The 64,654-nt window shown below is 39.2% G+C and overlaps 2 protein-coding genes and 1 long non-coding RNA gene across 5 annotated transcripts; 2 read left to right on the plus strand and 1 right to left on the minus strand.

Annotated features, from left to right (window-relative positions):
- Positions 1–1,365: 1,365 nt before the first annotated feature.
- On the minus strand, positions 1,366–7,949 carry LOC117671410 (transmembrane protein 247-like). The gene is made up of 4 exons (XM_034427272.3): positions 7,742–7,949; positions 6,463–6,693; positions 3,087–3,422; positions 1,366–1,843 (listed from the first exon to the last, which is right to left on the minus strand). The coding sequence occupies exons 1-4, from the start codon at positions 7,742–7,744 to the stop codon at positions 1,616–1,618; spliced, it is 798 nt and encodes a 265-aa protein (XP_034283163.1). The 5' UTR covers positions 7,745–7,949; the 3' UTR covers positions 1,366–1,615.
- Positions 7,950–10,149: 2,200 nt separating this feature from the next.
- LOC117671622 (uncharacterized) lies at positions 10,150–30,540 on the plus strand. 3 transcript variants are annotated; one of them, XM_087883241.1, is made up of 4 exons: positions 10,151–10,281; positions 14,027–15,082; positions 25,676–25,729; positions 30,103–30,540. In XM_087883241.1, exons 1-4 carry the CDS (start codon positions 10,279–10,281, stop codon positions 30,283–30,285), a joined length of 1,296 nt encoding a protein of 431 aa, XP_087739367.1. In that variant the 5' UTR covers positions 10,151–10,278; the 3' UTR covers positions 30,286–30,540. The 3 variants fall into 3 exon arrangements, with proteins under 3 accessions (XP_034283536.2, XP_087739367.1, XP_034283538.2); XM_034427645.3 differs by lacking the exons at positions 25,676–25,729; positions 30,103–30,540 and adding an exon at positions 16,069–16,207 and having other exon boundaries at positions 10,150–10,281; positions 14,027–15,122; XM_034427647.3 differs by lacking the exons at positions 25,676–25,729; positions 30,103–30,540 and adding an exon at positions 16,069–16,207 and having other exon boundaries at positions 14,027–15,069.
- A 7,520-nt stretch (positions 30,541–38,060) lies between these two features.
- Positions 38,061–49,401, plus strand: LOC132711991 (uncharacterized). Its single transcript, XR_015731555.1, has 3 exons — positions 38,061–38,847; positions 44,500–44,612; positions 49,229–49,401. It is a non-coding gene; the product is annotated as an uncharacterized LOC132711991 (long non-coding RNA).
- Positions 49,402–64,654: the final 15,253 nt, after the last annotated feature.

Consider the following 64,654-nt stretch of genomic DNA (forward strand, 5'->3'; position numbering starts at 1 on the left):
CACCTTTAAGACTGTGCATTGACATTGGCAACCTTCAGTCTCAAAAGACTATGGTATCGTGCTCTGGAAAGAGGTCCTAAAACAGTATCTTGTGTAACTAAAAAGGCCAATTCAAGAGTGGCAATCTCTTCCACACTGAGGGCAGATATATTCTGTCCCCTGCCCAGCCCCCAGATTTCGCTGGTTCCGGGACTGCCTCTTTGCCTCAGCCTGCCAAACAAGTGTCTCTTCAAATTGGAGAAGGCCATGCTGCATCTTTAGCCTCCAACCTGAACAATCAGAGGTCAAGGTTTCCCAGTCATTAATGTCTATTCCCAAGGCCTTTAGATTCCTCTTGCAAATATCCATATATCACAGCTGTGGTCTCCCTCTAAGGCGCTTTCCCTGCACTAATTCTCCATACAGAAGATCTTTCGGAATCCGATCATCAGCCATTCTCATGATATGCCCAAGCCAGCGTAGACGTTGCTTGACTGTAACAGGGGTGTTAAACTGGTGGCCCGTGGGCCAAATGCATCACTCACCGGCCATGCCCATCCCAGCTCTGCAAAGGGGGAAATGTCACAATAAATCATGTGACGGCAATGTGATGCCTTGAGTTTGACACCTGTGCTCTATCAGGATATATTCTTGGGTGAAACATGAAGATGCTTCACTATTGGTAGGGACATATCTTCATGATGTGACCTCCATTGACACAAAAGTGATATTTTACCTTGGAGTCCTGAACCCCCTACAAGGTGGGTTGAGCTCAGGGTTGAGCTCTGTCATCTTTCCCCCAATATTCCTCCATAGTCAATTAAGTGCAAGTGTGTTTACATGTTCTGAGTCAGAAGCAACGTGAAAGCTAATATTTGAAGAGGAAAACGGTGATGAGGGTGAAAGTGAGGAAGAGCAGCTCAAGGTTTTGGCTTTCTATTAGCCAAAAGAAGAAGAAACTGTCTCAGCCACAAGTTTGAGGAGTCACAATACACTTGCAAGTTATTAGGTACCATGTCACAATTATATTTTTATTGATTGGCTTAGGGTATTATGCATCTGTAATATGGTGCAGGGGCACCAATTGCTATGGTGCAACAGGTGGCAAAATGTTTTGGGATATTTATACTAAAGAGTACATCCCTAGGCCATTTGATTCTATTCAAATATTTTGGACTCCGGTGCTTTGGATTGGTGGGAGCAGAATTCCAAACATCTGGAGGACTTTAGATGTCTTTCCTCATTTAGTTTTTCTTCAATTCCATTCTACTAATGTAAGTGCATTTTGTATGGTTGAATTTTATCTGAAATCTAATGTTTAATAGAACTTTAAAAATAGTTCTATTTCCAATACTTCTTTCTCAAAGCATCAATGTGTATACACAATTTTTTTAAATTCCATGTCAATTTATTAATATTGAAGACTGAATGCTCAGATGGAGGGCAGCTCTTAAAAAGCCATAAAAGGGGGAGGGGGAGGGGGGATATAACATTCAAGAAAGAGGATACCATCAAATCCCTCAACAGCAAAACCAAAACCTCCATTCATTGTGCACACTAGGAAACTTTAAAGAGTAAGGGCAAAGAGATGCGATACATAAACTTCAGGGAGCCATATTCCTCTTCTTTCTGTTGCTTAGAGTCTGCTGCTGTTCCAAGGTTGTTTTTTTCTCTGTTTGTAATCCATGAGAATCTTCAAGAAACCAAGATACAGCAAAATGGCATAGCAGAATATGTGATGCTTTGTAATAAAATAGAAAACCAGCTCCCTTACTGTGTAAATAACATGGATAAAGATGAAGCAGAAAAAAAATAGCGCATACTGGTTCTGGGGCTGGAATAATTCATGGAGCTGTTGTCCAATCTGTAAGTGAAAGGAACAAAAAAGAAACAAAGAAACATGATGAAGTTGTTAACAGGCCCATGCATTTGAGGCAAAATTTAAAAAAGTGAACAACACCATTTGTAAATATTTATATTTCCTTAATGTGTAGCACACTGTACCAGGGGGTTAAACTACACCTGATAGTTGTCATGTGTATAAATGAGCATGTTTAGTCTGCCACTGCTAGGTTCTTTCTCCAAATTGTCTCTTCCACTGGCTGAAATATTTAAGACCTCAAAGATGCTAAAATAATAGATCCAAAGGTAATCTTCTCAAGATTTCCCCTATGTATCATTTGCCTGATAAGCTTTGAAGCAAGAAGCCACATAGAAATACTTTGACTAAGCTAAGTAAAAATAATGTACTGCATCATAACAGCATCTCATGCAATCAGACACTGATTGTGATCCTATTTCCTCACTTTCATCTGCAATATTTGCTCCTTTACTTACCTCCTCTTTTTTAAAACTATCTTTGAATCCTGGTCCTTTAGAAGGATGCACATCTGCCCGTGTTTGCCTTCTCAAATTGCAAGCAGTAACTTTAATAACAATAAAAATTGTATTAGCTAGCTTTGGGATTTTGGCATCTCGGCCATTCCCCTACATTGTCTTTGCAGTTCAAACAGCCCAAGGTCATGTCCAAGAGGAAGCACAGAAGTATTAGTGACAGCCTCCTCAGCAGAATTCTTCTGTTCTTTCCAAAGTGGGATAAAGCAATAGCAAGATAGCATCTACCAAAGAGCAATTTTCCTGGGAACATGGAGATGGGCCCCATTAAAAATCAGAAACACCAGCCTAGTTCCCCTTTTCTTGGTTTTCAAGGCCACTTATTTCTGAAAGTTCATGCTGGAAATTTCTTGAGGCTGCCTGTAACATAGAAACTGGAACTGCTTTGATTATTAATCCCTTTTCCTGAGAAATTGCAGAACTCTTAACAGCAGCCTTCCCCAAGCTGGTGGCTTCTAGTTGTGATGGTTTTGAAAGAGTTTTGAAAGAAGTAGGGGCATTAAAGAAAGCTCTATCGTTATTAAGATAATAAACAGTGACAAGACAGATTTGTAAACATAGGTTTTAGTATGGAACTAAGCTTTTGAAGATTTTCATAGCTCAATACCAGCAACATAACAGTGGCTAAGGGTCTATTAGACAAGCCAGTACACAATCTGCTTTTTGTTTTTATTAAAAGGTTTCTTATTTGCCTGCTATGCCTCCCCACTTACTGATTGAGAGGAAGCCTTTTGGTGTAGCTGTTCCATTTTTTCTTCATGCAGACGTCGCTTTTCATTATCTTCATGCCTGTATTTTAGCCTAACCATGGCACCATCCAACCTCATCTTCTCTAAATCAAGATCAGTGGTTGTGATCGGCCTTCTGTTCAGATGACTCATTCTTTCCAAACTGTTGGCCTCACCTATCCTGGGGTATATTTCTGGTGGCATAGCATTGCCCCCTCTTTGTGTGGGGATTACCATCTGCTCTGCTTGACTCTTGTTGTCTAAGATTTCTGTCATATCATCAGGAAAGTAGGAAGAACCCGGAGTCTCCCTTGCAGCATCCTGAAATTAAAAAGTATGACTTTAGTGTTTATGTTCTACCCATAGCATTCAGCCACAAGAACTAAAGAAAAGTCAGTTTCATCCATGTTTTCTTTTTCTCATAAACTGACAAACGTCTCTGTCAAAAGGGCAAGCAGAGCTCATTGGCATGATCGGATACTTCCAGTGGCTGGCATAATGTAGTTTTCCAGGAATAATGAGTCATTTTCAGGCAACTGGAAGCAAAAAGGAAATTTACTTCAAAACACTTTTTTATTCTATTGCTGCAAGAAGCAGGTGTGGTCATCTTGTATTGAATGAATATTAGGATTTTTTGCTGTCTTTTGCTGATCTTAAAAACCCCCAGTAAGCAATAGGAAATAGTTGATGCATTGCCTAATCTACTTTTAAAGATGCATCTATTATTAATTATTGTGGGATTAATTATAAATCATTTTATAATAATTATAATAGTTATTATTATTATTATTATTATTATTATTATTATTATTATTATTATTATTATTATTAATTACTATGGTGCTGGAGATCAGTCCTAGAGGAGATCAACCCTGACTGCTCTTTAGAAAGCCAGATCCTGAAGATGAAACTGAAATACTTTGGCCACTTAATGAGAAGGAAGGATTCACTGGAGAAGAGCCTAATGTTGGGAACGATTGAGGGCAAAAGAAGAAGGGGATGGCAGAGAATGAAGTGGCTGGATGGAGTCACTGAAGCAGTAGGTGTGAGCTTAAATGGACTCCAGACGATGGTAGAGGACAAGGAGACCTGGAGGAACCTTGTCCATGGGGTCACGATGGGTCGGACATGGCTTCGCAACTAACAACAACAAAAATCCCACCTCCTGGAATCTGATAATAATTCTTTTATAAATGGGAAAATAATATAGGAAAATACTAATACATTATCTCTTTGGTGGATGTTTATTATTTTTATGAATTTATAACACCATCATGCATCTTTGTTTGATAGCATGACTCAGTCTGCTCAGTGAGGGCTTCTATAAAGAAAGGTACGTACTTCATGGCCACAAAACTTAACTCTACTTCCTGTCATCAGTAGACCTGACATTATACTTATTTAGAAATATGTATGGAGCATCTTGGCTGTTTCAAGTCCTATTTTATGTTAAGGAATAGCATGAAGCATAAGAACCCATCTCACACATATTGAATGTAAGCCAGTGAAGAGTGTAGGAAAAAGAATATAGGAAAGTGCAAAAGAAGAACTGCCAGCAGGTAAGCTTTGTTCCCCTCTCTAGATGTATAAGGAAAGCAGACCAAGTCCCTAAGGTGAAAAGGTAAAAGTAAAGGTTCCCCTCGCACATATGTGTTAGTCGTTCCCAACTCTAGGGGGCAGTGCTCATTCCGTTCCAAAGCCGAAGAGCCAGCGCTGTCCGAACATGTCTCCATGGTCATGTGGCCAGCATGACTAAATGCCAAAGGCACACGGAACGCTGTTACCTTCCCACCAAAGGTGATCCCTATTTTTCTACTTGCATTTTTTACGTACTTTCGAACTGCTAAGTTGGCAGAAGCTGGGACAAGTAACAGGAGCTCACCTGTTATGCAGCACTAGGGATTCGAACCACTGAACTGCCGACCTTTCAATCGACAAGCTCAGCGTCTTAGCCACTGAGCCACCACATCCCTATGTATATATATAAGATGTATAAGGAAAGCAGACCAAGTCCCTAAAGCACTTCCTAAATAAAGCCTTAGAGATGTCATTATTTTGTTCTCTGGGGTAAAAGAAATGCTAACCTGGGGCAGTAGGTTCATTATGAAAGGGTAACCAAATGGTTACAGAGGCCTGGCTGAGAAAGGAGAAGGCAGCTGACTTCTCTCAGTGATGCAGAAGTCAGGCTGGAGAGTAAGAAGGCAGTGTGGCTGTAGTCTATAGGAATTACATCTCATCGACCAAAAGCTCCATCCAGGAGAAGTTGCTACTGAATCCATACTAGATTAAAGTGAAGACAGATGGGACCCAGGAGCCATGTTTCCAGGCATTTTGTTGAATATGCGAATATGGAATTGAGCTGCATATCTAGCCTGTTAGCATTTTAGACACTGTTTGAAAGGCTTTCCAGAGAGCATTTAGGGAATAACTGGAATTGTGTTTAATTGTTTTGAGTTTAATTATTGTCTACACATGATTATACTATTCATGTTTTTATTTTTGTTATATATATTTTTTCTTTTTAACAACCCTGTAATCCCTTGCATCAGAGTGGAGTTGGGGCAACTGAATGGAGCTGAGCATTTACTGGTCAGATGCCCCTCCTGATGCCTATGCAGAGTTCACAGCAGATATTTTTCTTTGCACCCAGGAGAGAAATATCTGCCACTACCTAGGATTAAACTCACAGTCTCCTAATTGTGAGGTGAGAGTTCCACCTCCAGGCTACCATGCCTCTCTTATTTTTGTTATATATCTAGGAATTCTTATGTTGTTCAAAATTAATTAATTAATTAACTGAATCTGATATTTTTCCAATATAGGAAAAATAGAGTCCCCGTTGCTATGTTTGGGGGACCAGAACAATGTAAAGATATTATTTGTACACTGCCTATTCTTCTATACAACAGCCTCTATTCTTGAGTTGACCTGGCTGATTTCTGGTTTGAATTAAACTTATCTTTGGAATTTCATCATCCATGCAAAGGTTGCCCAACTAAGAGTAGCCCAGGATTTCTTTCTTGTCATTTTTGCATTTTGACCTTTTAATCACCTTTCTTTCTCATGCCAAAATTAGGAGATGGATGCCAGGTTAAGAGGATAATTGGTAGAAGCAAAAGCTACCAAACCACTACTTCAAGAAGAGACAGGAGAGCGGTATGAAGACCCAAAGGATTTCAGGAACAGAAACTCTGAAACTCTTTGCCATCCATTCATCCATGGAGCTGATCATCGTTACAAATATGTTACTCTTTTATGATTCTTTTTACCAGAAGAGATGGCCTTTTGCCTAATGGTCGGGCAGAAAAAAAGGCAAAATGAATACTTCCCTCATCCGTCTGCCACATTCCTTCTCACTTACCATGTTTTCCTTATGCTTTTTGGAATCTTTAATTGGGGTTATCTGCACAGCAAACTCAATTCCTGCCTGCATGTCCTTGAATTCTACATTGCCCCCTTGATAAAAATATTCAGACCCTTCCAGATTGCTAGTATGATCCAGATCTGCTTGAATCTCCTTGTCTGTGTGGTGCACGGACTCTGTCTCAAAGTTGGAGAAATCAGAAGATGAATGGCGTTCTCTGGCTATTTCCTGAAACAGATCAGATATGGTGAGGGAGGACTTGTATATAACCTAATAGAATACCAGATGTAAATCTTCTGCAGGAATGGAAAACTTGGGATATTTCTTCATTGTCCTGCTGGCTGAAGCTTCTGAGAGATTGAATTCTGGAAAACCACAGATTCTGTACTCTTCTTTTATAGGGATTATCCCTGAATATGTTGTAATTGCCAAAGGGGGTGCAACAAAAGTCATTAAGAAAACTTTCCCCAACTGTCTGTCCCCAAGGCCCTGATGAGAAGACTTGATGCAACCAGCATGGCCAAGGGACTCTTAACAGGGGTTATTCTCAAACTACAGCTATGGAGCATTTGGAAATGCGGCTTTAATTCCTGGCTTAATTAATTGTTTTAAAAGATTAGACTATTTTTTTTAAAAAAGGGGGGCTTGTTGGCTGGAAAGCCAGCAGCCCAGGTTCGAGACCCGAGCGCCATGTGAAGGGGTGAGCTCCCATCTTCACCACAGCTCCTGCCAACCTAGCAGTTCGAAAGCATACAAATGCAAGTAGATAAATAGGTACCACTTCGGTAGGAAGGTAGCAATGCTCTGTGATATCATGCTGGCCACATGACCACAGAAACATCTTTGGACAGCACTGACTCAATGGCCTTGAAACTGAGATCAGCACTGCCCCCTAGAGTTGGCAATGACTAGCAGAATAAAATATGCAGGGACTCTTACTTTTACCTTACCTTCTTCTCATTCCCCACCTATAACTACAGAAAACGGAAGTTCTAAAAGGAAAAAACATCTCTTCTTTTGGCCTGTTTTCAGCAGGGCCCTTAGATATGTGGAGTTCTCTACGTCAAAACTCTTCAGCCAATTCACATTGTAGACCCCTGATTTATTGGTTTAATCCTCCCACCAATCTGAATGGGTTTCCTGCCTGCCTTGAGTTTATGTCAATTTTGCAAATGGGTGTTGTTTGTATAATATAGTGTTTCTTATGTTTTATTTAATGATTTGAAGTATTCTCTTTCCACAGGCTTTAACTCAGTAATGTATTAGAATTTCTTACCATCGTAGATCTAGTCCCAGCAAGAAATGTACGTTGGTCTCTGATTTTAAGGCAACAGCCTCTATTCTCCTATTTGCCCCATCTAGAAGACCTAAAAGTGGCTGCCCTGGTTTAATACACACAAGTGGGCACACACACCCAAACTCAGGCCCCTGATTCCCTCCTAAACTGCCACAGCAGTGATGTCAAAAAAGTTCTACACTGTGATGACAGAATTTTCTGGTTGCCATAACAGTTAAGATAAAGTGTTGCTAAGGAATAAGTGTGGCTTCCAGTCAAGCTGCTCACATCTCACTAAAGGAGTTTTTTTATATTATGCTGAGAAGGACTACAAATTTATCAGCAGTCTGTGATTTGGCCCAGTCGATGTATTTTAATTCACTGAAATGTTAGTCAGTCACTTACTTCCACAATCCAGTTGAGGTGTAGGAAAAGTGAATTTTCCAGATAGATACACACTGTTCTCTAAATTACGATGAATTTTTAGAGTTTTTAGATTAACATAGTGTGCTTTTTTCGGATATATTGAATAGTGGCCTACGCATAACAAACTACAGAAACATTACTATGCAGGCTTTTCTATATAGGATTTTATGGCTAGTTTCTTAACTCTCTCATTTCCTCTTCCCACAAGTATTCTTATACCAGATTTGATATCTTCAGTCTCTTAGACAGTTTCAATATTTTCATTTCTTGGGCTTCCTTGTGAGCTTAGAGAAAAAAAAAACCCAGATAGAAAATAACTTTTTCCTGAACTTGGAATCCCAGCACTCCTGTCCAGCTATCTTTGCTTATTTCTGAACTGTCCTTTCCAATTGTTCCATCAATCAATTCTCTTTGCAGACAACTAAATAAATAATCTTGTATACTCCTGTTGGGTCCTCAGCTGCAAGGACCTGCTCTAGCTGCACATGGATTTAGCATATCCAATCCATACAGCACATGAACACTAATTCTAGACCAATTAAAACTAGACCAATTTTTGAATACAGCTCATCTGTCTGGAACCCGCACTGCATATTGGACATAAATACAATCAAGAGAGTCCAGAGATATTTTATGAGAAGAGTCCTTCACTCCTCTAACCGCAATAAAATACCTTATGCCACCAGACTCCAAATTTTGGGCTTAGACAACTTAGAACTACGCCGACTTCAGTCTGACCTAAGCATAGTACATAAAATTATCTGCCACAATGTCCTTCCTGTCAATGGCTACTTCAGCTTCAACCACAACAATACACGAACAAATAATTGATACAAACTCAAGGTAAACCGTTTCAAACTCGATTGCAGAAAATATGACTTCAGTAACAGAGTAGTCAATGCCTGGAATTCACTACCTGATTCTGTAGTTTCTTCCCCAAACCCCCACAACTTTAACCTTAAACATCTACTGTTGACCTCACCCCATCCCTAAGAGGTCTGTAAGGGGCGTGCATAAGTGCACCAGCGTGCCTACCGTCCCTGTCCTAATATTCCTTTTTACTTACTCTTTTCATGTATTCAAATTATGTTTATACTTTTACCTGTTATCTTATATATGCTTGACAAATAAATTTATGATTATGATTATATCCAGCTACCAACAACTATCTCCTTTATCATTGACTACTTCTGCCCTTATATTTGCCTCAAGTGATGTGCCTGCTTTCAAATGTCTGTGTGATAGCTTGTGTGGTGTTGGAAAGGGGAAAAATAAAACTTTAACTTTGAACTTTTTTTGTAACACCCCATGTGCAGGACACATGAGGTATGCTGTTACCAGAAAAACTACCATACATGCTCCAAGATAGAGTGCCTTGGAGAAATCATATTACTGTGCCTGAACCATGGACATCATGAAGGGAGGAAGGAGACTTAAAAACTATCAATGATATTTTTTTATTATTATTGCTGGCATCAGACTACACAAGCAGGGAAAGGGCACACAGATGATTGTGTACACATTTCAGTTTTCCAAAGCTAGATCTGACATTAGGCCTGCTGCATTCTTACTGGAGAGTGGCATCAACAGATATCATCCTTTGGATCAGGGCCTTTCTAAACTACTTTTTCTGCTGTGCCATGACATCATGTTCCAGACTAAAAGAGAAATACTTGGTGCTAACTTTGTGTTTCTCTTTTTTTCCAAATTGTATAAAGGCAAGCAGGAACTAATCAGTCGGATATACTCAGTCTCAGATTCCCTTTGCCTTTCTTCAAAAAGCAAGGTTGTATTCAAAAACATTTGACTTTCCTTACAACAATGCTTATTTTCAAATAACATCTGTCTGTTAAAAAGACTCTCCTTCCCCTTAATAGATACAGTTAAGCCCCTGCAAGTTGCCAGCAGTGCTGTGAGAGCCTGAAGAAAGCTGAGTCTGGAACTTGTGACATCATTAAGACAGTTAGCCTGGAATGTAGATTTGAATAATCTGGTTTTGGAAACCAGGACAGTTGGGATCTGACTGAAGGCAAAAGGACAGATTTAATTTAATCTGTAAATATAGTGATATCAAGCTATTTATATCTCTAACTCTGGTATCCAAGTTTTCCATGGTAAGATCTAAACCCTTTCAAAAAATGTTCAAGGCACAATTCACTCACTTTATCCTCACAAGAGTCTTGTATGGAAGATTGGAAGATAAACTGGGATGGGCTCCCCAAAAGTTTTTCTGAGATTCATTGAGGATATAACAGGGATTATAGTTTCCTCACATTCCACAAAGATTCTAGCTGGTTTTATTATTTCTGTTCCTTTGAAAACCAAGTTTAGACATTTCATGTTTTATCTCATCTTGCTTTCTCTGTTTCCACGTCTTCAGTTTCAAGCAAAGTGGACGTTGCCTGAGAAAGCTTGTACCAAAAGATTAATCTTCCAGCATCCTTTTCCTCCATTCCTGTTTAACTGTTTGATAGACTACAGACTATTTTTAAAATTCTCCCATAGCTCCTGTCTTGCAATTAAAATCTATTGAATCTTGTCCTGCCTTCTTGGGCAGTATAGTAAACCTTTGCCCTCTTTTATCTTTTTTTAAGTTAGTTTTTTTTATCTGCCTCTCAGAAGACTATCATCTTCATGTGGTGGGAGGGCTCAAATGTCTCAGTGATTCTGGGATTAATTCCAGTGGTACATAATATTCTGTAATGGACACCTTTGCCTGTAAGGTCAAAAGGGAAGGTTAAAGCTAAAGGTAATCCATAATAGGAATAAGGGCAGGTGGGACTTTGCAGATCTAAAGAAGGAACTCCAAAATCAAAGTAGGAACATGACAATGGCAAGCCCGTTTTGCATTGTTGTCAAGAAAACAGTATGGACATGGTTGGAATATTTAGACAAGTTTGGGTGCCAGATTCCCAGGTCAGAATGTACTCCTGTAATTACTGGACACGAATATTCAATTTTCATAAATGAATCTGGAGGTGATGACAAGGCCAGATCAAAGCTGCAAGGGAGTCCTGTCACTGTGGTGGCAGTATTAAATATATATATATATACTTTTTTGTACTTTTTTATCATACAAAGACACGTTGAATTGGAACATGGAATATACAAACATGAGCTGAATTTGATATTGTCATAAGGACCATACTAAATTGAATGAATTAAGGGTGATTTAATTTAGCTGGAGTAGAATTTTGATTACATAATATATCATTCAAGTCATGATAATATATAAAGAAAATGGAGTGGCAATAATACTCAAGAGAGACATCACTGTGCTCAGCTATAATTTGCTCAGTAATAGGCTCAGACTTACTTATGCAAATGTGTGGATTACTACAGAAGTAAAAATCTAGATAATTTCATTTTCTTGAGCTCAATAATAAAGATGAACAGTGTACTAGAAGAGTAAAGATAAATGCTAGGGAAGGAGGATAAGGATATTTGTAACACAACAAAAATCAGAGTAGGTAAAGCAATGCTACTTGAAATAATAATACACAGCTATGAAAACTGGACATTGTAAAAGTACTATCTGAGATAAAGAAAATTGAATTATAGATCTGAGGGTGGATACACAAAGTACAATGGACTGCAAGAGAACATAATCAATCAATCCTGACTAAATAAAGGCTAATTGCTTCCTTGAAGTAAAGATCAGCAGGTAGAAACTCATATTCTGAGTATGTTATATGAACAGATAAACACTAAAAAGATGATGGTGCTTGACAAGGTTGAAGGAAGTCAAAGGAAAGACAGCAAATAAAGGGGCTGGGAAGTTTCAAAGAGATTACAGGGTATATCTGGAAGAGCTACAGATTATTACTAGGGCTATGTCCAGATGATGAGAATTTGTCCATGGACTCACAACCGATAGGAATAGAGGTCAATGGCATCTCACTAAGAAATAAGTTTTTAAATTTATTTTATGGACAAAGAGGGTTGGACTTTATACCACCACAACCCCAACAATCTCAAAAAAGATCCAGGCTTTTCTTATTCATTTTTATGTAATTTCCCCATATTTAAGGTGCAGAAATCCTCAGGCAGTAGAAAAATACAGAAATCTCTGGCCAGAGATTTTGTCTGGCTTTTTGCCCTACAGAAGTAGTACAACCATATATGTTAGCCAAGTATGTTAGATTCATCTTCACACACCCTTAATCAAGTTATGAATTTGCCCTAGTAATCATTTTCTAAAGGCAATAGTGAATTAATCCTTTCTATTACATAGGTGTTTGATAGTTGGCCATGCCCACCTTTTCAAACATTTAGTAAAAATGTTCATAAGATTAGCACTAGCATAACTAGCCTACAAAAAAAAAATCTCTATGAATATTTTTAGCATTCTCACTTCTCTGCCACTATCTAGTGAAGGTCCAGATTTTTGTAGACCAGATATAGTAGTCCTGTAACATACAGTACAGGACAGTAGTCCTGTAACATAACATACTTCAAAAATTCCAACTGTGTTCACAGACACCAAAAGTTTGGGACTCCCTGGCTATGTTTCCGTAATAGTAAAGGAGGAAGCAGCTCTGGTCTTGGAAGAAATCATATCAGTTGCCAGAATCATCTTCTTTATAAAGATCTTTCTACAGCAGCATAGGAAATTCTGAGTTCATATAAACTGCCCCTAACATTTTGTGTTGAAGAATTGTTTTTTTTCATTTCACTTCAGTTCACTTAACTTTCATATGCATTGTTTGCAATCTAGGATTAATTGACAACCTTTGTGATTCCACAGCAGTGACCTTATTAGGCAGCTCAGCTAATTTCTTTCCAGGTCAACTTTGCAAATCAAAATAATGCAAATCTATTTTTCAGCTGAAATTCTGGAGCTTCATGGAGCTTTGAAGTGGGATATTCTCTCATGGCAGAAATTCTCACCTCTCATCTCCCTCCCCGCATATAACCATGGTTTCCTGATGCCAAATGTGATCACTCACCATTCTTTTAAATTGTGAACAGACTGATGATATCACGCTTGCTTTCCCTCAGTTCAATGGCTACGGCATGTTTTGGCAAATTTCATTCATTCATTCATTCAATTAATTAACATATATACCACCCATCTTACCTAAATGATTTTGAGCAGTTTATAGCCAATCATTTAAAAATAATGATTCCAAAGTGAGAACTGTGGTATTATGAGACACTTCTCATGTATTCCCATTCACCATCTGGAAGCCTTACTTCCAGATGTGAGGTTCTTTGCAATTAGAGGCTGGTTATACCGAGGACAATTGTGAGCCAGTCTGAAAGGATTTCTGAGAGTTTGGAAACTGAAAACAGTGCTGTGGAAGAGAACTACATAAAAAAAAATTCATGTACACTCATTTTAGTGAAACTACAATTATTATTATTTTTTTCCAGTCTATGGCTCTTCTCTTGTCCTTTCACTCAGTTGATCTTTATTGATGCCATTCCTCACCTCTACCATCTTCTTTTATATCTTTTCTCCATTTGCACTGAAAATGTACGGTGAAAATTGAGGGATCTACATAGTTTATTTGTATACATCTGCTTTTGCACTGTATTTCTCCACACTTTCCATTATGAGTTTCTACAATGGCATTGATGAGAACTGGATATTTTCATTTGTTCAGAACAGAATCAGTTTGTTCTGGGACCGAAAACCATTTGAATGTGTATTGCAAGGAAGGAAAAACTTTTCCTTCCATATATTACTCAACTATAATTTCGAATGTCTGTTATCTGCTGTCTGGAGTTATTAGAAACAACTGGAGGACCACAACTTCTCCACCTCAGATATAGAGAGAAAGACCAAGATATAGTGTTAATTAGGCCATTGCAGGAATGTATGCATGATGCCCCCCTCCCTTTCTTATATTTTAGGAGGTCAGTGAAGTTATGCCAGTGTGTCCTGCCAACCTCTCTGTTATGACTGATAATTTGGCTAATGGAGATCAACAGATGCTCTTAGAAACCTTGCAGCAGATAGAAATCATAAACAGTCCTTTGCCATTAGAGGCAGTTTTCAAAAAGGAGAAAAATGTCCACAAAGATGAGACGTATGACTACGCTGAGGAGCAAGAACAACGAAAAGCCAGGCACACACAAACTCATGAAACTGACAGTGAGATAGAGAGGATGCGGTTGGATTTTGAACTGACCGTACTGAAGCGGCAGCATGAGGAGAATGACAAGCAACGGCTGCATGAGGAAAAGATGGAGCACATACGCCAGGGATCTCCCTCCAGGAGTGGTGCTCTTGTGGAAGAGGAGCAGTTTGCGGGTAAGCTGGACCCCATTACAGAAATTGAACTGGAGAAGTTGCGCATGGAGTTTGAACTGGCCAAACTGAAGCACATCTCTGAGGAGAATGAAAGGCAGCGACAACATGAGCAAAAACTATATGAAGAGAAGGAGAAACAGAGGCAGCATGAAGAGAAGATGGAGCAAATGCGCCAGAGGCAAGGAAATCTCCATATAGTGAGCCAGAAAGTATCTGGGTGTGGCCCAGTGGAAACCACAGCCGAAAAAGCTTCTGTGGCCTTTGCTGAGATAGGTAAGATGAGGATAGAGCTCCAGTTGGCTTTGGAGGTATACAGGCCAGAGATGAAAGAAAAGAAGCCCTCCAGCGAGCAAAAGGGACATCAAGAGAGCCCAAAATGTGATCAGCAATTTGACACCACCTCAGAGGTAAAAAAAGCTGATATGCCCCCAGAGCAACGGAATGATGGGGTGACTGAACACTTGGGCCTGCAGGTGCCACGCATTGTGGTCAATGGGGCAGAGTCACAATGGTCAAGCAGCAGGCTGGACTTAGCCATCGAGACAGAGCTGGAAAAGAGGCGGATGGAGTTTGAACTGACGAGGCTGAGATATGAGCATGAAGAGAATGAACGTCAGCGCCAGCATGAGCAGAAAATGGAGCAGTTGCGTCAGCAAGTATCACCTAAGGATATAGCATAAGATATACAGGGTGTGGGTAAGAAAAAAGAGAGCCTGTGATGCCCAGATTTTGCCCTCTTTACTTGAGGATCCATGTACTCTGACCAAGGGGAGGATGGCAAATGATACATAGTACAATTTTCCAATGGGGATGCTAGGGTTAGTAGTCCAAGTGCCATTTGGTTTGAAAGGAAACCCTACTAGGCATTTGTTAACTACACAATGCTCTCTCCTAACTAGTAGTTAATTAACTTAACTATTGCATGTTAAGAAACTGCCTTTGGGACAAGCATAAATCTAAGCTAATTCAAAGCTTGGGAATGAATGCAGGAATATACAAGTAGTCCTTGACTTACACCAGTTCATTCAGTTCATTCACCAGACCATTTGAAGTTACAAATTGGCACTGAAAACAGTAACTTATGGCCGTTTTTCACAGTTATGACCATTGTAGCATCCCCATGGTCACGTGATCAAAATTCTGATGCTTAACAACTGATTCATATTTATGACGGTTGCATGTCCCAGGGTCGTGATCCCCTTTTGTGATCTTCTGAATCTGGGAAAGCCAGATTCACTTAACAACCGTGTTACTAACTTAACAACTGCAGTGATTCACTTAGCAACTGTGGCAAGAAAGGTTGTAAAATGGGGCAAATTTCACTTAACATCTCGCTTAGCAACAGAAATTATGGGCTAAATTGTGGTCATAAGTCAAGGACTACCTCTACTTTCCATTAACTTAGCTGGAGCATTAGAAATCTAAATCAACAATCAGCAGGAATTCAATAACATTAGTAGCATTGTAAATGGGAATTCGAATGTGAATTCCCATTCACAAAATGGGAATGTAGCCACACGTACACACTTCACAGCTGCTTGTTGAGTTTGGGTCAATGGGGGCTTTTCTCTTGAATTACAATATGAAAAGGGTTGAATTTATGGGTACAATCTAACACATTCATTCTTTTTCACCCCTACAGTGTGAATGAGGAATCCATGTAATTGCTGCTACACCTTCCATTAAGAGGCTGTGTTATAAGTGGCTGGGATCACTGTTCTGTATAATTATAATCCTTCACCTTCAATTGCCGAGGAGCATATTATAATTTATTGAAATACTCTGCTGTCTGTGCATTGTGTTTTTCTTCATTAAATAAGTATTACAGAGTGTTTTGGAAGATAAAAGCCTTGGGTTCAAGATGTTTCTCTGGTCAAACCTGTTTTTAGAAATTTTATGGGGAATCAACTAATTCTGTGGAACTGCATACATCAAACTGTAATTCAGGTTCTCTGGAACAATGTTATGAGTCCAGAATTGCCATAATGAAAGAATAGGTTTCCTGTAATGTATTATTTGCAATTGTATCTGGCTGCTACAACATCTTCTTTTTAACCTATTCCATCTGTGGTATCATCATGTTCTTTCTAGTAGTCATAATCAGTAGATTTTAAATGTCTATGGAGATTCTCAGTCATCCAGGTCATAGTTGTCCCAAAGGTGCTTTTCTAAGAGGCAACTGGACTTCCTGGTTTTTCTTTGAAGACACTTCACTTCTCATCCAAGAAGCTTCTTCAGCTCTGACTCTCCCACCATCCAATCAAAGCTGAAGAAGCTTCTTGGATGAGAAGCGAAACATTTTCCAAAAAAAACAAAAAACAAAACCCAGAAAGTCCAGTTACCTATTGAAAAAGCACCTTTGGGACAGATGATTTTAAAGGCTGAACTGATCTTAACCACAGACATTCAGCTGCTCTGTGAGAAATATTGCTATAGATTAGTGGTGAAATTCAAATTTTTGTACTACCGGTTCTGTGAGCATGGCTTGGTGGGCATGGTGTGGCTTGGTGGGCGTGGCAGGGGAAGGATACTGCAAAATCTCCATTCCCACCCCACTCCAAGGGAAGGATACTGCAAAATCTCCTTCCCACCCCATTCCAAGGGAAGGATACTGCAAAATCTCCATTCCCACCCCACTCTGGAGCCAGCCAGAGGTGGTATTTGCCAGTTCTCCGAACTACTCAAAATTTCTGCTACCGGTTCTCCAGAACCTGTCAGAACCTGCTGAATTTCACCCCTGCTATAGATGACTCATGATCAGTTGTTTGAGTCTCCTGGGTTACAAGAGATAGATAGATAGATAGATAGATAGATAGATAGATAGATAGATAGATAGATAGATAGATATAAAGCATTTTTTTCCAGATTTTTTGTGGGGAGGCGGTAATATGACTTGACATGTGTAAATTAAGACCTCATCTTTGACCATTCTAGTGTTGTTATTGCTAGCAGATATGTGACTGTATGCATTAATCAACTGTAGGGACAAAGATTAGCGCCAGTCATCTGCTAGAAAGACTGGGGCTTTTTCCTCTCTAATCTCCCTTAGTGAGATCCAACTATTGCTGTGTGGAACAATGGTGGGTTTCAAAAAATTTTACTACCGGTTTTGTGGGCATGGCTTGGTGGGCGTGGGAGGGGAAGGATACTGTAAAATCTCCATTCCCACCCCACTCCAGGGGAAGGTTACTGCAAAATCCCCATTTCCTCCCAATCAGTTGGGACTTGGGAGGCAGAGAATAGATGGGGGCAGGGCCAGTCAGAATTTTTACTACCGGTTCTCCGAACTACTCAAAATTTCCACTACCGGTTCTCCAGAACTAGTCAGAACCTGCTGAAACCCACCTCTGGTGTGGAAGTAGAACAAGCTGCCTGCATAAAATTATCTCGTCCTGCTCTCTTCCCTTCTAACGTAAATGCAAGGTTACTTTATTTATCAAGAGATTGTCTTCTTTTGTTCTATCATTTATCTCCTCATTTATGAGGTGAAATCAGTTTCTTCTAGTTTATTAATCAGCTACCTTAATGAGAAATGAACTGTGTATTAGGATATCCAGCACCAACTTTCAGTTTAATAATCTTGCAGCGTTCAAGATCTGTAATCATTGTACAGAGAATTTAAAGGCAAAGTTTTGAAAGCCAAGTCTAGGGCATTACTAATAGCACAACAGCAAGTGACCCAGTACTTCTAACATGCTAAGCATGTGCCACAATGAAACAAAAATGGAATCACAGTACATGGGAACACTGCCTCCTGTTGATGCCTATGTGTGGTGCTGTTCATTTTGTGGATCCAATACTTTAAACTTATGGGAAATTGTGTTAAATCACCTCACCCACACTTGTTTTTGAGAAAAAGTCATTTTATACAGCACTACAAACTTTTTCAAGGGAGCAATTGGTTTTGTAAAAATCTGCTTTTTTAAAAACTGCCATTAGATAAAAAGTTAAAACCCTGCTCATAAAAGTACATTTCATCATGAGATGGACAGTCAGAGATACTGCTGACTACCAGTCATGTACATACAACATGTAGGAGCCTTGGTGGCGCAGCGGACTAAAGTGCTGTTAAAGTAGCACTTAGCTGTCAGCTGCCTGCAATTACTGCGAGTTCAAATCTCACCAGGCTCAAGGTTGACTCAGCCTTCCATCCTTCTGAGGTAGATAAAATGAGGACCCGGATTGTGGGGGCAATAATGACTTTGTATAAAAAAGAAGACCGCTTAGGGGGGGCCAAAAGCCTTACTAAGCAGGTATATACAAAAGTATGAAGGCTATTGCTTAATGCATTGTAAGCTGCCCTGAGTCTCCGGAGAAGGGCGGCATATAAATCGAACCAATAAATAAATAAATAAATAAACAAACATATTCTAGAGAATCCCAACTATATTGCATCCCAACTATATTGATGTACAATCAGTGAATTGGAAAAGTTCTGCACTTATGCATCTACAAATGCCTATTCTTTTCTCTGAAATGTTGAAAAATTGTATATATTGTTGAAAGAAATACCCATCTGGTTCAGTTCCAAGAGAAAGGCACTGGAAATAAAATGGAGGCTGGAGGCTGATTGGAAAGAAAGGTTCCATTTACTGATGAAGCAAAACCACCAACCACATCTGATTTTGGGACAGCTGACAAAATGGAGTTGAGAATGGGTGGGCTTTTATACCTTCTTTGGACTTTGTATTTGAGCTTCCTGTTCCTGTGTAAGAACATGTCCTTTAATATTATATTGGCTATTGTCAGATTCCTATGGCATCATGTAGGGGTCATGTAGGGGTCATAGCTGGCTCTAAAGGTAAAAGAGGAAATGCATATCCGAGGTGCTAGTCAGAGCTAATCTGGTCAACCTCTGGTTTATTGTTTATCTGAGCACCCAGGTTTCTGTGACTTTGAAGTTTGGACTGCTCTAGGGGTGGTGCAATGAAGGGACTTGTGTTCTGAAAGGGTGTTGGGCAATTCCTATTGTGGCTAACAGCTTCCATCCTGTGTTGGATCTTGGGTGAGGAGCTGTTTTCTAATCCTACCATTCTGCCAAGGAGTTTCAAAATACCATGTCACGAATGGATTTCTGCCTGCAGTATTTGCTTTGGTTATGAATACAGCTATCTAGATACTTGTCTTCCTCTTTCAATAAACTCTTTATCTCTTAAGTGCTGGCATCTGCTGTAGGCTATTAAGAAAGACCTGGGGGCTGCTTTCTGTCTTTAAGAGCATGTTTCTCCATTTCTCATTTAGGGAAATATAATATTGTGCTTTTTTAATATTTCCCAAAATATCTCATTCTTCTTGGGGGGGGGGCTTTCCACGATGTATGGATGTATGTATGCATGTGTGTGTGTGTATGTATGTATGTATGTGATTATTTTGGGTTACAAATGAAGAAAGGAAGGAAGGAAGGAAGGAAGGAAGGAAGGAAGGAAGGAAGGAAGGAAGGAAGGAAGGATAAATTTTCCAGACTTTTTGTGGGGAGGCAGTAGTATGACTTGACATGTGCATAGGTTAATACCACATCTTTGACCATTCTAGTGTTATTGATAGCAGAAATGTGACTGTATGCATTAATTAACTGTAGGGACAAAGATTAGTGCCACTCATCTGCTGCAAAAACTGTGGCTTTTTCCTCTCTAATATCCCTTAGTGAGATCCAACTATTGCTGTATGGAACAAGCTGCCTGCATAAAATTATTGCGTCCTGCTCTCTTCCCTTCTAACGTAATATGCAAGGTTACTTTATTTATCAAAAGATTGTCTTCTTTTATTCTATCATTTATCTCTTCATCTATGAAGAGCCTTGGTGGCGCAGCAGACTAAGTAGCACTTAGCTGCCAGCTGCCTGCAATTACTGCAAGTTCAAATCTCACCAGGCTCAAGGTTGACTCAGCCTTCCATCTTTCCGAGGTAGGTAAAAGGAGGACCCGGTTTGTGGGGGCAATAAGCTGACTTTGTATGAAAAAGAACACCGCTTGGGGGGGGGCAAAGCTCTACTAAGCAGGTATATACAAAAGTATGAAGGCTATTGCTTAACGCATTGTAAGCCACCCCGAGTCTCCGGAGAAGGGCAGCATATAAATCGAACCAATAAATAAATAAATAAATAAATAAGTAAAATGAGTTTCTTCTGGTTTATTAATCAGCTATCTTAACGGGAAATGAACTGTGATATCCAGCGCCAACTTTCAGTTTAATAGTCTTCTTGCAGCATTCAAGAACTGCAGTCATTGTACAGAGAATTTAAAGGCAAAGTTTTGAAAGCCAAGTCTAGGGCATTACTAATAGCACAACAGTAAGTGACCCAGTACTTCTAGCATGCTAAGCATGTTCCACAATGAAACAAAAATGGAATCACACAGTACATGGGAACACTGCCTCCTGTTGATGCCTATGTGTGGTGCTGTTCATTTTGTGGATCCAATACTTTAAACTTATGGGAAATTGTGTTAAATCACCTCACCCACACTTGTTTTTGAGAAAAAGCCATTTTATACAGCACTACAAACTTTTTCAAGAGAGCAATTGGTTTTGTAAAAATCTGCTTTTTTAAAAACTGCCATTAGATAAAAAGTTAAAACCCTGCTCATAAAAGTACATTTCATCATGAGATGGACAGTCAGAGATACTGCTGACTACCAGTCATGTACATACAACATTTTCTAGAGAAAAGAAAAAGAACAGTTGCATTCCAACTATATTGATGTACAATCAGTGAATTGGAAAAGTTCTGTACTTAGGCATCTACAAATGCCTATTCTTTTCTCTGAAATGTTGATATATATAAATATAAATATATAAAGTGTTTTTCTGTCAAAGCACCTGGTCTACCCCAATATGGGAGGGAGCATACAGTTTCCTTTTCGCCTTTCAGCTCCAATCCAGGAGCCCTCGAGCAGTCGCATTCACGACAAACCATTTTATACCAAATTTATATTTTGCTGATAAAGAAATAAAGGGAGACTAGTATAGATCTATTTCAAGCTATTTAAGGGTAAAGGTATGGCTAGCTGATGAGAGCTAAATAGCTTGAAATAGATCTATACTAGTCTCCCTTTATTTCTTTATCAGCAATATATATATATATATATATATATATATATATATATATATATATATATATATATATATATATATATATATGTATGTAGGTCTTTGGTTATTCGGGTCTTCTCCCACGTAAAATTGGAAGTGTCTTGGCGACGTTTCGACGAAGTCTCATTCGTCATCTTCAGGCTGGTGTTCTCGGCTTCGTGCTTCCAGGAGCTCCTGGAAGCACGAAGCCGAGAACACCAGCCTGAAGATGACGAATGAGACTTCGTCAAAACGTCGCCAAGACACTTCCAATTTTACGTGGGAGAAGACCCGAATAACCAAAGACCTACATACAAACACCCGCGAAAACCTGAGAAAACAAATATATATATATATATATATATATATATATATATATATATATATATATATATATATATATATATCTCCACCTGCCCATTCCGTCTGGTGCTCGTTTTGCTGCGGCCGTGAATTGGGATGGTGGGGGAGCTGCCCCACATGCCTTTCAATGGCTTACCTCAGGGCCTCTGCAGCAGGCCATCCATGTCACAACCACCAACAGCGATGTGCAGTAGAAGCATACCAGGTCACTTCTGCTTGCTAGCAGTCACAACTGAGCAGGGGTTGATTGGCGTGCAGGTGTCGGGGCATGGGTGGCCTGGCTGCAGGGGCCCCGAGGTAAGCTGGTGCAGGGCGCATGGGGCAACTCCACTCTCCCCTGCTCGCGGCACTGGCACTAGTGCACCACGTGGCCTCTTGCCCCACTGTGAGCAAGCAGAAGACATGGGTCTCCCATACAGGAAAAGAACTGACACCCCCCAAAAAATAAGCCGTAGTGCTTATTTTGGGCCCAAAAGAAAATAAGACCCAATCTTATTTTCAGGAAACACAATAAATTGCTACAATGATATATTCTGTGATTTATAGCACATAAATGAATATTGGAGGGCCAGTGTGGTATAGTAATTTACAGCTCTAGGTTAGAAATCAGGAAATAGCCAGCTAGGTGACTTGGGCCAGTCACTCTCTGCCTTAAAAAGAAGGCCAGGGCAAACCATTTCTGAAATGACCTGTCTGAGCAGTCACCAGTTTTAGAAGTAGTTTGCCATGTACCACTGAATCAACGGCTATACAGAAGTCTATGTAAATTGCATCTATTACTTTGCCCTGGTCGAATTTTGAAGTCCATATGTTTTTGCAGTGTCTCCCACTTTGAGTCAGCAGAGGACTGGCATGAAACTTGTAATTGCCGATTCCTGTTTTTTCATCTCTGTGGCCTCTATTTGGAGCAATTGTATCCACTGATATTTTTTTCCCAAGGTAACAGATGAAAAATACCTAGAAGATGTTATAATACACATAAGACTGCGCTTCTTGAACAAAATTAGAACATGCAGGAAAATTTTTATACTAGTATAGGTAAGAACTGGTCTGTCACTCTCTCAGGATATGGACATGATGATGGCAATGTCATGGGGATGGAGCAGGAAAATAAATGTTGTCGGGACAGGTTTTTCTATTATTAGATGAAAGTTTGAAAAAGCCCATAGCAAGTAGCTATGGAATATGAAATTGTTTTCCTGATAGGCTTCTCCCTACCTGCAGAAACCTAGGAAAGAATATAATGTAATTCCTTTGATCTTATTCAAAAGTGGCAGCATAATCACTTTTTTTTTCAAAAAGTTGTTTTTTTACCTTTGGTTATAGTTAATATTACCCTGATTTAAAAAATAATAATATCCAGTCACCTTAACATCACGCCAACCTAAGAGGGTAAACCTATCATCTACTATACAAAGTATTCTCCCATTGAGCTCTGGGCCAATTGTAACAATAGGCAGGTTAAACATCACAGTGTAGAATCTGTGACATCAGCTTGACAGTTGGATCTGGAAACCTGGCTTTCCTGTGAATATATTGTCAGAGACCACAGTTATGTAAGTACATGATGGAAAATTGAAAACTAGTGGAATTGAAGGCATCTCATTGCATCTTCCAGCCTTTATATTCTTACTTCCTGCTGCCTTGCGCCTAAATTCATCATGGTAAGGTTTACACTTGTTCTTGAATAATAGAAAGAGAGAGATAGAGATTTTCCTTCTAATGCAAACAGTGGGCCTAAGATCCTAAATCGAGATTGGGGTTTCAGGAGGAACAAATCCTTCGTGCAAGGACTTGGATTTATATTGCAGCTATTGTAATTGACATTACAGCCAAGGGTGGGCTTCAAAAATTTTAGCAAGGAGTTCTCTGCCCGGTTGCTGGGTGGGCGTGGCCATGGTGGGTGTGGCCTAGTCAGCCTCCTGCACCACCGGGGGGGGCATTTTTGCCCTTCCCAGGCTCCAGAGGCTTTCCTCAAGCCTCCAGGAGGGCAAAAATGGCCTCCCCAGGCTCCAGAGGCCCTCTGGAGGCCGGAAACAGGCCCGTTTCAAAACTTCCCAAACTTCTGGTAGGCCCATTTTTCACCCTCCCCGAGCCTCCACGCGCACCCTGCACTTACCTGCATCCAAAACAGGCCATGTAGGAACTCCTGGGAGGGGCGGAGTGTGATGGGTGGGGCCAACCAAGAGTGGGATTTGGGGGTTCTCCGAATTGCACAGAATCTTAGCTAGAGGTTCTCCCGATCCCTGCAAACCCCCAGCAGCCCACCCCTGATTACAGCTAATTACATTGATGGGAACGCTTCCCAAATCACAGTTTTAACATCAAGAGAATTAAAAAAAACCTCTGGAGTGAAGAAAGATCAGTCAACTCTTTAAATAAATGGATGTTCCCTGGGGGAACAAAGGGACCAGATCAACATTTCATCATCTAAGCTACACTACTGAGAATATCCTTTCTTGTGTACCAGTAAATATACATCTGATGTTAAGAATGACCTATCCCTAAAAAAAATTACAAAAAATGTATACACCAGGTTTTGACTATGCAGGAATTCAAAAAATAACTGAGGCAAATGTTACGTATAAACTACCAATTTATATAACAACATTGTTTTCTTGAATCGTTTTTGCTTACCTAAAAAAAGAAAATTAAATAACTTATTAATATTTCATTTATAACTAATAGCAAAATGTTATGTGCTTAAATAATTCTTCACTGAAAAACAGCACAGAATTCCCAAACTCTCTGAATGGTTCAAAATTAACTGATATATAGCTTTATAAACAATATCAACTTGTTTTAGAAAGAACTGCATAATTCAAAACGATTTTCATCGTAATGCAGTTATAATTCTACCAATTTTCATATTGTTTTTCTTCTTTTAATCATTAACTACGTATTGAGGTAGTCCTCAACTTACGACCACAACTGAATCCAAAATTTATGTTGCTGAGACATTTGTTAAGTGAATTTTGCACATTTTATGACCTTTTTTGCCACAGTTGTTAATGAATCTATACAGTTATTAAGTCAGTGACATGGTTGTTAAGTGAATCTGGCTTCCCTGTTGACTTTGCTTGTCAGAAGATCGCAAAAGTTGATCATATGACCCCAGGACACTGCAACCATCATGAGCATCTGAATTTTGATCACATGACCACAGGGATACTGCAACGGTAAAAACGGTCATAAATCACTTTTTCAGTGCTGTTGTAACTTTAAACAGTCTCTTACGAACTCTTATAAGTCAAGGACTACCTGTATATGGTTTTGAAAATGATTTTCCTTTTCTTGCTTGTACTAAATTATCTTTATTTTATATAATAGTAATTGATATTCAAATTATTATAAAATAATTGCCAAATCGCATTTACTGTACCAAGACCTGGCTTTATTTTTGAATTATTCAGAGTGTTGTTTTCATATTGCTTTATATATCTAATCCATTAAATATCTCCTATATCCACATCTTATTCTAGGAGGACAACCCTGAAAATGTATCTTCAGCAGCTGACAATGCAACTGAGCAAACAACAGGTCCTGATGATTTGACTGAGCCACCTTGTACACCTAATGATGTGACTGATCCATTGGACATTAGAGATGAAGAAGCACTCATCAGGACAAAGCCACAGCTGGGGCTAAGCAATCTGCACTCTGGTTTGGCCAACAGAGAGGGTGAAATGGCTGCATGGGCTCAAGATGAGCAATCAAATACCAAGCAGGTCAGTAACTTGGCAGCCCAGCTGGAGAAAATGCGCCTTGACATGGAGCTCGCCATGACTAGATACCGTTATGAAGATAAGGAGAAGCAGCGACAACATGAGGAGAAAATGGAGGAAATGCGGTTGCAGGCACCATCAGGACAGGTGAGGTTGGCAGATAGAAAGAAATTCTAAGAAGATCAATAGAAAAGGAAATTGCCACGTTGTTTTAGATTTAGAAACTGCCATTTATTGTTATGGATTTCTTCAACAATCCTTCTTTCACTTCTAGTAATCTAGGAACCATAGATCAAGGGATCTTTAGATAGATAGTTAACTGCCATAACTATTGTGGAATTGATTGACAAACTATATTTTCCAAAAGGCTGGATCTCGACATTTGTTAAGAACATATTAATGCTAAAATTATTAAAATACAAGTGGGTTTGTTAAGTTTCCTCATAATAAGCAATAGGAATAGCAATAGCAATAGGAATATCAATAGGAAAGTAGAACTAATCAAGAAAAACATTAGGGGCAAATTGCCTACTACTGCTAGTATTTCACTTTTTCTTTCCAATTAGGAACTCAGGTCAAAGAGCACAGGCAATGTAGATTTGACCATATCATTTGCTTTGCTCCTGCACTATGGGAAGTTGGGCAAGCAATACCACCTTGTCATGTCATCGAGAGAACCCCATAAACTGTGTCATTTGCACAGAGTATCATTTTGTTTGTATCAAATGCCTACCATTCTTGCTGCCTGTTGTTGTGCAATACATTTAACCTTTTCACTTATTATCATTCTCTAATTACTAAGAAAATATCTGTCTCCTACTGGATAATGAGTAAGTGTTGAAATGTATTATATTGGCTAAGAATAATTGGGAAATATGAAGTGGCCCTTTATGACCAAACAACACACGTTAGCTCAAGAAAGTCCTGTACCCATTTCCTGGGCTAAGGAAGATCTGAATGTGGATTAACAAATTGAGATTAAGTTCGAACAAGAAGAAGAAAGAAAAGAGTCATGGTTAATCCACAGATATGTTTCCACTCGCTTTGAAAAATCAGAGTTATAATTTAGAGATACCCTTGGCTACTCAATGCAGGTTTGTCTTTGCCCAGCTTGGCAGCTGTATTCTTTCTCAGGGAAGATTGATCTGGCTGCAGCTGATAAATATCACCTTTCTGATCTCTTCAATGTGCTTTTGGTGGAGCTGTTCCTGAGAAAACTTCTGAAAATATAACTGGAACAAAATTTATCATCAAAGTTGCTCTCAAGTTGTAGTGGATGCCATGTATTACAAATATGTGGTGCAAAAGAGTGGTGCGTTGCTCCCGATTTGGCCCGGTTCGGCCGAGCTGGTAGCAGTGACGATGTGACATCACCGAACCAGTTCTCTGTGGCTGGAAGCTGGGCCCTCCCACCCACCCCCGCTTTATTCCTACCTTTATTTCTTGGTTTTTAGCCCAGCAGGTAGTCACAGCAGAGTGGATTACCGCACCTCAGCTGGCCAGAAACCTAACGTGCATGTGCAAGCGAAGCAAGCATGCGTGCAGCAATTGCATGTGAAGCGCGTGCATGAAGAGAACCAGTAGTAACACCGATTGGAACTCACCACTGGTGCAAAACTGTCCAATTTGTGTTTGGGCTAAATTCAAGACAGTGCCATCCATAGCAAATTATGATGTGAGCAAAAATGATGACAGGCTAATTACTTATGTACTTGATCCTAGTGTCTGGTGCAGATGCATATGTCATGATATCTTGGTGAAGAGGTCATGTTTGGTTCATCATTTACTCCCTTGACCTTCTCTATCAACCCCAGTGAATGCAGCTGTGGTACAAAATTGCCTGACCTTTTTTTAAATTCTTTATAACCTCATTAACAATGTCAGGGAAGCCTCTAAGATAAAAATCTAAACCCAGAATTTCAAATTCAGTTGAAAGAGTAGAGTAGCCATCAACACTGAATAAAGGTATGGACTGCAGGATCCAATCTGAGATGAGTATCGGGACCAGAGGGTTTTTTCTTCCAAATTTTCATATCCTGGAGCACATCCTGGAGAGTGAGAAGTTCCCAGAGGTTAGGCTCTAGCACAGTGGTGGGTTTCAAATTTTTTTACTACCGGTTCTGTGGGTGTGGCCTAGTGGGCATGGCATGGATTGGTGGGCGTGACTTGGTGTGCATGGCAGGGGAAGGATACTGTAAAATCTCCATTCCCTCCCCACTCCAGGGAAAGGTTACTGCAAAATCCCCATTTCCTCCCAATCAGCTGGGGCTTGGGAGGCAGAGAATAGATGGGGGCGAGGCCAGTCAGAATTTTTACTACCAGTTCTCCGAACTACTCAAAATTTCCACTACTGGTTCTCTACCTGCTGAAACCCACCTCTGCTCCAGCATGAGTCCAAAAGGTTGGAAAAATGAAACTCTGGTCCTGGTAACTGACTCAGATTGGATTCTGCAACGTTACCCTGGGATACATATATTTGTCTTCATTCGCTTTTTGAGACAAGAGGCTGGATAATTCCATTTCCTATTACATGTAAAAATACTGGCTGATGTGCCTGTGAATTTTTTAGTACTGAACATGGTATAATGTCTTTAATGCATTTCAAAGAAGCTTACCAACTTAGAGGTTGGATAGACTATTCAGTACACCCTTCCCTTCCAACATTTTAAAGCTACCTTCTAGCATCTGCTGGATCTATAATTGCTTTACTTTGCCTAATGCTAAAGTCAGCCCTATCAAATGAAACAGTACTGTTGTAAATATGTTGAAGTACATAAAAACAGAATTAAAGATTCTTAATTAAATGATTGAATAGTTCAGCATAGTTTAGAAACATAGGAACCTCTAGTCTAGGATAATGGAGTCACCTGAGTGACTAACATACTATATATGGTATGAACAGATTCAATGGTGGGATTCAAATAATTTAACAACTGGTTCTCTGCCTTAATGGATTTCTTCCAACAACCAGTTCACCAAACTGCTCAGAAAGTTAACAACTGGTTCTCCCGAAGTGGTGTGAACTGGCTGAATCCCACCACTGAACAGATTCATCTGCCCTTTACAGCCAACAAACAAATAGATACAAAACTAATCATCCCCAAAGACAACTTCAGAATTTAGTCTATTCATGCATCAATTTAAAAGGTCTTTCATTATCAGCTTCTTAATGTAATTAAACAATTATGGAATACTTCTCTGATTTTAAAAAATATTCTGTGGATTGAACTTGAAAGTCATATTAAAATGATATTGCACAGGCATAATCAATTATGACATTCACGGCTTACTTCCTAAGAGAAGTTGACTTGCACTCCATTTTTGGAAATGATATCCTGAGTGGGTTCGATGTTAGGATTGTACTCTTAAGAACATTAAAGAAAGGAAAATTACTGTCCTCATCATTTCCCTGAAGTGATTTATTTATTTCAGGGAGCCTTGCTGAAATATGCAAGAAAGAGCACTTTCCTAAAAGCCGGAACTGGTGGGACCACAAAATAGACAAAGTAATAAAAGGCAAAGTGACTAAAGTGCTCTGGGACTTTAGAATTCAAACAGGCAGGCACCTGCCACATAACGCCCCAGACATAACAATTGTTGAAAAGAAAGACAAAAAAGATCTGGATAATGGACTTTTCAGCACCTGGAGACAACAGAAGAGAAGAAAAAGAATTGAAGAAAATCACAAAATATCATTTGCTTGCAGGCAAGAATAGAGCAATAGAACAAGTCATACAAAATGAAAAAGCTAAATTGTTCTGGGACTTTAGAATTCAAACAGGCAGGCATCTGCTGCATAATATTCCAGACTTAACAATTGTAAATAAGAAAGACAAAAAAGTTTGGATAGTGGATGTGGCAGTACCTGGAGACAACACAATAGAATAAAGAACTAGAGAAGATCACAAAATATAAAGACCTGCAAATAGAAATAGAATGATTGTGGCAGAAGCAAGCAAAGGTACGCCAAATAGTAATAGGCACCTTGGATATACAATCCCAAAACAACTGGCGCACCATTTGAATACCATTGGCATTGACAAAATCACCATCTGTCAATTGCAAAAGGCAGCTTCACTCGGAACAGCTTCCATCCTGCGACTATGTCTGTAACACCTTCAAGCATCCACATCTCCCTATCCCGGGTCCTTGTCTACCTCGATAGGTAGACAAAAATGCCAAATCCGCACCTCTGGCTGACTGTGCGATGAACCATAATAAATAATTTGCACAGAATTTAATGAGATTTATTTTCTGAATAAGTTAGAACTGTGGTATCAGTTCCATGGAACAAACACAGAAACTAACATTATAAATCATAATTATGTAAATTTCATGCAGAATAAACCCCATATTGTGTTCTTCAGCTTGATGTGAAGCAGTAAAAAGAAGAGGCAATAATGTGGGAAGAAATAAAACTGCTTGCAAAGAAGGCCAAAAATGTACCTTTGTTCTTTGCATTTTCAGTGACTGATAGGATATGAAATGTAACTGGAATGTCGTCTTTCTTCTTTCCACAGGTTTCAGGAGGTGGCCATCATTTCCTCTTACCACATGACCCGCTTACCTTATTCTTATACTGTTTCATCTTCATACACCTCATCTATATAGCAAAAGAGCTTATCTTCTTTTTCTTTAAGAAGCACGGGATGTTTGCCATTGGTGCTGTTCTAATATTTGCAATTAAGATATTCTGGAATTAGAGCCTTTAACCTGTGAGGCTCTCTTTTCATAAGACCCTGACAACAGCCATGCCCTGCATCTGAGCACTTCATAGACTTAATTGAATGAAACCTTCTTATCTCCTATATTTGATGTATATTTCCTGAAAGAGCTTCATCAGCTCTATATGGTACATGTATATTCAAATCTACTTTGTCCAACACAATAAAGCACACAACTTTAAAAAAAAATGACAACTATACCATTGAGTTTGAATAAATTTTAATAACTGAAAATAGGGATGGCCTCAAATCTAATCTTTGTTTCTTTTTCCCCAAAGTTCACTAAGTTCACTCTTTGTAGTCTCTAAATAGGGATGCTATTTTTAATTGCTGTATCCTTTGATTCCAATCTAACTTTACAAAATGGACACAGGTCTGTTTATCATTAAAAAACACACATGGATTTAATTGAGTCAGCTTTAAAATAACTAGGAGTGGATTTATCTCCCTTTAAATTTAACATGGAAAAATGCAATCCTAAATGAGTTTATGGGGAGGAAAGCAAAGTAGCAGATTTGCTAGTATGCAGCTAGTTGCTTATTTTATTTATTTATTATATTTAAAACATGTAATTGCCTGGCCAAAATGGACAGGCTTTTGTTCTATCAGTAGTTCCCATATTTATGAAAATTATCACCTGTGGTTTGGATGAACAAAGCACTCAAATGTTGAGCCAGAGGAGAGGACTCTTGAATACAGCAGGTTTCTAGAACTCCATTTTGGAGACTTACCATGATGTGGAGTGCCACTCATTTATTTTTTTTCAATATCCTTATTGACGTTTCTTTGGGAGATCAAGGTAGCCCATATGGGATCTCTCTTCATTTTTACCTACACAGCAGTCTGAGACTTGTTGCATGGGCAAAGACTTCTTCGGATCATTCAATGCTTCCCTTTGGACTAAAACCTAAGTTTCCCATTCTACAAGTTTAACTGTATTGTAGTGTTGGAAGAAATGTTCATCTGGGTTCAGTTCCAAGTGGGAAGAAAGATACTGGAAACATGGAGGCTGTTTGGAAAGATGGTTTAATGGTGCACAGGATCACATGGTTTGAGGTCCTGTGCAATCAAGCACATGGGTGTGAGAGAGATTTATACTCTCTCTTGGGCTTTGAACTTGCTTCCTGTTCCTGTGAAAGGAATGTATTCTGATTGATTGTCAGACTCCCATGGGGCCATACAGGGGTAACTTTGTAGGTTGTCTTGAGTCCCAGGCTTGGTTGAATCTTGCTGGGTGATGTAATGAAGGGGCAATTGCTTTGGGCAATTTGTATTATGGCTGAGGGCTAATCCTACCTTTGTTGGATCTTGGGTGAGGGTATTTGCTTATGAATAGACCTATCCATCTCTTTATCTCTTAAGTGCTGACATCTGCTGTGGGCTATTGAGGAGGGTGGGGGCTATTAAGAGTGAGTCTGCTTCCTGCCTAAAAAAACATGTTTCTCCATTTCTCATCCAGGGAAATATAATATTCTGCCTTTTTAATATTTCCTAGAATATTTCATTTTTCTAGGAGAAGGATGGGTTCTAACTTTCTACAGTAGTAGGCCTACCATACTTCTATCCCAATGTTTCTCAGCCTTGGCAGCTTTCAGATGTATGAATTTCAACTCCCAGAATTCTCCTGTCAGGAATTCTGCTCTGTCCAATTCTGACTGTTTTTCAGAAGCATTTTTCTGATGAAGGGAGAAAGTGCTATGATTAAACAGCTTTTCCCAATTTGGAACTGTCCAAAGAAGTTTGCCTATGGCTGCCTGGGACTGAAGTAAGCTGTAGGTCAATATTCTGAAAGGCTTCAAGGCAGGTAAGACTAAGATAAAATTCTGTCTTTAGAGCAGTGTTTCTCAACTTCAGTCACTTTAAGATATGTGAACTCTAACTCCCATAATTTTCCAGTCAGCATGAATGAATTCTGGGAGCTGGAGTCCACAGATCTTAAAAGTTGCTGGGATTAAGAAACACAGTACTAGACAATGTTACAATGCCAGGAAAAAGGGTAAATCGGTTTTTTGAGAGAAAAAAGAAAGGCTATTATTTAATAAAATTTACTGGGTTTGCTACCCTGTTTCCTCCAAAATAAGACATCCCCTGATAATAAGCCCAATCGGGCTTTTGGGCGCATGGCAATAAGGCCAAGTGCTTATTTCAGGGTTCAAAAAAATATAAGACAGGGTCTTATTTTGGGAGAAACATGATAGGTGAAACATTTTGACATTCATTCATTCAATCAATCAATCAATCATTCATTCATTGCAAAGGAATAACGTTCCGATTTGTAATGCATTTACAATGCAATGCAAATAGTTCTAAATACAAGAATCTGTTTTCTTTCATAAGTATGAATTGAATTTATATTATGAATAAAAGAGGACAGTTTCTTGCTCTGAGGACTTTATAGTCTAAAATTCAGCACATGTAAAACCACAGAAGAAAGGAAGTGGAAGCAGAATAAATAGGGAAGCAATTTGTGATTATTTCACTTGCACGTACATCAACTTTGTGCAAGCTGACTCATAGACAGACATGAGGATATATTTCCTATGCCTACGAAGTGCATGTTTTTCTCAACCTCCCTGAGAGGAGAACCAAGCTGGACTGGCTGGAAAATGTGAAACAAAGATAAATAATTTAGAGAGAAAAGTTGAAAAAGTCCAGGGGAAGCTTTAACTATGTCAGACACAAATTTACTTGTGCCTTAAAGTCTTTTGAAGCAGGCAGTCATAATCAATCTAATAATAATAAAAATAATTCTAATCAAACCCACGTTTGTATTTTGCATGTACCTCTTATTTGGTGGGATATGGGTGATAAAAACTGGGATTGCAAGGTAAATCTCTAGATTAGAGATTTCAGGTTTCATAGAAGGAACATGCTTGGGTAAAACTGAATTTTGTGCTTAAAGCATTTGGGCCAGAATAGATCAGGAATGATGTATATGTCCTTACTATAAACAGAGAATTTTACATGTGGCATAGGTATGACCAAAAGCCACTCTATACACATCTTCACTGTCCCATTTTGGGATTTACTCCCAATTAAACAGGGCTAACAAAGCTCGTAAAAATTTAAGGCTGCCCTGATTTTTTTTGTCCCTCCATTCTCATGTTGGGGCAGCATGATGGCTGAATGTTTAAGACGCTGGGTCTATTGGCTGGAAAGCAGGCAACCCAGGTTCAAATCCCAAGCGCCACGTGATGGGATGAGCTCCCATCCTCGCCCCAGCTCTTGCCAATCTAGCAGTTTGAAAGTATGCAAATGTGAGTAGATAAATAGGTACCACATCAGTGGGAAGGTAACAGCGCTCCATGGTGTCATGCTGGCCACATGACCACAGAAATGTCTTCGGACAGCACTGGCTCAATGGCCTTGAAGCAGAGATGAGCATCACCCCTTATAGTCAGCAACAACTAGTGGAGTAAAATCTGCAGGGACTCATAATATTTTTAAAACATTATACCCATAGGAATATAGACTTCTTGATAGTGGTCTCTTCCAGATAACCAAGAGGTTGATATTCTTATGTCTAGAGCTTCTAAACAATTCTTACATGATTTCCAGTCCCAGGAAGAGCGGAAATTCTGAAATGATATCAAACATTTGCATGCAATGAAGGAGAGAACTGTCACATGAGCAAGATTGTCAAACTGAGCTCTGTAGAACTCTGGGGGTTTATGAGAACTTGATGAGGTTCCACAAGGGACTAAGTCAGGGGTGGGGAACTATGGCCCTTTTATGATTTGTGGACTTCAATTCCCAGAATTCCTGAACCAGCCATGCTTGTGACTTGTGAGTCATAAAGGGGCCATAGTTCCCCACCTCAGGACTAAGGGCAAAAAAAAGCATTTGAAAGCAGGCAGGGATATTCATAGTAATTTTCCAAGGCACAGTAGAAAAGCCAAAGCCAAAACAGGCCTAACAGACATTATTTAAATTTTTTTGGGGTACACTTATATATGACAGTTTTAAGTAGGATTCTTACAATTTTTTTTTAAAATCTTATAGCTGTTTTAAAAGGTGATTGTCTGAAGAGGCCCTACAGATATTATACATGCCTTGTCTCACAATAGTCTAATGACATTTCACTGTGGCTTAATTCATACACTATACTTATTCAGGTCGGTATGAAATCTGGGAGATGCATTCACACAACATGCTAAAAATAATTAAATTTAAGTTTATTGTATTCTCAAACTCATTAAATGAGTAAATTTATTAACCAAGGACGGAATCTTGTGTGAATACAGTCTGAAGGCCCTTCCTCACTTCCAAATAATTTCAGCACAAACATGTTATTGCAATATCCTTTTTCGGTGTCCTGCTGGCATCACTATCATCTCATCTCCAGTCTACAAGTGAGAGAGGCTGGAGTTTTCCATAACTGTATCAAGTGTTAATGAAATATTTTCTTCCTTATTCCAATATCATTCAGCAGCACTGTCAAGGGACCAAACTCTTATTAGATTTTGCATGCAAGTCAGGGAACTGCACTGCCTTGAGACAGGCAATAGAAGCAAGATAGGGATCCACAACTGGAACAAAACATTTCATACCAGTATAATTTTCTGCCAATTCAACTGATAGCACTTCAAATCAGCACTGGGGAAAAGTCCCAAGTCTTTATAGGAAGCAAAGAAGGAATAAAAATGTATATTAACTTAATTCATTGATTTAGCTAAATCCCATTGAATGTCATGAAGCTCATTTCCTTGCACACAGTTAGAAAACTGAGGCAGGGGGACATATATCTTGGTATTCTCACAAAACGGTAACATAGAGGGCTTTACAAAAATGCCTCCATGGTGAGGATAGATTACAGATAATCCTTGTTTAGCAACCACAATTGGGACTGGCAACTTGGTTGTTAAGCAGTTGCAAAGTGAAATCATGACTATGCTTATGATCTTCAGCTTTCCTCTGCTTTATAAATCTGTGAATTTACACTTCAAGGATTTATTGCAGTTATCACTGCCGTAACTGCAAATAGTTGTTAAAAGAGGCAGTTGCTAAACGAGGACTACCTGTATGGCCAAATATCTATTTACCAAAAGGCAAACTGGCAAGATTGTGTTCACCAACACATCTAAGTGCAAGAATGTAGTCATTCTGTTTCAGTTTTCCCCTTTTTATCTTGCTGGATGGACATAAAGTCAAGCAGATGCCCTGGGCTGCAGCTACATCCCATTTATTTTCCTAAGAATCCTTATATAAAAAAATAAACCATTAGATCCAGAAGCATTCTTGAAAAACTAAAGTATATGCTAGTTAGTGCTTTCTAGTATTTCATTCTTCCATTTATTATTCTTAAATTAAGCAGGGAGATTTAGCAAGGGAAATTATCATTAGCATACTGTATGGTTGCCCAGCAGCCTCATATTATCCACTCCTGTCCAAGTTGTGCTGCATAGTTTTTTCTATAACCCAGTGGTGGCACATTTGTTTGCCTGCAACTCTATTTAAAGAAAGATTAGGTAAGAGATAAGGGAAAAGATGTCTAGTGAATTTTTTACTTCCCAAGAATTATTAATTGAAGACAGTAAAAACTTTTCACTGTTGTTTGTTTTAGCTGATAAAACAACAAACAGGAATGAACCAGAAACTGATGTTTTAAGTCTATCCCCAAACTTATATAGAGATGAACATTTTGAAAACCAGGAAATAATATATAGTGTGATCTCAAGCATCTCTAGCACATATGCAGAATGGACACATCCTCTTGATGTGGAGTAAACCCCATTAGTGGGCCTTCAGTCAAGGGACACAAAAAAGTGACGGCTGTAATATGGAGTCAGTTCATTTGTTCTAGGCATTCTTTCACAATGAATTCAGTTAAAAAAATAAACGTTTCAAATGTCCAATCTTGCACAATATGCTAATGGTTTACCCTTTTTAAGGTTTTTTTTTTAACTTCCCATTCTAGCCTACATTTCTGGGCTTCTTCTAGACAACTGCCATTTAATGACTAATGTACAGTTTTAAAATCTGGGCAGTAAAAGATTGAGAAAACTCTTTCTGGCCTCTACAGTTTATCTGGATTTTTGCAGTCCAAAGATAGGTCTAACTATGAGAAATTTTTGTCTTCTATTAGAAGTTAGGCAATAGTTATGGATTTAATTGCCACAGCTTTGCAACCACTTTTTTTTTTTTTTCAATAATTGGGGAGACTGCACCAAACAAATAGATGGTACAATATTATAACTAGTAACAGATTACTAAGAATATATACAGATTTGGAAGAAAAATTCAAATCCCTCTTCATTGTGGAATTCTTCAAAAGGCATTTTTACCTTTAATGAGGTTGCTCACGTGTGGCTTTTACAATATATCAGCCAAGTCATTATGATAACTCTATGCAACATTTGATTCTTGTCATTTATTTAGTTATGATTTTGAATAAGTTCACATGCCCTTACAACCTCTTTAAGGAAAAAATGCTACCTCCCATACACAAAAATGAAAATAAGACCAGGAATGAGCCTCCTTAGCGCCTTCTTGATCTTAGCCTTCCATTGGGTTGTTGTGAACAATTTGTCCCACCACTGAGCAAATATAACATGCTTCTTTCTTATTCTTTCTGTTAGTTTTATAATGTCCAGGACAAGATGCTTGAGTTTCTATTTACGTATTTTATTAAGGTTGCCTAGCAAGTTTCCTTGAATCTATCTCTGCAATAATTTCACACCAACAGGGTCTTTCATGAAAGATGAAAATGCGCTTCATATATTTTTCGCACCTCGTTTTCTAACCTGTGCAAGAGGCACAGACTTAGTTAGTAGCATCTCACTCTGATGGAAAGGAATATAAAGGAAAGCTGTCTATGGAGATTCTCAGTCATCCAGGTCATGGTTGTCCCAAAGGTACTTTTTCAAGAGGCAACTGGACTTTCTGGTTTTTCTTTGAAGACGTTTTGCTTCTCATCCAAGAAGCTTCTTCAGAGCTAGAATGTGTCCAGTTGCCTCTTGAAAAAGCACCTTTGGGATAAAGGAGAGCTGCGTCTCTAAACATCACAACGTCGCTTGCAAATCGCACAGAGGCGCTTATAGCAGATGCTGTTTTGGGATGTCAGGATTCATTTACAACCACCAGAACAATTGTGTGTTTAGTGCTGTAGGAGCAAAAAAAAAGGGGGGGCTGATGGGATTTTCCACCTCGAGTTTCCAAGCAGTCTGTCTCGTTTGGGTAAACGCCGCTTGACTGACCACCCCCGTCCAGCTGCCGAAACCTTCCGCCCTGTTGCAAAAGACGCCGCTGGATTCACTGCCCACCAACAAAGCTTTAAAAGCAACAAAACCTGCTACGTCCTCGGCCTTCCACCCACTCGTTTCCCCCCCTCCCCGCGCTCCAAGTCGAGCCGCCCGGATCAGGGCAAACGTCTTCGGGAGTCCCTTCGAGAGACGCCACACGTGCGGCGCTTGTGTAACGGGCTCTCTTTTGGGGACGTGCAGTTTCGGCCGGCCGCTTCCTGAGGCACTGCCCACTTCCGCGGCCGCTACGTGAGTCGGAGCATCCTGTCCGACTGAAGGAGGGATTGTTTTCTTGGCTCCCGGGCGCTCAAGAGTTCCCGGCTCCGCGCGCCCCCTGGACTCAGCTCCGGGGCTCTGGCGACGCCTTACAGCCAGGGGTGGGCAAATGTGGCCCTTTTACAATCTTTTACAACCGGTGGACTTCAACTCCCAGAATTCCTGAGACAGCTTGGCTGTCTCAGGAATTCTGGGAGTTGAAGTCCACCGGTTGTAAAAGGGCCACATTTGCCCACCCCTGCCTTACAGTAGAAGTCTTTATCCAGGGCGCGACGGAGGGGCGGCTTTGACATTCGCGAACTGGCCGCAAGCGGTGGAAGCGGCCACAGCCCTCAACTCTCGCGGGACTGCAGGGTGGGCGCTTCTTTTTCTTCTTTTTTGCAGGGAGGCTTCGACTTACGACCGGAGTTGAGCCCAACACTTCTGCTGTTAAGTGAGACATGTGTGAAGTGAGTTTTGCCCCTTTTTGCGATCTTTCTTGCCCCAGTTGTTAAGTGAAGCCCTGCAGTTGATAAAAGTCAGCAACCCAGCTGTGAAGACGTTGCTTGTCAGAAGGTTGCAAAAGGGGGTTTGCATAACCTCGGGACTCTGCGACCGTCATAAATATGAACCAGTTGCCAAGCATCTGAACTTTGATCACATGATCGCGGGGATGCTGCAAAGGTTGTAACTTTGTGAAAAATGGTCATAAGTCACTCAACAAACAGTTGTAAATCGAGGAGTACCTGTGTTTCCTCTTTCACCGCTTGTAAAGGGTTTGAAGGGTGTCGAGGGAGGGACCTTCGTTGCGCTGCGGAAATACATCGCCCATCGTAGAGGACAGGCATTCGGAGGAAAAAGTGCTCATATCAATCGATGTCACAGATGGAAACCCAGAAATGACGACTGATATTTAAAGATGTAAACCTTACACCTGTATATGTTTATAGAGGGACTGGCTCTGAGATATAAAACAGCTCTGGAAATAAGGCTTCAGATATCATTGGAAATTTACTGTGGAAGCAATTGCCAATCTCAATTTGAGGTGAACTCCCTTATTTCTGTTTAAGAAGACTTAAAGTCGGTCTTTACACTCTCGGTTCTGTAGAATTGATAGACATTTTAGATTGCTAAATTTGGATTTATTTATTGATTTATTTATTTAGTGGTTCGATTTATATGCCGCCCTTCTCCGGAGACATATTTATATGTTTATATTATAAACTCTCCAGAGCTGTTAGAACATGATAGATGATAGACAGACAGACAGATAGACAGATAGATATAGACCACAATCAAGCATGTTTTATGACATTTTGTATTATGTCATAAAATGCTTTATAATATCTGTATATCACAGTGATGGCTAACCTTTTCTGGACCGAGTGCCCAAAGCGCAGATGCATGAATGCGCTTGCACCCAAACCCCCCAAAACGCAATGCGTGTGCGGCCCCCGCACATGCGCCCCCCCACATGCACGCACAGCCTGCTGCACACACCCTGCCCCTGTGCATGCACGTGCACCCCCCACATGCTCCCCCCCGCACATGCGCAGCAGAGACCTGAAGACCTGTTGGCCTGGGGTGGCGCGCGTGCATGTGCAGCAGAGCTGAACTGGGACGACAGCCCGTGTGCCATCAGAGAGGGCGCTGCATGCCACCTCTGGCACATGTACCATAGGTTCGCCATCATGGATATATCATAAAACGTTCTAAAATTTGCCAGGTTTCGATTCCATAGGATCATTGGTCCCAGATTTTGGACACATTCTGTAAGTTAGCCCATTTGAGATACCTTGGTTGAAAAAGTTTTGAATGCACTGTTTTGCTCAGCTAAAGGTACCAACATGAGAGTTTTGGTAGCATATAGATAATAATAGCAATAATAATACCACTTGAACACTATCGGCATTCATAAATTTACCATCAATCAATTCCAAAAGGCAGCTTTAGTCGGAACAGCTTCCATCCTGCGATGATACCTCTAACACCATCAAACATCTACATCTGCCTATCCCAGATCCTTGGGAAGGACTTGATAGGTGGATAAAAATGCCAAATCCAATCTGAACATCTAGCTGACTGTGCAACGAACTATAAAATAATATAATATGAACAAATTACATGATGCCCAAATTCCAGCAGCTCTGGGCAAATGGACAAAGTTCCAAGCCTAGGTGATTCTGGACTTTCATCCTAAACCAGACATTACCAGAGACCTCTTTAGATAAAAGACTGCCCTTCAATTTTGCAATCTTTAGGTATGGTTCATGAGTGCAACAGCTGTTTCCTAAAAACAGCTGTTGCACTCATGTTCCATACTTAATCTGGTCAATGCAAATTTAGCAGCTGTACTCACATTACTTAACTATTTTGTTTATAGCTCAGTATATTTGGTAAATTCAGATACAAGCTACTTCAATAATCAGGTTAAGCATGTTATGTGAACACAACCAAAATCTGCTTGCCAAGATGGATGAATTCTATAAGGTAAAGATAAAGATTCTCCCACACATGCCTACTAGTCATTTCCGGCTCTAGGGGCGGTGCTCATCTCCATTTCTAAGCCGAAGAGCCAGCGCTGTCCAAAGACGTCTCCGTGGTCATGTGGCTGGTATGACTAAACACCAAAGGTGCACAGAGCGGTGTTATCTTCCCACCAAAGTGGTCCCTATTTTTCTACTTGCATTTTTTATGTGCTTTCGAACTGCTAGGTTGGCAGAAACTGGGACAAGTAACAGGAGCTCACTCTGTTACACGGTGCTGGGATTCGAACTGCTGAACTGCCAACCTTCTGATTAACAAGCTCAGCGTCTTAGCCACTGAGCCACCATGTCCCTTCTATAAATGCCAACTAATCAGTTAGAAAATAGAAGCTGGTTTGTTCCTACACCTAAACTATACAATTTATCTACAAAACAGAAGTTGGGCCAACCTTGACCCTGTTCTGATTCTGAGACCGGTAGTGTCCATCAGTCTTTTTTGTGTGTGTAATTTGACCAGCATGCTTATTTATTCTGGCAGATATTTTCCATCTTTAACAGCAGTTTAATAGAAGAAATTAAGCTGATGTGATTTCCCAGTGAAATAACAGAGTTAGAAGGGATCCTGCAGTTCTAATCCAACCCCCTGCTCAAGCAGGAAACCCTATACCCATGATAGCGAACCTATGGCATGTGTGCCAGAGGTGGCACGTAGAGCCCTCTCTGTGGGCACTCGCGCCATCGCCACAGCTCAGCCAGCTGGTTGTCAGGTTTCCGGTGCGCTGGCGCGTGCACGTACACACCAACAACACCCTAACAGCATCTATAAACTTTATAAAAGCCTTTATATGTTAAGACACTAGAGGTCCTCAGTGAGCAGTTCCTGGGATGATCTGGAAATTTTAATTCCCAAGCCTCTTGTAAGAACACTGATAGTAAGAGGATTTGACTTGTTTCACTTTTTTTAGGCCCCTATGATTAAAGGAATATTTAGTGCAAGCGCGGATCAAAGTTTCATGTGTTTTAAGAACATGAAATAATTGAAGCATGTCCAGAGAGAGTGACCAGATTGGTCAGAAAATCTGTAAATTAAGTCTATGAAGAGCTAGCAAGTTGGGCTAAAGAAAAAAGTTTCTTTGTAAAGAGAAATATCCAAGATCTTCCAGAAGAATTGACACACAGTAGAAGTTGCTTGTTCTCAGCTGCTGTAGGCAGCAGGTTTAGTACTAATGGGTTGAATTGCAGAGATTTCAGAGATTATAGAAAAATTATCGAGATCATAACTAATAACTAGCAGAAACTCTTAACTTCAATGGGACTTCGACATCAGTTTGCAATACTCTGTTTTATTTAATGATTGGAAGTCCCTTCCAATATTCCCATTCTAATATTAGAAGGGATGGGCAAGCTTGATCTGGGCCCTGATTTTCTAAACCCCTTTTCAATTCACTTTAGACCAGGGGTCAGCAACCTGCAGCTCCGGAGCCGCATGCCGCTCTTTGGGTCCTCTGCTGAGGCTCCCTTTCAGGTGATCCCACCACTGGCTGGCCCCGCCCATTGCCCTCCCCTACCAGTCACTCCTTGCCTGGCCTGAGAAGGTAAGGGCAACGGTGGGGGATGGAGAAGTGGCCAGGTCAGTGACAGAGAGATACAGAGAGAGGGGGAGAGGGGAGGGAGGGAGGGGAGAAAGAGAGATGTCAAAAGAATTTTGTGGTTCCCGGTGTTTTTTAACAACTGGTTCTCTGCCCTAATGACCTGCTGGGTAGGCATGGCTAGGGAGTCATGTGACTGGTGAAAGTGAGTGACATTGAGTTGGCCATGCCCACCTAGGTTTTGTGGCTACCAGTGTTTTCTTTTCTGGGTGAAACGGGTCTAAATGGCTCTTTGAGTATTTAAGGTTGCAGACCCCTGCTTTAGACAAAGAAGAAATACTACATTTCGGGTTGTGGAGAGGGGGAAATGAGATATTGGGGATGGACACATGGACATCAGAAAGAAGAAAAAGGGATTGTTTTATATAAGGGCATTATTTTTTTAAGCCCCTTGTTTAAAGGAATATATAACCCAAGGGCAGGTCAAAAAGTTTGGTTTTAAGGATGGGGAACCTTGCTTAATTGATGTTGTTTTACTGATATTCTAGATGTAGGATGTATCTGCTTAATATATTGTTGTTTCTGCCTTTAATGTATCTGTAGACTGCCCTGATACAATATCATAAAAATATCTACTGTAATTGAGGAATTATTCTGAATATCCTTTTCACCCTTTCCCTTCTCTGCTTGAGCGTTTCTTCCATAACAGCACTGTTTCCTCTCTTTTTCTACCTCCTCTGTGTTCCCCAGATCTGTTAGACTTCTACCAAAGTGAGATTGAGCCTGGAAAGTACTTAGATGAGTAACTATCAAGATTGCAGATGAAGACTGAAAAGTTGAAAAAAACCATCCCACAAGAAAGCAAGGACAAACCACATGCATATCATTGTCAAGAAAAATGCACAGGCATAGCCATGAATTTAGAGGGAGTTGAGGCCAAGACAAATGCAACTTTTATCAAAGTAATACCCACAAACATTCAAGATAATGAATTTAATGTGTTTTTAATTGCTTTTCAAAGAGAGACAAACAGAAAAGGAAAAAAGCCCCACAAAGATGAAAACACATACATTCCCCCCACAAAAAACCCACAAAGTAAATTCAAAACAGCATTTTGCTGGAGATGTAATAAGGATAAGCTTTTTAAAAACAAATGTTTTTGCAATGTCCTACACTTATTAAATTTTGGAAGAAAATACTGAATTATCTAAACATAATGGTGTGACAAAAGCTAAAATTTTCAGATGATATTCTTCTTTTGAACTGCATAACTAGAATCAGAATTTTACAACCTGACAGCATAACTGGATATTCTATGCCAAAAGACTGATACTGCAGCATTGGAAAGATAAATCTTTGGCTGCTTTTACTCAGTGGATTGAATATGAACAAATATAATGAAATATAGGACTCATTTATACAAAATACAGTAGATTAAAAACATGATAGTTATATAAATGTACTACAAATATATATATGTAACTAGCTGAATACCGGTGCTCCGCTACGAAACTATGTGATCGAGCTTGATAAATCGACACTTACAGCTTGAAAATTAATGAGTAGTAATGATCGGCCTCTCCTCTCCCCTTCTCTCCCTCAGCCTTGCCCAGGGGTGGGTTCTAAATTTTTTTACTACCAGTTCTGTGGGCGTGGCTTGATGGTCATGTGACAATTCTTTAGGATTTAGCAGAGGGACTGGTCTACCAGGCTTTTAACTGCTTGCAGAGCTCTACCGGTCTACCCATTTATTTTTGCAGGCATTGGTCTACTCATGTATTTTTGCAGGCACTAGTCCAGTGATGGCTAACCTTTTTGCTGTCGCATGCCAAAAGTGAGGATAACGTGGGGGGGGGGTGTAGTGCACGTATGTGCCCATACCCATGATTCAATGTGCCCCACAGAAGCCTATCCTATTCTATCCCCTTCTCTCCCTCAGGCTTGCCCCACAGAAGCCTATCCTATCCTAACCCCCTTCTCTCCCTCAGGCTTGCCTCATGGAAGCCTCCCCTATCCTATTCCCTGCTTTCTGCTGTAAAAGTGAAACTGAAACTCCTCTCCTCTGCTTGTGTTTTGCATTTGGAACATATTTCTTTTCAGGTGGGGAGGGGGAGTACAACTCCTTAGCATCAGAGGGCTGTTTAGAAAGTGAAACAGTATTTGCTGTGTGAGCAAGAAGGAGACAGGAAGGAGCCTGGCTGTGGCTTAGCTCAACTATTCAGTAGTAAAGATGTTTGCTGCTGGGAAGTAAAACTGAAACTGAAACTCCTCTCCTCTGCTTGTGTTTTGTATTGGGAAGAGATTTCTTTTCAGGTGGGGAGAGGGAGTAGAACTCCTTATCATCAGAGCATGTTAATAATAATATAGGAAATACTAAGGCTCTGATGGTCATTTCAAAAAATCCTTTCTTAGTGAGTACCTAGAAGCCAAGAGGAACATACATGGCAAATTCCAAGTTTGTAAGCTTTACGGTTCTGGAGATTTTGTGATGATGCACAAGTGGTATTTCGTTTTATATATATATAGATTGAATAATTGCATTTCAGAACTGTATAGAATTATAAACATTTACTTAAAATGATATCCTTAATTTTTCTTTTTCCTTTGTTGTATTTTTTGCAGTTGTGGCCCAAATTCCTGGATGATACTAGGTTGTGGACAGATGGTCTACTCTAACTTTCTCCATCATAGGACCCTCCAGATGTGTGAATTTCAGCTTCCAGAATTCCCAGCCAGTAAGACCATTGCTGTGAATCTTAGGAATTGAAGATTGTGATCCTACAGCAGGGGTGTCAAACCTGATTTCATTGAGGGCCTTATCAGGGTTGTGTTTGACCTAAGGGGCTGGGGTGGGCATGGCCAGGGTGGTCGTGGCCAGCTTGATGGCAATCGTGTCAGGGGCATCTGGTGACCCAAGTGCTCTGCAGCAAAAACGGGCTCCAGAGCTCAGTTTTCAGCTGTGATGGCCTCTGCCAATGAAAACGGAGCTTGGGGGTGTGTGGCCTCCCCGAGCTCCGTTTTCACTGGCAGAGGGTGGCAGGAGGCTGGCACAGCCGAAAACAGAGCCTGGGCCCTCCTGAGCTACATTTTTGCTGGCAGAGGCACTGCGGGCAAGTCCTTTGTTGTTTCCAGGGTGGTCCCAGAGGTCAGATCTAAGCACCCCAAGGGCCAGATCCAGCCCCCGGACTTTTGGTGAAATCCAGTTTTTTTTACTACCGGTTTTGTGGGTGTGACTTGGTGGGCATGGCAGGGGAAGGATACTGCAAAATCCCCATTCCCTCCCCAGTCCAGGGGAAGGATACTGCAAAATCCCCTTTCCCTCCCCACTCCTGGGGGAAGGATATTGCAAAATCTCCATTCCTACCCCACTTGGGCCAGCTAGAGGTGGTATTTGCAGTTCTCCGAACTAGTCAAAATTTCTGCTACCGGTTCTCCAGAATCTGTCAGAACCTGCTGGATTTCACCCCTGCCCTGAACCTTGAGTTTGACACTCCTGTCCTAGAGGATGCCTAGTATATCTGATCCAATGCCTGGATAAGATTCCATTCACGCAGTGTGACTTAGACCAGGAAGTAATTATGGATTTTTCCAAAAAAAAAATTCCTTTTATATGAATTTACCTGGAGAATCCCCATAGCCTTTGAATATTGAGCCTGTAATCTTGTGTATACTTGTTTGGAAACACAGTTCCACTGAATGAAACTTGCTTGTGAATAAACTTGTATAATATTAAATTGTGATAGATGTTCTGTGGCTTTTAAGTAAATCTGGAAATAGTTTTATGACATGAATTTGAAAGCCAAACATTCTGGACTGTTTCTTTAATGGGACTCCTAAAAAGGCAAAAATGCAGTTACAAGTTGCAAAGTTACACTTATTGCATGATCTGATACAAAAGTATCTCCTGTTGTAACATTTTCACTCACACTTTCTAAGAAAGTGCAAATTAATTCAGAGTAGAAAATTCTGAGAGTGCAAACGTTGCTGTTTGATGATTGGAAAGCTGAGGATAGCTTTGTCTGCATTTGGGGCATAAGAAAAGAGTAATCAACACCCCATTTCTTGTGGCATTGTGTGTGGCACAAACACAAACTTAATCCTAGAGGAAGCACTGTTGATTTATCCAGTTCAGAATCCTGGATTTGATACAAGGAATCATATTTATTGCTTCTGCATTGGTCATAAAGATGTATCTCCATGTGTACATATATCTCATTTTAGCACAGAAGAAGAGCAATTATGTGGTGAATTGGTTCTTCCTTCATCCTAGCTTTCCATGCTCTTTTTTCTCTGTTACTGAATTAGATGCAACAAGAGTAATTGCAAATTGTACTGTTTCTCGATAGAGCAGGGGATCATAACTCCAGAAAAAAATTCAGAGGAAGAGCAATGTTGAAATGCTAAAGCTATAAAATGTTTGATTGACTGACCTCTTTGCTCTGGCAAGTGAATGCACACGACAGATTAACATGGACTCTCAGAGGCAATATGCACTCATTCTCACTCTTAATTTTGAAAAACAAATATAAACAAAAATGGTGTTGCCAATTTTGCCAGAAGACAGAGATTGCAGATCGTTTTATCTGTAAAGGCTACGTGGCACCTTCTCTTTCTGTCATGGTATTTGTTTTTCAAGATAGCAGTTTAAATGGTGATATTACTTTACAATACTGGTTTTATAATTAAAAGTTAAAAGGTTACAATTCAACTGGCAAAATATTATTTACAAAGTTCAGTGCGTTTTACAAGCTGAATTTCTCCTATTAGAAATAAGCACCACTGAGTTCAAGAGAGATTTATTCCCAAGCAACATGTTCAGTGGAGCTTTCTTTCAATTAATTAGTCACATTTACCCCGCTAAATTTGGCATCATACTTTATTCTGTTGGATAAATAAAACTAGACTCCAATGTCATGCTAGGCCACTGGATATCTACCACAATATCAGGATTTTCACAATCCATTAAGTCAAATCAAACAACATTTTGGCATTGTGCGGTATGTAAAACCAAGTACAGTCTTGATGTCCTAGTTTTGAATTTAAACTTTTCAGATTTTATTGCAGTATCATTGGATATAATTTATTAAATGAAGGTGTTTAATGTAGAAAATTCTGGAGGGCCTAATTTTGTGTTTTAGTTTACCTTCTTTCAAATTGTCCAGTGCATGAAGCTAACAATTGGAGAAGAAATACCTTCTCTCATCTCATCTTCAAATAATGGAATTATTTTTTTCTCATTACATCCAAAATTTTGGCAAACAAAAACAGATATGAAAAACAGCTTGAAAGTTTTTTAAAAATCTTGTGATCTATAATAACAAACAAGAATCTCATAATCATGGTATTGAAAGCTGCACAACACTGTACTGTATTAAGTACTTGTGAAATCCATGTGGAAAAACATATATAAAATATACTTTATACAACTTGTCTTTCTATGAAAGGGGAAAGATGAAAGGCATTGAAGTTTAAGGCATTGAAGTTTATTTTGTACTAGTCCCTTAGATATTCCTAGACAGTTTCTATCCACTATCTTCTGGTCCAGAAATGTTCCTCCAGGCAGCATAGGTCATTCATTCATTCATTCAATCAATCAATCAATCAAATGGTTGCCCAACTTGCGATACCCTATATGGTCAGCATCAGGTTAAAACAACAAACAAAAACTAAACAACCCATCACATCCAAAGTCACACATTCATCCAGTTGATCAACCCCTTAAAGATAGCCTCACAGAACACCCTAGGTCCAGATCGGTGCACATAATTTTCTCCCTCCTCATTTTAGCTTCACATTAACTCTATAAGTAGATTAGAGTGATCAATACAGAACATTCCAAGACCATCTAATGAAATTCAAACCTAGAATCCAGAATCAGAAGTCCTAGATAAAAATAATGGTATTGTATATATTGGTACTCTTTGGCATATTAAAAAGTATGTTGTTCAAGCTTCATTGACAAGAGTATACATTAAATCAGAATAAATCTTTAAAATGCACAAAAATATCCCCCTCCCCGCTCCTGTTTTGGTGGGCAGACTAACATAGTCATCCTTATGGAATCTAAATTTTTACAGAAGAAAAGATCCAAAAAATTATATAAGATTCATGTATTGTGTCAGCCATCTATGCTTTAAGAAATTTATTGGGTACACATATTTAATAAACCAGCTTGGGCAACTTCTAGGCAACATACAATCTACTCTGGCCTCTTTTCTACAGTCTTCAGAATAACATCAGATCATGTTGCCTAAATTCTTCAGAAATAGTGTAACTTTCTGAAATAATTGTTGTGGTATTTAGTAAAAGGCAGAAATATATGTATTAAGCTTTTCCAATCAAAATGTGTTTGCTCCATCTGTAAATCTCCTTCTGCTCCTTCCTCCCTTCCTCCCTCCCTCCCTCCCTTCCTCCCTCCCTCCCTCCCTCCCTCCCTAGTGGCTGAAAATATCACTATCGTCTCTCCAGTTATATTACCACATTACCACACCTGCTTTTGCTAAAACAAAAGTTTCAATATGCCCAGTTTGCAGATTTATAATTTTTAATAACTACATTCATATATCCAAATCACACTGTTGATTAGCGTGGTATGCAAACCCAGTTTCATTGGGATTTAACAAAGTGGATTTGCAATTAGCCAGCAAATCAGCTCTCCTTGTTCTTGGTTGCCCATCTGGAAAACAAGCCTAACTTTGACAAGGTAGATACTGAAAAGGATTTCCCCCCTCTTCTCCCTACTTGAACACTGACAGTTGCCTGAATTTGCACCTACTAAACTAAACCAAACCAACCAGACCACATAAATAGCTTGATTGTAAAATATGCAAAGCTTGATCCATGTTGATCTGTTGCTGTTCACATAGCTTGATTATTAACTTTTCCTGCAGAACTTCTAAAAAGCTTACATACTGAAATTACTATAAAAATCATCTTAGTCCCAGGAGGTTTTAGCATTTGGGCTTCTGTACATTTTTCTTACAACCAAGATCTGGGTGAATGGCTTTTACATATCTGAGAATATTTTCTAGGCAATAAAGAACTTTATTGCAGCACTTCAGCTGCAAGAAGATTGCTTTTTAAATAAACTTCACAATAAGATTGGCACTAACTTGGCATAACACATTTGTAGTTGTGAAGCATATGTTTTTACACACAGCACATCAGGCATCTTATAAATGGGTCCATAAAGTGGTTTGTCAGGTTTTGGCTTTGTGAACTGCAAGAATCCAAGCACAATATTTTTTTTTTCTTTCATATCAAGAGTCAGACCTACAAAGCAGTAGCCATGTGACGAACCAACCCAAAATCTGTTAGGTGTACCTGGTTGCTTTCCCATTTGTTTTAACAGGATGACAGAGTTGGAAGGGATCTTGGAAGTCTTCTAGTCCATCCCTCTGCACAAGCAGGAAACCCTATACCATTTCAGACAAATGGTTGACCAATCTCTTCTTAAAAATCTCCAGGGTTGGAGCACCCACAAGTTCTGAAGGCAAGTCGTTCCACTGATTAATTGTTCTAACTATCAAGAAATTTCTCCTTAGTTCTAGGTTGCTTCTTTCCTTGATTAGTTTCCATCCATGATCTGTTCTCCTGGTCATTCTGTTTCAGTCAATACTGGTCAGTTTACCTACGCACAATAGAAGATCTCCAAGGACCACAGCCTGGTTGGGTGCAGCTAGGCTGAAGCACCAGGGACAAAATGGCCATTCAGTTGCCTGGCACTCTTTGGAATGCTGGGCTATAAAAAAAACTCAGAAATTTCCAGGAAGGTCCATGGAATCTAGTTGCTACCTAAGAATACCAAAACTGGATGACAGCTGTAACTGGGTACTCAGAAGGGGCCTACATATCGTCCTCAAATTACAATGATTCATTTAGTAACCAAAGTTACAATGGCACCGAAAAAAGTGACTTATGACCATTTTTCACACTTATGACAATATGACAGTTGCAGCATCCCCCATGGACATGTGATCAATATTTGGACTTTTGGCAACTGGCTCAAATTTTTGACAGTTGCTGTGTCCCAAGGTCATCACCTGACAAGTAAAGTCAATGGGGAAGCCAGATTCACTTTACAGCCATGTTACTAACGTAACAACTGCAGTGATTCATTTAACAACTGTGGCAAGAAAGGTCGTAAAATCGGGCAAAACACACTTAACTTGTTTTGTTTAGAAACCATTTTTTTGGGTGCAACTGTGGTTGTAAGTCAAGGACTACCTGTATATTCTCATGTGTAGGAAAATGAATGAAATGGCTGTGAGAAGATTAGAAGAAAAGGGGCGAGAAATCAAACTTTTTGGCAAAGATGGAAATTGCATGAGCTAATGGAGCTAATTAGCCCTGGGCTATGATATCAAAATATATTCAAATCATATTTGGTGGGATAAGTAACCCAGCCATCCCACAGATCAAGGCATACTACAGCAGAAGGAGAAAAGCTGTAAAAGCAAGGAAAAATGACTAGGCTTTTATCCAATGAAATAAATATTTGAGATATATAGTAAAGCTTAGTAGCTAGATAGTCCACTTGCTTTAATGGCTGATAAACCATTCCATTTTTGTTATACGAAGCTGAGTGTTGGAATCATATTTTACATTACATAATCCTGCAAAAAATAGCAGGATAGCAAGTCCCTGGGAAGACATTCGGAATGCCACAAGTTTCCTCCTTCTGTACTACACCAGAACCAATGGTGGGATTCAAATAATTTAACAATCAGTTCTCTGCCCTAATGACCAGCTGGGTAGGCATGGCTCGGTGGTCATGTGACCGGGTAGGCGTGGCCAACTCAACATCACTCATGTCGATGGGTACTTCGCCTTAACTGTTACAATGTAATAAGGGTTAACAAGAGAGGAAGTTTCTGTAAGCAAGGCAATAAAGATTAGGCTAGAAATAACACCAGAATGTTTCCTTCCTGCCTTCCTTACAGAATTAGCCCTGTAAAGTGGGAAAAAAACCAAAATAAGTTTTCTTCCAACAACCGTTTCTCCTAACTGCTTAGAAAATTAACAACCGGTTCTCCCGAATAGGTGCGAACTGGCTGAATCCCACCACTGACTAGAACTACCCTGCCAGCAAAGTATATTATTGTTTATTGCAACATATGCATTCAACTCACAGTCTGTTCTGATTCTTTTTGATACAAATAAATAATACATGTGAAAGAGATATTAGAATTGTAGTTAGTCAGAAACTGAATATGAATTAACAGTGTCACATGACCTCAAAATATAAATTTTAGGCTGGCTCCATTCATGGAAAATAATAGCTTCAGATCTGGGCATCACATTTTAGAGGTCTGGAAAGTAAGCCCAATGAGTAAAGGGCAAGAATGCTGTAGGTTTAGCTTTGGAAAGATATGGCTAAGGAGTAGGACAGGGGAGATGTAGTAGCACTTCTAACACAGTGATGTCACACGTAAGAATGCCACAATGTTTCTCTCATCTTTGAAGGAAGTTATGGAATAATGGTCTTGGGTAATGGGAATGTAGATTCCATTTGAATCTTGGAAAGTTATCCTGAATGTGTCCTCACATTTAACTAAGCTATAATGATTTTGGTTTAGTGTGTTGTGGTTTCTGGTTCAATAATTTAACCACAGTAATCCCTATATCCGTAACCACAAAATTGTACTGCTGTACATAACATGTTTTACTAGGGCTTCCCTTGAGAATGGTTTGCAAGGATCAATTAATGCAGAATGAGAATCAAAGGTATTCAATAGAATATCACATGCTATAGCTTAAATCAAACTTTTTAAAATAATTAAAAAGGGTGGGGGGGAGATTATTAAAGAACAATAGAGCATTGGGCATGCTGACATCATCCTGAAACAGCCAATACCTGACAGATCCCATCTGCAACCCATCACTGACAGTAAAATAGACCAGATTTTACACATTTTGCAATTGCCACTGGATGCTGTTGGCTTAATGGAAGAAACATGGCTTTAGCACTGGTAGTTAAGGATTTTTACATCTTTCTCACTCATGGGTTGATGAGCAATAAGGACCCAGAAAAAAAGATGTTAGCATAGGTATTATTTATTTGCATCCTGCCTTTATTAATTTTATAAATAACTCAAGGTGGCAAACATATCCAACACACTTTCCTCCTCCTATTTTCCCCAGAACAACAACCCCATAAGGTGGCTTGGGCTGAGAGAGAGAGAGTAACTGGCCCAAAGTCACCCGGTTGGCTTTCATGCTAAACTGGGCTTGAACTCACGTTCTCCTGCTTTCTAACCTGGTGCCTTAACCACTAGACCAAACTGGCTAGTGTTTAATGGCATGTTCCTATCATGACTAGATGAAAGTAGGGAAGGGTTCTTGATTCCTGAATTTCAGGATAATCTCTCCCTTGAGATTAGGTGAATCCCAGCATAGAATATTACATGTGTGTATGAATATGAATGTATGTATATAATATATAATACACGAGCACCAGTGGTGGGTTTCAAATTTTTTTTACTACCCGTTCTGTGGGTGTGGCTTGATGGGCGTGGCATGGCTTGATGGGCGTGGCTCGGTGGACGTGGCAGGGGAAGGATACTGTAAAATCTCCATTCCCACCCCACTCCAGGGGAAGGTTATTGCAAAATCCCCATTTCCTCCCGATCAGCTGGGACGCAGGAGGCAGAGAATAGATGGGGGCGGGGCCAGTCAGAATTTTTACTACCGGTTCTCCAAACTACTCAAAATTTCCGCTACCAGTTCTCCAGAACTGGTCAGAACCTGCTGAAACCCACCTCTGACAAGTACCCAATAGATACAAATTTAAGGTAAACCGCTCCAAACTCGATTGCAGAAAATATGACTTCAGCAACAGAGTGGTCAATGCCTGGAATGCATTACCTGACTCTGTGGTTTCATCCCAAACCCCCAAAAATTGTAACCTTAGATTGTCTACTGTGGACCTCACCCCATTCCTAAAAGGCCTGGTAAGGGGCGTGCATAAGCACACCAACGTGCCTACCGTCCCTGTCTACTGTCCCCATTTATTTGTATCCTTATCCTGTATTCATAATCATGTTTATACTTATATCTGTTATCTTATACTTCTTTGACAAATAAATAAATAAAAAATAAATAAAAGTATGTATTAGTAATATTTATATATATCCCAGCTATTAATTAAACCAGCTGGATAAATTGCTACTTAATGTATTACCTCTTTGAGTAAGCTTTTCTGCTTAAGCGTATTTTCAGAGTTCATTGAAGAAAGGATTGTTAAAGAAAGATAATTTGGGTCTTCTATTTCAATGCTGACTGCTTGCTAGTCTCTTTTTCTTGGACACTACCCTCCCTTTATAGGATGTGGAGAATACTGAAACTCTGCCTCTTTATAGAGATAGGCTGTTGCTCAGTACAGTTAAAGAAAATACTTTTGGGTCCTGAGTTTAGTCTGTGAATCAGTAAATGTTCAATGGATATATTCATCTACCTTAGGATTTTTGTTGGAATGATAATGATCGAACCTAATTTTATCAGCCTGTCCCATAATATAAATGGAATTATATGGATAACTTGGGTTGGGGGAAACAAAATGAATTCAGATTACTCAGTATAATGGCAATTTCTTAGATGTTTTAAAGAGCACAATTGGATCATTTGGGGATTTCATTCACCCTTCAATAGAATATTTATAATAGTAGTAATAATGTTATTTGGTCCAGAAAAGATATTTTCTAAATTAGCTGTACAACTGCCTCTTAAGAACAGCTGATATCATTCCAAGACTGAACGTCAAACCCATCCAGCCAATAGATTAGGTCTAATAAAGGAAAGAATCAAGAAGGCATGTAGCCATCTGCATTTTTCATTACTACAAAAATTATCTTCTTGAGCCAGAGGCAGAACAAGCTGAAACCAATTTTACAAAGTTGGAGAAGACAGTGTGCTGCACACGTTACTGTTTTCAGCATTCAGATGACTTTGATGTTGAGGATTTTTATCCTTAAAGCATCTAGGACAGTGATGGCGAACCTTTTAGACACCAAGTGCCCAAACTGTGTGTGTGTGCATGCCCAAACTGAAAAGTGCATGTACGAATACGTGCATGCATGGACATGTGTGAACGTGCTGTGCATGGATGTGTGCATGCACAAATGTGTGAATATGCACATGCGTGAACATGTGCATGTACGGACATGCATGCGTGAACGTATGCCTGCATGGACATGTGTGAACATGCGTGTGCATGGATGTGCGCGCGCATGCACAAATGTGTGAATATGCACATGCATGAACATGTGCATGCATAGACATGCATGCATGGACATGCGCAGCAGAGACCCAAAGACCAGCTGGCTGGCGGGAGGCGGGGCATCCCAACACCGGCAGTATGGCAAGAGGTAAGATCTTTTTCTTTCGCGAGCTTCGTTGTTTGCAGGGAAACCTGCCACGGAGATCTGACCTGGGGCAACGCCGCGCATGCCAGCAGAGAGGGCTTTGTGTGCCACCTCTGGCACATATACCATAGATTCGTCATCACGGATCTAGGAAATTCATTATTACAAGGAATCCAGCATTCTATCTCATAGGACAGATGACAGTAAATCTCAAATTAGAAAAGCTCCACGACTTTTTGAAGACTTAGCACATTTTGCTTTCTTCACTGTTACAGCCTAAGTCACAATTTAAGCATAAATGTCCAACATTTATTTAGTCATTTCCACAACATTTCATAAATGCCTCCAACTCAATGCAAAATGTGTTTTGGGGTTTGCGTATGTCTGAACTATGTATCAGTAACCAATTCTTATTCTAGTAGATTTACTTCTGGAAAACTACCATACTGCCAGTGGTGAAATGCACTTACCTTCACTACCGGTTCGGAGTGTGAGCACGCGTGCCTCTTCTGCACATGCGCAGAGCCTGCTGCGCATACTCAGAGGCTCAAAAATGGGATGTAATGACGTCCTGGTGGGTGGGCGGAACTTCCTGCCGGCGCTACCGGTTCGCGCAAGCCAGATAGATCCAGCAGAATTTCACCGCTGTATACCACTCATGGAACAGTCTGCCACATCTGGAATTAAAATGAGATGTTTCATAGCTGTCCAAAGCATCTTTCTTCTCAATCTATCAGACAATATGTTTCATAGCTAGAAAACCTACAAAAAAGCATACAGCCTTTTGGACTACATAGGGCATTTAGTGATTAGGCCAATGATCCATTTTGTCTTATAATTCTCTAGTAAGATAAAGATCTCAACAATACTGCCAGCTGTAACTGTCAGAGTCTCTCCTAAAGATTCAGGAATTCCATTTCTCTTTAATAGCAGATCATTTTATTAGATCCTCACCTCTGCTGTAGAATGAGGTGAGGGAAATAATGTCACAAAGCCAAACTTCCTCAGGAAGTTGTTAACATTGACAATGAGGCTATACACAATGTGTTAAGAAACATAGGACTACCCGGTGTAGATTGTCTGATAGTGTTCAATGCACATTAACAGATTCATTTGCATTATAGCCCGTACTCTAACCAGTATACATAAACAAATAATTCTTCCTGCCTTTTTTAGCCAGTACAATATGCAGGAGCCAGCCCTGCTACAGTAGTGCAAATGCTCGGCTCTCTGTTGTTGTTTCTGTTTATCTAATGATAAACATTTTGGCATTCATGAATATAAGCAAAAGCAGTAATTAATTCACTGGTACAATTTTATGCTTACTAATCATGGCTATTAAAGTGATCTGTGAGTAGACTTCAATCAGATGAATTTTCTGTATTCTGTTGTTTCAAATGAGTTAATTTTTCTTGGGGTAGGATGTTAGCAACTGGAAAAGAGTATCGTCAATGAATTGCCTCTGATGTCACCGCTAGCAACCCTTCACCCTCATATTTATATAGTTGCGCTTAGTCAGTGTAATTGTTGCTGTCAACCTCTCAAAATATAAGATCGAATATCTGATGTTCATTACCTCTACCAATTGTCATTAAATTAGCATTTTCTGTTTTTTAAACATGAAATAAATGTTATAATAATAATTCAAAATGCGTCTCTAGGACAAAGAACCTGCAGAAAATCATGTTCAGATTCCAGATCCATCTGCAGCTTCCCAAAATATTTCTTCAGTTCAGCAAGAACATACATACTTCACATGTTTCCAGTTTATTTTCCTGGTGCATGACTTGGACTGGAAGATGTGCTTTTCACCTGATCCCCTTATTCCCCTGCCTTCATTATTTAATTAATTAGTTGTATTATTACATACTAAGCATCAGAGAAAAGTGAAAGATCAAAATTAGAGATCTGCTAGTCTTTAGCTATAATAAAGTTTATATCAGGATGTCAAACTCAATTTCATTGAAGGCTGCATCAGGGTTGTGTTTGACCTCAGGGGAACGGGATGGGTGTTGCCAGTTCAACATCACTCATGTTGGAGGTGCTTGTGGCGGCCCAAGCATTGTGCCAGCGAAAATGGGCTCCCGAGCTCTGTTTTCAGTTGCGACAGCCTCCTGCAACCCTCTGCTAGTGGTGTGCGGCCTTCCCGAGCTCCATTTTCATTAGCAGAGGCACTGCAGGCCGATCCCTCACTGTTTCCAGGGTGGCCCCACGGTCCAGATCTAAGCACCTCCGCGGGCCAGATACGGCCCGCAGGCCTTGAGTTTAACACCCCTGATTTATACACAGTAATTGTCAAAAATACAGTTGCGAGAAGTAAGAAAGATATTGCATGACGACAAAACTTGGTGTTACATAATTGATTCATTTTAGCAATAATTTTGTCATCCATTCTCTTTATTTATAGTATGGGACCGTAAAAATAAACACAAAGTTCTCCCAATCATAAAACTGTCGTCTTTCTTTCTTTAGATTCTGGAATAGTAAGAAAATAAGGAAAAGCTGAGCAGGAAAGATACATGGACAGACATTATTATTGATCTGATTTATCCAGCGGTAGGATTCAAATTTTTTTTTTTTTTTATTAAAGAGTTTTAAAAAAGAAACAATTTTTTTTTACAATTATTTCCCCATCCCCCATCCCTTCCTTACCCCCCCAACCCCTCCCCCCGAACTTCCCAGAACAAAATACAGGGTATAACAATTAACAATAATATACTAAACTAACTAACTATGGATTCCTATTCCCCCCTTCACACTTTAACTCCCCTTTTACTTAACTAAATATAAATACTCTTAATTTTTCTATTCATTCATAAGATATTTGATACTTTTTAGTCCGATATTTGTTTTGAATATAATCAATCCATCTTCTCCATTCCGATATATATTTTTCTTGTGAATGGTCTTTCAAATATGCTGAAATTTTCGCCATTTCTGCCAAATTCGCTACTTTTAATTTCCATTCTTCAATAGTAGGCAAATCTTCCTTCTTCCAATATTGCGCCACCAAAAGTCTAGCTGCAGTTATTAAATTTAAAATCAATTTAGTCTCTATAACTGTACAATCTGTGATTATACCCAGCAAAAACAATTGTGGAGTAAACTTTATCTTCTTTTTAAGAATATTTTGGATAATCCACCATATTTTAATCCAAAATGCTTTAATTTTTTTACAAGTCCACAATATATGATAATAAATGGCATAATCACAATCACATCTCCAACACTTAGATTGCAAGTTCGGATACATACAAACCAATTTTTTAGGATCTAAATGCCATCTATAGAACATTTTATAAAAAAATTCTCTTAAATTTTGTGCTTGCGTAAATTCATTTTAGCAATAATTGACAGTTATATATCATCTACAAAACTTTTTATACCAATTTTCCTTTATATTGTAGCTTAGAATAAATTTTACTGATTTTCCCTATGTTTTCCATTGATCCACTGTGATATTTCTTTAAAATTTTGCATCCATTTTTCATGCAGTGTTTAATTCATTTCCATATCATATTTCACTAAAGGGGAGACACATGACCTAATAAGTGACTTTATATCATAGACATTTTTAAGATTGCTTTTTATCTTTTCAGCTATTTGCAAATACATTAAATTCCTTCCATCATGGAGCAATACGTGTTGTATTTTTAATCTGTTACCTGAATTTGAATATATCACATTGATATTGTGATTAAATTTTCCTTTCAGTAATTTTTCTTTAGAGTAAAAAAGCATTTGATGAAGAATGCTAACGGTAAGATAATTGGACTTAATGCTTGCTTTCTAATGATGTGGCCTCACCTTACTCCATCTCTATATATGAGTTTAAGGCTATGTGCTTCAAAACAACCGTTCTTTTGTGAATTATTCTTAATTTTTTCTTTAAAAGGAAGTTATTTATCAGCCTAACTGATCATAATTAATGCCTACCTGAGAATAGGTCCTTTGGAAGGCATGAATGGCTTAGCAAGTAATTTAGCTCATCCATCTTTGGTACCTTCAGGAAAAGAGGCAATAGTAGAAATGTTTGGTAATGTTTGAAACAGGTAAGCCTATTCCTGAATAAAATAATATCAGAAATTATTTCAAAAAGAAGAAAGAATCCACTAGCATTAGTCAAATACAAAACCTGCTGTTTCAAACAGAAATTGCTAATTACGTAAACTTCAGGCAAAATGTGCAGTGTGAATAGATCAAATCCCATAGGTGTGTGTGTGTGTATGTGGTATGTGTGTAAAACAGCAAATTTATGCCAAACTCTTATATTTTCTGCACAGGGACGAAGTTGGCAGGTTCAAAACCTTTATCAATCTCCCTGCTAATTGTGAGTTTGACTCGCTTTTGGAACTTTTCTTCCTTACACTGCAAGTTCTTTTCACTATAAAAGGCAGAAAAACAAAATAATCAGTCAAGGAATAACACACACCACTTTGCTAATTGCACTGGAAGACATTTGTGCAGAGTGTTAATTGGGTGCCCCATTACTGGAAGCATTTTAACATCCAGATTGTAAAATTATTCTCCAATAAAGGATAATATTTGTAGCTCAGAGTTGAAACGAGGGGTCCTTGGTACTCTCTGAGCTTGTTTTCTTGGACCAAGGACCCCTCAAAATTTTTCTCTGATGTGTGTGTGTAAGGGTTGAATTGGTCGGTAAGCACTATCCAGGTAGCTCTCAATTTATGACCAAAATTTCTGTTGCTAAGTGAGACATTTGTTAAGTGAGTTTTGCCTCATTTTACAACCTTTCTAGCCACAGTTGTTAAGTGAACACTGCAGGTGTTAAGTAAATAACATGGTTGTTAAGTGAACCTGGCTTCCCCATTGACTTTGCCTGTTAGAAGATTGCGAAAGGTGATCACATGATCCCAGGACACGGCAACCATAAATATGAGTCAGTTGCTAAGCATGTGACCATGGGGATTTTGATCATATGACCATGGGGATGCAGCAACAGTTGTAAGTGTAAAAACTGTCACTTTTATCAGTTCTGTTGTAACTTTGAATGGTCACTAAATGAACTGTTAGTCAAGGACTATCTGTAGATCACCCTTTTTTTTTTGGTAGCGTTAGAAAGTTGTGACTATCTTATGTTTATCTGTGTAAACTCTGACCTTTTTTCACATAATGCCAAATCCCATGCCTGAAGTACATGATAATTAATCATACCGGTATTAATCATGTTCTTTAGAAGACCTTCCAAATGTTGAAATACAACCAATAAAAGAGAACATTTGTAGCTCAGGATTGAAATAAGGGGTCCTTGGTGCTTTCTGAGCTTGTTTTCTTGCAGACGTTTCATTACCAAAACTAAGTAATATCATTAGTGCTAATTATCACCACTAGCACTGATGATATTACCCAATTTGGGTAATGAAATGTCTTCAAGAAAACAACCAAGCTCAGAGAGCACCAAGGACCCCTTGTTGAAATACAACATTTGGGATCCTTTGCTACTGGCCATGCTGGCAGAAGCTTCTGCAAATTGTAATTAAACAAGACTGGGAACCCATAATATCCCCATTTTGTCTCTAGAAGAGACTGGATGTGTTTTAGAAAGTTGCTTTGGATCCAATCAGGTTATTATTTCTTTTAAGTTCCCTGCTCTGGTAGATAGTATCTTCCAGGTTTTCAGGCATAGAATAGTTTCTTTTTGACTCTGTTCTTTTTAAGCAGAGATACTGGAGACTGCCCTGAGATTTCCTACTTGTTAAGGAGATCTTCTGTCACGGTCCTTTCAATGTTTTAGAACTTGCCAGATGCCTGATACTATCACCAACCACTATCTGCCGTGGGTAAATGTCAGCCTTATTTGATGTGTTTATATTCCTTTATGTCTTGCCAAATGAAAAAACAAGATGTTACAATAGGTTCCCACATAGAATCTCTAAGTATTACCTCAGAATTACATAGCTACAGCAAGATGGCTGCATCATATGCCTTCAGGCCTTGTTTCTATCCCTGAGGATCATGCATATTTTTTATGACATGATCATTTGTTCCATTGAAACAATATATTTAGTCACGTGATAAATGTTTTGCTAATTTTCTTATTCTCTTGCACAACAGACATGATTGTGATAATTAACTCATTAATCAGTACAGGTTTATAGACAGCTTTAAGCTTCCATCAGATTTATTCATCCTTTGAGATGAGAACCAATGCACCATGATTTATCTCTTTTGGTTCGAAAGTGGGTCATGCAGAGAACATATAGTAAGGTGACCCTTTTGTGCAAATCCTGTCAAAACATGTGTTGAATTAGACTACAATGATTATATTTTGTATGAAACTGTTCTGAGTTTTTGTTATTTGAAAGCCCAGATTTTAATTTCCCTTTTTAAAAACAACAGCTTACCCTGATATAACTGGAAGTAATTTATACATGCAGGTAGAAGAATGCCCTCTAAAAGTGTTTCAGCATCACAATTTTTAAACAATGGGGGGCTTTAGGGGCCCAATGGATACTATTGTAAAAATCTAAAAATGCGAAAACATGAATCTGGAAATTTAGGCCACATCCATTCTGAAGGTCTGGAGGCCACAAAGAAGATACAGGCATTCCTCAACTTATAACAGTTCATTTAGTGACCATTCAGTGTTACAACAGCACTGGAAAATGTGACTTATGACTGCTTTTCACATTTACAATTGTTACAGCATCCCCATGGTCACAAGATCAAAATTTGGGTGCTTGGGCAACTGGCTCATATTTATGACAGTTGCAATGTTCTGGGATCATGTGATCACCTTTTGTGACCTTCTGACAAACAAAGTCAATGGGGAAACCAGATTTATTTAATATCTTAACAACTGCAGTGATTTACTTAACTGTGGCGAGAAAGGTCATAAAATGGTAAACCTCTTTCTTTTTTTCCTTTCCTTTCTCTTTCTTTTCTCTTTCCCTTTCTTTCTTTCTTCCTTTCTTTTCTTTTTCTTCTTTTCTTCTTTCTTTCCTTTTTCTCTTTCTTTCTCTTTCTTTCTTTCTTCCTTCTCTTTCTTTCTTTTCTTTCTTTCCACTAACTGAGGATCAATTGTTTAATTATGCCTTCATAAGATGATGAATTTAGCTGATGTTCATAAAACTAGTCTATTATTACCATTATTTAGCAACAGTAACCTATTCATCAAAACACAGCACACACCATGATGTATGAATCATAAAGCCACTCTTTCTGAAGGGGACTGTTTCCTTCAAGATCAACACAGGGATACTTCAGTGATCCTCACAGGTAGATAAAATATTACACATTTTATAGAGATTGAAGACTCCCCCGACCCCTCCACTTCACAATGAGGGCTAGCTACAATTTTTCCTGGACAGAGATAACTTAAATCTTAGTTACCAGTGCTTTGGTAATGCGGATTATTATAGTAAGTGAACTTTGGGGCTGTATTTGAAGGATGTCCAAAAGCTTTGCTGATGATACTTTCTTCCACTGCATCCATACATTGATTTGTACAATTTCCTTCGTATATTAAAATTCTCCCCCCTTTCTTTTTGAGGTTCTCATTGATTCTGTCCAACTAAAACTTTGTCTTATTTGTTAAGCATTCCATTTATTTTCATGCCTGCTTCACTTCCATCATATAGTGCTTTTATTGCATTTAGCAAGCAATTTTCAGCTTGGTATCCATGCAAAATGTTCTGTTTTACAGGTAGTTCTTGACTTATGACTGGAAATGAGTATGGAATTACAGCAGTCATTGCAGTCATTAAGCCAGTCATTATGTGACTGGAGCTGATTTTATGACATGTTTTTGCAGTGGTTGTTAAGCTAATTCATTTTACCGAACAAAACTGGAAGTAAATGCCAGAAACCATTAAAAAGAAAACCCATAAAAAATTGCAGTTGTGTGATTGTGGGACACTGCAGGCAGCCGTAAATGTGAATTGGTTATCAAAATTCAATCATATGACTGCAAGGGTAAGGATGGCCATTGTAAATTCAAAATCAGGTCATAAGTAACTTTCGGAGGGGGGGGGGGTTCTGTTATAATTTTGAACAGTCACTAAATGACCAGTTGTAACTCAAGTAACTCAATTTCAATGCCAGTTACTTCTTTTATTTTCCTTAGCTTTTAAAACTTTTAATTCTTTTACACCTGTTAATTTTTTAGTGGCATGTTGATGTGTCTTCTACTTCTGTTTCATTATTATTTAAATGTTACCGTAAATTTAAACATTGCAACGTTTAAACTATATAATAGTTTAGTCAACAAACTTCAGTTCTCCACTATGCAAACTATATCCATTGATTTTATCCCATGAGCTTGCTCATAACACTGTTATGAGTTTGGTCATCTTGATTACTGTGAAACAGCCTATCGCTAGGCAACTAATGGATGGTCAGGGATTAAACAAAGAATATTAATGTTCCTTAATGGCTTAAAAACTCTTTTCTATGCCTTTGGGATGGGGAATGACACTGTTGGGTTAGTAAAGGGGCAGGAAAGAGATAATTTTAGAAAGCCTGAATGTAGCAAAGAAAGTATTGAGATAAGTTAGTTAAAAGTGAAGCCATATTTTTTGTAGTTTTTTCAGGAACCTAAAGCAAGGTAGGTTGTTTATTATTCTTTTTAGGAGTGTGTTTGCTTCTATGAGCTCTTAGCATTTCTAAGAAAAGTTCTGCAAAACAGCAAAGAGCACATGCTCACAGTCATGATTCCTGATGCCATCCTTGAACCCATGTTTTAATGAATGCCACTATTTTCAATTTTCTTCAAGTCAAGGAGTTGAGGTGAGGGATTTGTGGACTGGGCCGTAAGATGTTAGAAATATTATTGCAGTATGTTAAATTTAGTCACTGTACTGTCTCATGTCATCAATGGTCAGAAAAAATGGGCAGAGACCTCTCCTACTTCTATATATACACTTAGAGACAGCATTCTTAATTTACCATGATACTAACCAAAAGTTTGCCATGATGCTAACCAAAAATTTACCATGCTACTAACCAAAAATTTACCATGATACTAAGCAAAAATTTGGGCCTGGTGAACCAATCTATGAGTTACATTGGGAGAACATGTTTACAATCATTTTCTTTTTGTTTTGGAATGTGCTATGGGTGAATGTTAATTTAAAATAGATGTGAATGGAATTAAATATGGTCTTGAAATGTTTTCCCTAATTTTAGCAAGGTCCAGATGCATGGACTTTTAACTCCCAGAACCTTTTGCAGTAGCTATGCTGTCTGGGGAAATTCTTGGAGGTTAAGTCAATTTATTTGGAAGTTATCAAGATTGGAAAAGATTAGACTAAAGATCCATCTCCTTCTTAGCCATGAAGATGATGAGTTGATGCTGGGTCAATCATTTTATAGCCTGGTAGTTGGGAGATCCCTGATATGAAGGTTGGATTTATCTTAATTTTTTTTTTTAAATGGTGGGCTGAATGATGAAACTGGATCTTAGAGATTTTGATTAAAATAGCCTTTCCCAACTCAAGGGCTTCCAGATGTGTTACTTTGTGTTACCATTGTCTTGTGTGTACTGTAAGGGTTTTGCCATTCTGTCAGGCTATCTAGAGTAGACCTGTTTAGGATCTCAATCCCACAGGAGGTAAGATGTGAGGAAGGCAGTTTTTCAATAGTGACTCTTACATTGATTCCAGATACAGCCTTCTTACTTCCAGCTTTCAGAAAACTTTTAAAAAGTTTTTCTTTTTAAGCAGTCTTTTGGCAATTTTTCATCTCTAGTACATATGAAGGGTGAGTCTGCATTTATTTTAGGTTGTTTCAATTACTGTTTTGAATTATTCTCTGGGAGTTTGCTATCTAGGATTCTTCCATTAATAGCCTAGTGTTGTCTGATGGGGCAATGTAAAATTAATATATTGTGTTAGTTATATTATACAGGGAGTCCTCGACATACAACCACAGTTGCACCAAAAATTTTTGTTGCTTAATGAAATATTTGTTAAATGAATTTTGGTCCATTTTATGACCTTTTATGTCACAGTTGTTAAATGAATCACTGAAGCTGTTAAGTTAATAACACAGTTGTTAAGTGAATTTGGCTTCCCCATTGACTTTGCTTGGAAGGAGGTCACCAAAGTTGATTACATGATCTTGGGAACCTGCAAACATCATAAATATGAGTCAGTTACCAAGCATCCAAATTTTGATCACTATGGGAATACGGTAGGTCGTAAGTATGAAAAATGGTTATAAGTCACTTTTTTCAGTGCCATTGTAACTTTATAAACAGTCACTAAATGAACTGTTGTTAAGTAGAGGACTACCTGTATTTTACTATACCTATACATTGATGTGTTCAGTTACTATTATCTCCCTTGCCTGCTACCTTAGATGGTATCTTTTGGAAGAAAGCTGGGTTAGATTTTTTTTTTCTTAGCCATAAAGATTCCTCAGTGACCTACCTCACAGACTGATTTTATCACACA

Source organism: Pantherophis guttatus, chromosome 1, assembly GCF_059756535.1.
Source record: "Pantherophis guttatus breed Tessera chromosome 1, ASM5975653v1, whole genome shotgun sequence".
In the NCBI taxonomy this organism is placed as follows: domain Eukaryota; kingdom Metazoa; phylum Chordata; class Lepidosauria; order Squamata; family Colubridae; genus Pantherophis; species Pantherophis guttatus.

What these genes read in the sequence shown, in the direction of transcription:
- LOC117671410 (XM_034427272.3), bottom strand. An exon ending in AAAAGCATAAGGAAAACATG is followed by an intron (nt 3,423 to 6,462) that starts GTAAGTGAGAAG and finishes TTTTAATTTCAG; the next exon opens with GATGCTGCAAGGGAGACTCC. An exon ending in AAAAGGCTTCCTCTCAATCA is followed by an intron (nt 1,844 to 3,086) that starts GTAAGTGGGGAG and finishes TTTCACTTACAG; the next exon opens with ATTGGACAACAGCTCCATGA.
- LOC117671622 (XM_087883241.1), top strand. An exon ending in TGGAGCAGTTGCGTCAGCAA is followed by an intron (nt 15,083 to 25,675) that starts GTATCACCTAAG and finishes AAGGAGAAGCAG; the next exon opens with CGACAACATGAGGAGAAAAT. An exon ending in TGCAGGCACCATCAGGACAG is followed by an intron (nt 25,730 to 30,102) that starts GTGAGGTTGGCA and finishes TTCTTTCCACAG; the next exon opens with GTTTCAGGAGGTGGCCATCA.